General features: G+C 43.8%; 1 protein-coding gene and 1 long non-coding RNA gene across 2 annotated transcripts; one reads left to right on the forward strand and one right to left on the reverse strand.

Moving 5' to 3' along the window:
• Positions 1-23,140: 23,140 nt before the first annotated feature.
• PDPN (podoplanin) lies at positions 23,141-56,452 on the reverse strand. Its single transcript, XM_077151240.1, has 5 exons — positions 56,121-56,452; positions 36,711-36,859; positions 34,802-34,919; positions 28,874-28,985; positions 23,141-27,350 (listed from the first exon to the last, which is right to left on the reverse strand). The coding sequence occupies exons 1-5, from the start codon at positions 56,185-56,187 to the stop codon at positions 27,344-27,346; spliced, it is 453 nt and encodes a 150-aa protein (XP_077007355.1). The 5' UTR covers positions 56,188-56,452; the 3' UTR covers positions 23,141-27,343.
• A 56-nt stretch (positions 56,453-56,508) lies between these two features.
• LOC143674900 (uncharacterized) lies at positions 56,509-59,522 on the forward strand. Its single transcript, XR_013171271.1, has 3 exons — positions 56,509-56,665; positions 57,193-57,258; positions 59,401-59,522. It is a non-coding gene; the product is annotated as an uncharacterized LOC143674900 (long non-coding RNA).
• Positions 59,523-72,089: the final 12,567 nt, after the last annotated feature.

Consider the following 72,089-nt stretch of genomic DNA (forward strand, 5'->3'; position numbering starts at 1 on the left):
TCCACCACTGAACTTCCCTTGCACCCCCACTATTGCAGTTTGAATATGTGAGAACACACCTAAGGCTGTAACCCATCCCAGCTTAACTTGTGGTTATGACTGCAATCCCCGCTTGTCCTTCATATACCAAATTGGTTTTACTGATTCACTATCATTTAAGTCATTTCCTAAAGCAGCTAAGAATTTGCATGAGGTGTCATTTATGATGTCTTCAATTGCAACTGCAACAACAAATTCTCCAGCTGGAGAATTACTCATCATACACAACTATAAGTCCAGAGGTAACGCAGGCCCCAGGCTCAGTATATTTTGGCAGTGGTCTTGTTTCTCTTTCTCTGCCTCCTTCTGTTGTTGGCTGACCCTCAATCCTAAGGATAGAGGCAAGATGGCAGCAATAGTTCCAGGTGGCACAACCAGAAATGGCCACTTCCATAGGAAGAGACCTATCTCTTTTGGGGGCTCTTTTTAGGAGTGAGAAGACCTTTCCTGAGGTTCTTCCAGCCCGGTAGACTTACCTTCCTGTCACATGCCTGTTCTAAACCAACCACTGGCAAGAAGAATGAGATGCGTGTTTGATTTAAATTGTTTGGGTACAATGGATACTAGAGGATCAACCACAGATAGTTCACTCTCTTTATAACTGATAAATCCATGGAATGACAATGGCCAGAGACAGGTGCAGTATCTCACTGTGGATCAGACGATAGAAACGTTCCTCCATATTGTCAGCAATTAGTGCTTGGAGATTGTCACCAAATAAGCTATGGAACAAGACACAGCTGCCTCAGTGCCCTGTGATGCAGCCTCAGTGTCCCTCTGCCCTGTTCCACAGCCAGGGTTTGGTACTTGAATAATTGTTGATGATGCTGACATCCTTTTAATAGCACTCTTTTCCTAAGGTCATGGTCTTGGCATATAAATCTTTGTCCCCACCACAGCATAAAATATTGTAATTTTCCAGAGCAACAGTCCTGTTGACAAAATTACCCATTTTGTGAAAATTATTTCATTTCCTGATGGACCATTTGGAGGTAAGAAAACTGTGTTTTCTTTGAAGAGAAATTCGCATCAATTACAGGTTGTGTTAAAAAGAGAAATTTAGGAAGGTCGATACATGTAAATATTTGTTTGGATTCTCAGAGCTCATTGCCAAGCTGGGGACACTCAGGCTTTATTCCAAGGGAGTTTCTTTGCAGCAGGGTGTGATGGACTGAATTCCAGCCAAAGCTGAAATCCAGAGCCATGCTGCCACACCACAAATTGCTTCCCTCGAACTCCTCGCAGTGTTATTTCTGGCTGAGCTGTGATGTCGCTAGCCGAGCTCATGCTGATCTGTAATCAAAGGCAACTGGGTGTCCTCTGAGCACCAGCTTCTACCACTATCCCCTCAAAATCCCTCTCATGTTAGGACTGGGCTGTTGTGCCTTGTGGCTGTGTTATTTTGTCAAGAAAGAGGACAAATCGCTATTAGCAGAGTATAAAGGCAGCACCCGGACCCTCAAGCTTCCCACTGGTCCCAGAACAATGACCCAGATCCTGACTTTGCCCCTGGGGCTGAACCTTGCCCACCCTCCTTTCCTGTTCTCCGCTTGCCCCCTGGACCCAGCTACACTGGCCTTGTTAAGTTCCTCAAACCCATTCTACTCCCTCCTGCCTCAGGGGCTTCTTCCTTGCTTATCTCTTATTCTCTGCTGAGAATGCCCCTCTCTCCTGCCTTTGTCTGACTAACTTCTACTAATACTTCCGACCCAATTAGACATTGGTTCCTCAGGAGGCCTCCCTGATCCCCAAACTAATTTGTATGACATTGCACGATTTAATCTCATCCAGTCCTTCTCTTCAAAGTCCTCACCCAATTGCACTGCATACTTGTTTGGATGATTATTTGATCACTGTCTTCCTGTGCCGTAAAGACAGAAGCCAAATCTATGTTGTTTCCTGCTGGACATCCAAGTATTGCAGTGCTTGGCATTTAGCTGGCTCCCAATAAGTACTTTTTGAATGAACAAATGAATTATTTCTGTCATTTTGAATGGATGAATGAGGTCTGCTTCACAGTTTTCCTGCCTTACCTCTGAAAGAGTTGGTTATTCTCTTTGCAGAGATTGCTTACAGTGGAAAATGAATCCTCATGGAACTGTCTCAAGGATCTCATTTCACAACCAAAGTATGCATTCTCCTCCACCTTTCATCCTGCTTTCTAGAACTCTCCCTGACAAGGTTTGGCCTTGGCACCCTTTTCAAAACACTTACGACTCACCTTTGCATACTGAAAATTTCCCTTTCAGGATCCCACTGTCCTCCAAGCACCATCAATAAACTAGTCTCCAAAACTAGATTCCAAAAATGTCCCCCGTATTAGTTCTCTGTTGCTACATAATGAACTACTTCAAAATTTAGCATCTTACAGGAACAATAAACAGTTATTACCTTACAGTTTCTGTGGATTGGGAATTTGGGAGCAGCTCAAGTGGGAAGTTCTGGCTCAGGGTCTCTTGTGACTTTGTCATCAAGATGATAGCCTGGACTGTGGTCACCTTAAGCCCCAACTGGGACCGGAGGATCCACTACCAAGATAGCACACTCACATGACTGGCCAGCCAGTGTTGGCTGTTGTTAGGAGGCTTTGATTCTTCATCACCTGGATTTTTCCACAGGGCTGATTCCTATCCTGAGAATATGGCGGCTTATGTCCCCCAAGGCATGTGATCTAAGAGTGAGAGCAAAGGAAGCCATGATGCCTTTTATGAACTAGCCTCACAAGCCATAGTCCCTCATTTCCACAATACTCTATTGGTTACACAGGTCAGACCTATTTAATGTGAGCACAAGCATATGAATATGCAGAGGTGAAGATTGTTGGAACCATCTTCATAGACTTACTCAAACTTTCACTCTGTAGCTCAAAACCCTCAATACCATAACACATAGACTAAAACCTAAAACCTTACCAAGCTTCCTACCTCAAGGCATTTGTGATCTAGCCCTGCTCCACCTCTCCATCCTCTTCTCCTAACTTCTCTCTACCGTACTCACTCCACTCCAGCCAAATTGGCTGCCTTCTCTTTCTTGAATGCAGCAAGTTTTTTTCATCCCGAGATCTTTGTATTTTCTGTTTCCTCAACCTGGAAGCCTCTTGCTCTAGTTTGCAAGCTGCCAGAATGCGATAAACCAGAAACAGAATGATGGCTTTCATAAGGGGGAATTTATTAAGTTGCAAGTTTACAATTCTAAAGCTGTGAAAATCTCCAAATTGAAGCAAGTCTATAAAAATGTCCAAATTAAAGCACCAAGAAGAGGTTACCTTCACTCAAGAAAGGCCTACGAAGTTCAGGGTTTCTCTCCCAACTGGAAAGGCACATGGCGAACATGGCGATGTCTGCTAGCTTTCTCTCCAGGCTTCTTGTTTCATGAAGCTCCCCTGGGGACGTTTTCCTTCTTCATCTCCAAAGGTCTCTGGCTGCGTGGGCTCTCATGGCTTTCATGGCTCTGAAGCTTTGTCCAAAACATTTCCTCTTTTAAAGGATTCCAGTAACTAATCAAGACCCACCTGGAATGGGTGGAGTCACATCTCCCTCTAATCAATGGTTAATACCCACAGTTGGGCGTGTCACATCTCTGTGGAGATAAGTTGATCAAGTTTCCAACCTACAGTACTGAATAGGGATTAAAAGAAACAGCTGCCTCCACAAGATGGACCAAGAGTAAAACATGGCTTTTCTAGGGTACATAATCCTTTAAAACCGGCACATCTGTTCTTCTGAACCCTCACATGACTCCCTCCCATGTTCCATTCATGTCTCAGCTCAGAAACTAATTTCTTCCACCTCCTCCAAGAGACCTTCCAAGTCTACTGTGTTTCAGATCGGCACCTCTTCCCTTTGTAGCACTCTCTATCCCTTTCCTCGGCTTGGTATTTCTGAATAGCAACTGTCACAACTTAAAGTTAAATGGCATATATAAAAAAAAAATTTCTCCTCCACAATAACATAAGCTCCACAAGAGCAGGGAGTGTCTCAGAAGTATTTACTACTCTAACCTTGTCCTGAGAATAGTACCTGTCACGTGTTAGGTGTCAACGTCTATGTGTTGAATGAATGAATGATTGAATGGAATAAATCTATAGAAAGAGAGGTTTGAATTAGGTGAATTTGTGGACTGGTGCTAGTCTGAGAACTGATAGTTACGGGTTCATAGCCAGAAAAGCGCAGAAATTGAGAGTAAGCATTTAGAAACTTTCATAGCAATTTGACATTGCTATGACATCCAAGCACATGAGCAGTGACTCATTTTGTTGAACAAGGTAGAAAGTCTCTACTGGAGACCAGTTTGGGTATTGTTGCACTTATATGTAGACTAGTCACCCACAGTTGTACCACTTTAAAATGGTGATATTTTAAAGTTAGTCAACTATAAACCTAAAGAATATAAAAGTGCAGCTTCCATTTCTTTCATTGAAACACTTTTTAAATGTACTGATGAATTTCCAGGGTAAATGGCAACTGACAAAGGGTTAACTAAAGATAAATTCTGAAAATGTAGCAACTCCGGCTTTTGCTTTTCTTCTCAGATAATGTGATATCACATTGGGGTAAAAGTATTAGTTGGCGAGCCCAGAATACAAAGTTTCAATGTTGTTCCAGAATATTCTATGGGTCACCAAGAGAGATTTTGAGATGCCTTGCCTGGGAGCACCACATGATAAATTGAAAATTTCAGCAAGATTTAGATTAAGCAAAGGCATTCTAGTTTGCTAGCTGCTGGAATGCAACACACCAGAGACAGACTGGCTTTTAATAAAAGGGGATTTATTTTGTTACTTCTTCAGAAGAAAGGCAGCTAACTTTCCACTGAGATTCTTTCTTACGTGGGAAGGCACAGGATGGTCTCTGCTGGCCTTCTCTCCAGGCCTCTGGGTTCCAACAACTTTCCCCAGCGTGATTCCTTTCTGTATCTCCAAAGGCCTCGGTTGAGCTGTGAGTGCTGAGATGAGGTATGCTGAGCTGCTTCGGCTGTGCTATGTTGCACTCTCTCATTTAAGCACCAGCCAGTTAAGTCAAACATCATTCATTGCAGCAGGCATGCCTCCTAGCCGACTGCAGATGTAATTAGCAACAGATGAGGTTCACGTACCATTGGCTCATGTCCACAGCAACAGAGCTAGGTGCCTTCACCTGGTCAAGTTGACAACTGAATCTAACTACCACACAAGGTTTGGGCTCAAAGCTGGGAAGTCTCCAAGGATTGGCCTGAGGGATAGGAAATAGCTTTCCAAACTTACAGAGTGGTGATCATGAAAACTAGCTTTAGTCCACTTGCAGTTTTCCAGGCTCTTTCATTGTATGCCGTCTCATTAGATTCTCATAACAACCTCATGAAGTAGGGCATTACTATCCCCACACTACGGATGAGAAACTGCGGCCCAGAGAGACACTTACAGGGGAAATACACCTGATAAAGAGCAGTACCTGAGCTCTATCCACTGTACCACACACATGATCAATGGCAATCAAAGTATCCTGTATCCCGGCCACTATAAGAAAGGACCTTAATTGTTATGATGATCATAATGGCGATACTTGAAATGTGTTGTGTGCTATTAGGAGTCAGGCCCTAAGATGATCCCTGAACATAAATTACATGATTTAAGCCTTACAACAACCCGAGGATGCAAAATTTTTTTTTTTTACATGGGCAGGCACCGGGAATCGAACCCGGGTCCTCAGGCATGGCAGGCAAGCACTCTTACCTGCTGAGCCACCGTGGCCCGATGCAAATTCTTTTATTATGCCTGGCTTGCAGATGAGCAAACTGAAGGTACGAGGGAAATGCTTGTACAGTGTCATAAAGCTGCTGCGTGGAGAAACAGGGGCAGGGCTGGCCTATTGGACTGCAGTCCGATCCCAGACCCAACCTCTTGACACTGGTATCATGTCTAATGAGAAGCTGCACTAATCCCTTGATCTCTAGGGACTGAAAGCAACCATTGCAGTGGTTTTAGGAATTGGTCTAGCAGCCATAAGCTAATCTTGACAGCGCCAGAATCATTTTAAGATCTGATGCAATTTTATTAAGTTTTCTCTTGTAAGTCTAAGACTCATGCTCTACCACGGCCCATGGTCTTGGGGTGATATACTATTTAGATTTCTCTGATCACCTGAAGATAGAACATCACTGTCTTCAAGGCAATGCTTTGCTCCTTGACTAAGGCTACATGGGTGTAAGAAAGTATTTCTAGTTGAGTCAGTAACACATCTCGCATGATTTTCAATGTCCTCTTTAAAGACTTTTCAGTGTCACTTGGGGGAGCCCCAGTGTCCATACAATGCACGTAAAATGAGACCACTGCTGGCTTGTTTCCCTCGTTTTCGGCTCACAGTATAGGATGCAAAATCATATTTGCTTAAGTTGCTATTTAAAAGGAGGTTTCATTGTATGTATATAATACTTTAAACATAATTTGAAGTCATCAAGGAGTCCACTTTATAACTGATTGAATTTCTTCCATACATATGTTGAAACTGGGTGCAACATTAGTGCTAAATGAGCTACTTGTGTGAGATGTCTTATGTGATGTTCACAAAGCAGTGAACAGATTCTTCCTTCCTTCATTCATGGCTCTGCTACCTTTCCTTGTGGATGCTGAAGGCTCTGCTTCTTGCATCTCTATTCCTAAGCATTCAGAGCCTTAAAGACCCCGAGCAACATCTCCCATTGGATGGTAGTCCAGCTCATGCCCTTGGATGTTAGTTTCCATAAAAAGCCTTCACAGTGAAGTTCCTCAGCAAACAAGACTCATTCGAACTTTAAAGAAAGCCATTCATTGGGCTAGAGGGTTCTATGGAAGGACGTTGGGATTGAGGAAGAGATGAGAGTTCCCCTATTCTTTAGGAAAGTGAGAGTTATTGGTGTGGGAATGGAGACAAACCCGTGTCTCTGGAGGAATTCTGTATACCCAATCATGCCCAGGGAGCAAATCATTCCAACTGCACATCAAGTCTGGGAGCCGGCAGCTCAGCATCCTGGTACATCCCAGCTCTGAGAGCCGGCAGCTCAGCATCCTGGTACATCCCAGCTCTGAGAGCCGGCAGCTCAGCATCCTGGTACATCCCAGCTCTGGGAGCCGGCAGCTCAGCATCCTGGTACATCCCAGCTCTGGGAGCCGGCAGCTCAGCATCCTGGTACATCCCAGCTCTGGGAGCCGGCAGCTCAGCATCCTGGTACATCCCAGCTCTGGGAGCCGGCAGCTCAGCATCCTGGTACATCCCAGCTCTGGGAGCCGGCAGCTCAGCATCCTGGTACATCCCAGCTCTGGGAGCCGGCAGCTCAGCATCCTGGTACATCCCAGCTCTGGGAGCCGGCAGCTCAGCATCCTGGTACATCCCAGCTCTGGGAGCCGGCAGCTCAGCATCCTGGTACATCCCAACTCTGAACAGCTTTCTGGACAGGGGCTGTGCAGAAGACGCTAAGCTCACTGGCTATGATGTTGGCCAGTGCACCTGGATATCAGTAGCTCTGAGTCAGACGCTGCCCACAGGGATCTGTGATCTTCACAAGCACACGTGACTGATGAAGCTCAGTAAGGAGTGAGTCCTGGAGCAGAGGGATTTCCCCCAGCTCACTTCCCTGTGGAAATAACCATTGGCAAGTTAGCCCACTGGAGCCATACAATAACACCAGTGAGGCAGATGAGAATTTCATGCACATTTTCAGTGAGAATTGAGGCTTAGCCAGGTTCACAGAAATGCACCATGGGGATCCGGTGTCCTGAGGGAGCCCCATTCCCACAATGACACAACTAGGAATGAGACCCACAGTTCTGCCCCTTAAGGAAAGTAGTGGGTCAAATGTTGCTTCCCCAAGATGTACGTCCACATCCTAATTCCTGGAACCTGTGATTACCTTCTATGGCAAAACTGTGATGAAGTTAAGGATTCTGGAGAGAAGGACTTATCCTGGATTATCTAGGACCTAAATACAATCAATCGCATGTGTTTTTATAAAAGAGAGGCAGGGGGACAGACACACAGAGGAGAGACACACAGGAGAAGACCATGTAGAGAGGGAGGCAGAGATTAGAGTGACGTAGCCATAAGTGAAGGTATTCTAGTTTGCTAGCTGCCGGAATGCAATATACCAGAAACAGAATGGCTTTTAAAAAGGGAAATTTAATAAGTTACTAGTTTACAGTTCTAAGGCCAAGAAAATGTCCCAATTAAAACAAGTCTATAGAAATGTCCAATCTAAGGCATCCAGGGAAAGAGACCTTGGTTCAAGAAGGCCAATGAAGTTCAGGGTTTTTCTCTCAAGTGGAAGGGCACATGGTGAACACAGTCAGAATTTCTCATCTGGAAGGTCACATGATGAACACAGCATCATCTGCTAGCTTCCTCTCCTGGCTTCCTTTTCCATGAAGCTCCCCGGGAGGCATTTTCCTTCTTCATCTCCAAAGGTTGCTGGCTGGTGGACTCTGCTTCTCATGGCTATGTCGTTCTGCTCTGCTCTCTCTGAATCTTTCATTCTCTAAAATGTTTCCACTTTTTTTTAAAACTTTTTTTTGTTAATTAAAAAAATTAACAAGCAAAACATTAAGATATCATTCCATTCTACATATACAATCAGTAATTCTTAATATCATCACACAGTTGCATATTCATCATTTCTCAGAACATTTGCATCAATTTAGAAAAAAGAAATAAAAAGACAACAGAAAAAGAAATAAAACAATAACAGAGAAAAAAAGTATATACATACCATACCCCTTACCCCTCGCTTTCATTTACCACTAGCATTTCAAACTAAATTTATTTTAACATTTGTTTCCCCGACTATTTATTTTTATTCCATATGTTCTACTCTTCTGTTGATATAGTAGCTAAAAGGAGCATCAGACACAAGGTTTTCACATTCACAGAGTCTCATTGTGAAAGCTATATCATTGTTCAATCATCATCAAGAAACATGGCTACTGGAACACAGCTCTACATTTTCAGGCAGTTCCCTCCAGCCTCTCCACTTCATCTTGAACAACAAGGTGATATCTACTTAATGCATAAGAATAACCTCCAGGATAACCTCTTGACTCTGTTTGGAATCTCTCAGCCATTGACACTTAGTCTCATTTCACTCTTCCCCCTTTGGTCGAGAAGGTTCTCTCAATTCCTTGATGTTAATTCTCAGCTCATTCTAGGGTTTTTCTCAGTCCTTTGATCCTGAGTCTCAGCTCATTCCAGGATTTCTGTCCCACGTTGCCAGGAAGGTCCACACCCCTGGGAATCATGTCCCACGCAGAGAGGGGGAGGGTGGTGAGACTGCTCGTCATGTTGGCTGGAGAGAGAGGCCACATCTAAGCAACAAAAGAGGCTCTCTTGGGGGGTGACTCTTAGGCCTAAATTTTAAGTAGACTTGACCTATCCTTTGTGGGGTTAAGTTTCATATGAACAAACCCCAAGACTGGGGGCTCAGCCTATAGCTTTGGTTGTCCACACTGCTTGTGAGAATATCAAGAATTCAACTTGGGGAAGTTGAATTTCTCCCCACTCTCACCATTCCCCGAAGGGGGCTTGCAAATACTTTTCCAGTCACTGATCAAATCACTCTGGGATTCATCAGGGGATCACTCTGGACAAACCAACAAAATCTCATGTCCTACCTGAGATTCCAAGTACTTATGACATGCAATCAAACTATCTACATGAGTTATATTAGGAAATGCTCTAGTCAAAATCTAAATTTTGTATCAAATAAACATTTTTTGCTTTAGTCTCACACATAAGGTGACATTTTAAAGTATTAATTATCATCTATTTTCAGCACCCCGCAATAATGACATTCCTTTGTTCTTTCTCATGCAAAAACATTTTTAAAATTGTATCTTGTACATTTCACTACTATTATACACTCTAGGCATTCCTAGATTATACCATCTCGATCTTTAACATCTTTCTTTCTGATTTCACTTATGTCCCCAGCCCTCCTCCCTCTATCATTCTTACATGCAGCTTCATTCAATGTTTTAACATAATTGGATAACAGTTAGGTAGTATTGTGCTGTCCATTTCTGAGTTTTTGTATCCAGTCCTGTTGCACAGTCTGTATTCCTTCAGCTCCAATTACCCACTATCTTACCCTATTTCTATCTCCTGATGGTCTCTGTTACCAATGACATATTCCAAGTTTATTCACTAATGTCAGTTCATATCAGTGAGACCATACAGTATTTGTCCTTTAGTTTTGGGCTAGTCTCACTCAGCATAATGTTCTCAAGTTCCATCCATGTTGTTACATACTTCATAAATTTATTCTGTTTTAAAGCTGCATAATATTCCATCGTATGTATATAACACAGTTTGTTTTGCCACTCGTCTGTTGATGGACATTTTGGCTGTTTCCATCTCTTTGCAACTGTAAATAATGCTGCTATAAATATTGGTGTGCAAGTGTCCGTTTGTGTCTTTGCCCTTAAGTCCTCCGAGTAGATACCTAGCAATGGTATTGCTGGGTCATATGGCAATTCTATATTCAGCTTTTTGAGGAACTGCCAAACTGCCTTCCACAGTGGTTGCGCCATTTGACATTCCCACCAACAGTGAATAAGTGTGCCTCTTTCTCCACATCCTCTCCAGCACTTGTCATTTTCTGTTTTGTTGATAATGGCCATTCTGGTGGGTATGAGATGATATCTCATTGTGGTTTTGATTTGCATTTCTCTAATGGCCAGGGAAGTTGAGCATCTCTTCATGTGCCTTTTGGCCATTTGTATTTCCTCTTCTGATAGGTGTCTGTTCAAGTCTTTTTCCCATTTTGTAATTGGATTGGCTGTCTTTTTGTTGTTGAGTTGAACAATCTCTTTATAAATTCTGGATACTAGACCTTTATCTGATATGTCATTTCCAAATATTGTCTCCCATTGTGTAGGCTGTCTTTTTACTTTCTTGATGAAGTTCTTTGATGCAGAAAAGTGTTTAATTTTGAGGAGCTCCCATTTATTTATTTATTTCTTCAGTGCTCTTGCTTTAGGTGTAAGGTTCATAAGCCCGCCTCCAATTATAAGATTTATAAGATATCTCCCTACATTTTCCTCTAACTGTTTTATGGTCTTAGACCTAATGTTTAGATCTTTGATCCATTTTGAGTTAACTTTTGTATAAGGTGTGAGATACGGGTCCTCTTTCATTCGTTTGCATATGGATATCCAGTTCTCTAGGCACCATTTATTGAAGAGACTGTTCTGTCCCAAATGAGCTGGCTTGACTGCCTTATCAAAGATCAAATGTCCATAGATGAAAGGGTCTATATCTGAGCACTCTATTCAATTCCATTGGTCAGTATATCTATCTTTATGCCAGTACCATGCTGTTTTGACCACTGTGGCTTCATAATATGCCTTAAAGTCAGGCAGCATGAGACCTCCAGCTTCGTTTTTTTTCCTCAAGATACTTTTAGCAATTCGGGGCACCCTGCCCTTCCAGATAAATTCGCTTATTGGTTTTTCTATTTCTGAAAAGTAAGTTGTTGGGAAAATGTTTCCACTTTTATAGGACTCCAGTAAACCAATCAAGACCCATCCAAATGGGTGGAGACATGTCACCTAATCCAGTTTAACAACCACTCTTGACTAAATCACATCATCCAGGGAGATGATCTGATTACAGTTTCAAACATTCAGCATTGAATAGAGATTATTCTGCCTTTACAAAATAGGATTTGGATTAAAATATGGCTTTTCTAGGGGGCATACATCCTTTCAAATCAGCACAGAAGGGAATTTCGACAGTCACCAAAAGCTGGAAAAGGCCAGGAATGGAATCTCCTCTAGGTCCTGCAGGCATTGATCTTGGTTAGCTAGCTTCCAGAACTGTAAGAGAACAAAATTTTGTTGTTTTAAGCCATCAGTTTGTGGTAATTTTGTTATGGCAGCTCCAGAAAACTGATATAGGAATTTATAGACCAGCAGGAGAAGCAGACATTAAATGAATAATCATCATGATAATGACCCGTGCACAAGACTGATGATTGCTGTGAAGAAGCAGAGCATGTAGATGGCCTATGGAAGGGGAGCTGACCCAGTCTGGAGCTGTAGTCAGGCTTCCCTGGGAAAGTGACATCGAGTGGCAGTGGAGCCGGAGGTCAAGAGCTACAGTATTTGGGCTCAAATCCCAGCTCTGCCATTCAGTCCTGGGTGATCTTAGTCAAGCTGCTTCATCTCTCTAGGTCTCAGCTTCCCTTCTACAAAATGGGGATGATACTAACATTGACCTGTGAGGCTGTAGTGGGGTTCAGATGAGTTCAGTTATGTGAAGCACATATAACAATGCCTGACACATGACAAAAGCCGTGTAAGTGTTTGCTACTATCGTGTGAGTATTTGCTATTATTATTTTCCATTTAGATTGAGACCTGCAGGGTAGATAGGAAGAGTTGGCTGGACAAAGTGGGTGGGTTGAAGAGGTATGAGATGAGTCAGGCACAGGAAAAGCATCTATAAAGGAGTTTGAAGATAGGGAGAGTAAAAAAGTGCTTGGGGACAAAGTCTTTGCTTGCTCATCTCTGCTTGCCCAGGGCCTGGGAGTGTGCCTGAGATATTCATAGGTGTGAATATGTGTTTGTGGAATGTGTGAGTAACTGAAAAGAGAAATCTAAATTTCCTGTGTCCTTCTAAATACTTCAGAAAACTTGTCACATCGGTGGCTTTCCCAGCACAGATGGTTTAGGGTAGAGAGTGAGTTGTCACGCCCAAGGAAACCTATCCTGTGATGATTAGAATCATTTATTTCCATCTACTTCTACTGCTTTATAGTACAAGGCCAGTCAATTAGAATTTGTAATACAAGAAAGGACATTAGAGTTCATTGAGTCCAATCCCCAACCTTTACCTTGCTTTCTTGCCTGAAATCATGGTGCCTAGGAGCAGCTGGTGGGGTTTCCCCTTCAGTTCCTACGAAGTGAGCCTTGATGGCTTAAAGGTCATGGGGACTTTATCTCTAGAAGATCTTTGGTTTCCCATAGCCTCTATCAAGGTGTCTGAAGGACACATTCAATGTGATAAGACTCATCAATTAAGAGAACCACAGGGAATTGGGGTTCTAAACATATCTCTTTCCTAAATACAGAGGACTGATTAAATAAAAAGTACCAGCTCTTCATACCCCAAAGCTTATTTACTCCAAGCCCAGGACACACACTTCTCAGGTTGAGATTCTACTGCTCAGACGTTTGGAGAATGAATCCCCCATGGACTCAGGATACTTATGCCAGAAAATGCATGAAACAGAAAGAGCCCTACCTATGGAAATACCCTCAAATTTGATTTGCACCAGCTTAACTGTGGCTCTCCTCAGCACGGAGAACTTAACAAGCAACGGGGTTAAATGGAGACCTTTGTAGTGTCATTCAACTGTTCGTTAGTGAGCGGAGTCTGTGGGTTTGGGCTGATGCCTAAATCCACAGACCCAGACAAAGAGATCCATAGCTGGGGGAATGAGGGGTTGATTTACAGAGTGGGCTTGGACCATAGCTGGAGAGCTGCACAGGGCTGTGATTCAGATACTTGCGTGGCCAGCACCCCCTCTAGGGCAGCCCCCCAGGCTCCCTGTCTTGATGCTCAGGTGGCAGTCCTTCATGCCCCACGGATGGATTGATCATGGCGAGCTGGGAGTCACGAGGAGCAGGTTTCAGGGCTCCGTCATGGAAGACGACCTGACTTGAGTCAGCTGCCTGGTGAGCAAAGCGTTTCCCTCATAAATACTCACGGTCAGCTTATGTGACACTGCAGAGAGGGACAGCAGGCCAGTTAGAAGCTTGCATGTTGTGATATGAAGGGTCCACTGTGGGGTGTCTTTGGGGGACTTTTGAGAGAAAGGATCTTTTCTCCCATCAGTTATACGTGAATGCAGTAAAGACAGATGACCCCAGCATAGGGTGGTTGAAATGCATTTGCCTACACAGAGCTTCCCTTCATCAGGTCTCCTCTAACAGCCCCTTACAGAATGCTGGACGACATGCGACGCGGAAAGGAAACACAGTTTTGCAGGACAGGGTTAAATATCTCACTGACCTGAACGAGGAGGCCCAGCCCTGACCGTGCTTCTGTTGGGAGCTGGCTGGCGGGCCCTGGGAGTTGACAGGCCATTCCCACCATCCTCAGCCCACAGGCCTTTCCCACCTCTGCGATTTGGTTCCACTGTTCTCCTCTACTGGACCCTCTGCAGAGTCAATTCCACCCATCCTTCCAGCTCAGCTCAAATATCCCTTCTTTCATGTCAGAACATCTGCATGACTCCATCATCTGTAATGATGGTCTCCAGAGTAGGAGACAGGGGATCCGTGGGAAATGATCTATTCAGATACAAGGAGATGATTTTAGAACTTCTCTTTATATTTAATTTGTATCTTCAGCAGCAATGAGAGTTAAGCCTTTCTGATATTCAATATGTTAAATGGGCAGAGGTCCTTGCAACTACAATGTGCATACATATATTGAGTTGTACGGTGTGAAATTGTCACCATTTGACCATTTTTTGACTCACAAAGTGGCAATTTCATATGGTTCATATGAAATGCTACACAGGGGGTGAGTGCTTACAGGGTTTTTATTGCTAGGGATTCATGATTAGAGTTTTTTGATCGGTATGACAAAATTTAGCACTGTCTCTCATTATTGTTTCCCCAAAGTGGATCATAAGCCCTGAAGTCAGGGATCAAGGCTTTTACGTCTTGTCTCCCTCACACACCTAATCTCGACCTGGGCCAGTGCAGCCCAGAACACACGTGGAGGCCTGGCATGTTTGTGTTTAGCTCCTTCCACACTTCTCAGGGCCTTGGGAGCTATGGATTCTGATGATTTGGGTCACTGCGCTGGTGACAGACCAACATCCAAATATGGGAAACAGGGCTCTCCTCCCTGAAATACCCTCCCAACCTCCCCGAGGAGCCAGTCCATGCCTGTCAAATAAGGAAAACGGGCGCATTCAAAGACATCCAAACCTCCCCACTCGATAAGAGGCCGGGTGTGTGCCACTCTTCTCGTGGGCCCTGGGCGGCCCCGTGGGCTCAGGAGGGAGTGACCTGCAGGAACATTGGTCTGTGCAGCGGGGCCGCCTTAAACCGTGTCCCAGTTGACCTCACACGCCGTGTGGCCGGGGAGCAGGTGGCCGCCTGGGCACGGCACTGGAGCGCGCCCAACCACGCACCCCACAAAAGCCTCCTTCAAGTCTTAATCGGCGTTCCTGCAGGTGTGAAGCCATTTGAAAGAAGGGGCTTCTGAAGATGTTATATGAGTTAAGGGGCAACCACACTGAATCAAGGTGAGCTAACTCCGCCTGGCTGGAGGCCTTCTAAAGAGAGGAAATGTGGATGCAGCGGGTCAGAAGTCAGTGGAAGCTGGAGCTGAGGAACCCCGGAGAGGAGAGAGACGGCCGCGCGGCGAGGCCCGCCCGGGCTTGGTGTCCTTACAGTCTCAGCGTGATTGCAGAGCCCACGGCGGAGCCTATTTCAAAATGCCTTTTACGGCCCGTCCCAGTGCCTGACACCCACCATCCGCCCCAATCCTGGATTTGGAGCAAACTACGGAGACATGTCTGGCTCCCGGCAAGGTGGCGGGGCGGGAGAGGCCGAGGTCGCCGGCCGCCCGCAGCCTGGAGACCCGCGCGAGGAGACGGGCAGGAGGCGGCTCCCGGGTGCGGGTGGTCCCGGAGGGTCTGCTGCCTGCAGGTGGGGGGGGGGGGGGGGGCGCCCGGGCGAAAACCCGGAGAATCTGGGCGGGAGGGGACGACGCCCCCGCCCCCGCGGCGGGCTCGGGAAGATCTTCGCTTGGCCGGGGCGGCTGCGCGCGGCCGCGGGGAGGGCGGAGGGTAGGGGGCGAGCTTTTCCCCCGCACCCGCGGCGCTCCCCGCCCCCTGGGGCGCCCCGCCGTCGGCGCCTGGGCGCGCTTTCTGCCGAGGACCGGGGGGACCCTTCCCGGGGAGCGGGGCGGGGCGCGCGGATGCCGGGCCGACTCGGGGTCCCCGTGCCGCCGCCCGCCCCCGCGGAGCCCTGAAGACGCCGGTGCGAATCCCGAGGCGAGGCGGCCGCCGAGCTCAGCCCCGACCGGCCTCGGGACGCTTCTGGGCCGGCTGTGTGCCGGTGAAGCCGAAGTGCCCGGCCCGGCTGCCAGCGTCGTCCCGGGGCGGAGTCCGGGGGCCACTGGGGCCACCGCCGCACAGGAGACGCCTCGGTGGGGGCGGTGCTGCTCGTTCCCCTCTCCCGGCTGCAGGCCCGTCGGGGTTTCACTTGAGGCTCCGGCGGGCTGGGTTTGGGGGGGGGGGGGGGGGGGGGGGGGGGGGGCGCAGCTGAGGGGACAGAGGGCTCGGCAGCGCCATCCGCCGGGGAGAAGAAGAAACTCCGGTCCGACAAACTGCCCGTCTGCTTGGCTCTCCAATAAAGCCCCAGCTAGAATTGCAACCCCACCTGGAGATTAGGGTCTTGGTCTCAAGGGAAAGCCTGACAACCCAAATCCAAAAGGAGACCTTCAAAGCTAATACAAGTAGATACCAAAGTCTTAGATGAGGGAAGGAAATCAATCTGCAAAATAACCTTATTAAAACATTAAAATGCCCTGTGTACAACAGATCATAAAGCACGTGAAGGACCAGGCAGAGATGGCTTAGCCAAATGACCAAATTAAAACATTCAAGGGAACTCAGAATTTGGAACTAATTGAGTTTGTTTGTAACAATATAAGGATATCAAGAAGACAGAGGAGCATAAAGAAGAATTTGAAAGAATAAACAGAAAAATATCAGACATCACAGAGATGAAAGATACTTAGACCAAATTAAAAATATGTTAGAGACTCACAACAGTAGATTTCAGGAGACAGAAGAAAGAATAAGTAAATTAGAAGAGCACAACAAGGGAACTTGTATGTTCAAAAGGACAGATTGCTAGAAAGAAGGGGAAAAAAGGCAACTTGATCTCAAGGAAATGATGGACAGCATGAAGCATACAAATACAAGAATTATTGGTGTCCCAGAGGGAGAAGAGAAGAGTAGGGGGATAGGAAGGCTAGTTAAATATGTGAGCCTTTTCCCAACCCTTATAAAAGACAAATATCCAAACCAAACAAGCCCAGTGAATCTCAGATAGAATAAATCCAAATAGGCTTACTTCAAGGCATATTCTTAACAGAATATCAAATCTTGAAAAGAAGCAAAAATGTCATGAAAGCAGCAAGAGAAAATAAATTTATTACATATAAGGGAAAACATAAGACTGAGCTCAGACTACTCAACAGCCACCATGGAGATATGATATTTAGGCAGTGGTATGACATATTTAAGATTCTGAACGAGAAGGACTTTCAGCCAAGAATTCTTCATTCTGCCAAGTTGTCCTGCAAAATTGAGGGCAAGATTAAAATCTTCAAAGATAAACAATGGCTGCAAGACTTTGCCAACAAGAGACCTGCCCTACAAGAAACAATGAAGGGAGTGCTTTCAACTGAAAAAAAGACTGAAGAGGTAGGTCTGGGAGAGAGTACAGAATTGAAGAGTATTAGCAAGGGTAACTTAAAGGATAAAAAGTGAGAAAGGGAAAAGAATATATAGATCCGACAAAAATACAGGATACTTAAAGGATAAAAAGTGAGAGAGGGAAAAGAATATATAGATCTGACAAAAATGTAGGATAAGATGCTAGACCCAAGAACTGCTTTTACAGTAATAATTCTGAATGTTAATGGACTAAATTCACTAATTAAAGGACACAGATTGACAGAATGGATTAAATAATATGATCTATCTATATACTGCTCATAAGAGACTTATCTTAGACCCACGGATACAAACAGATTGAAAGTGAAAGGATGGAAATAGATGTTCTATGCAAGCTATAACCAAAAGAAAGCACAAGTAGCTATAGTAATATTAGTTAAAATAAATTTTATATGTTACATTATCATAAAAGATAAGATTTTCATGTTAATCTTAACAACATTTGTGTCTTTATGTTTTCCTGGAGTCAAAAACTTGAAAATGTTTAGTAACATGGGTCATTACTTTAGCAAAGTTTGTTTCTAGTAACTTTCTGCTGATATTTTGAGAATGTTCAGTTTTGAAAGCTTATCAAATAGTATTCAAGTTAATGTTTAATGTTTAGAATTTAAGAAACTCTGATATCTGTATTTGTAGATTTTTTCCTTATTTGCCTGAGTTTTAAATTGGTTAAAGGAACTTACTGTACAAACACAGGCTTTATTTGGATACTTTAGTTAAATGTGCTTATGGATAAGCTAACTAGGATATCCATTTTTGGGTGGTTCTAAGTGTGCATTGCTTGTTTCTTTAAATAAAATATTTAAATCTAAAAAAAGATAAAGAGAATGCACGGAAAGTTTTAATGTGTGGTTGAATGATAAAAATGTAATGAAGTTTAGAATAATAAAATATAGAATATTCTTATTCTTACTGTACATTCCATAGTAGTTCATCTGAAAGGTGAGCTCTAATAGATCTAAGACCTTGTCTTTGGGGTGCTGCAGCATAACGAAAGAGCTGTAGACATTGGGATTGCAGCTCTTTCACCTCCAATTGGGCAGCCTTGGATAATTTAACCACTGCGACTTTTGGCTTCACCTGTAAAGAGCAGCGATAACACCTGTATTTCAGAGTTGTTTTAGGGTTAGGTATGATGCCTGTAGAGAACCAAGCACAGTGTCTGGACATGACTGTTGCTGAATAAACAGTAACTCCTATTTTCTACTGTGGATTGCTTTATCATTTCCAAGATACTTTCCCAAGTACTTATTTGTTCCAGATACAGCCTCGGGAATTGGGCTGGACTGTATTATTATTAATCCCATTTTACCGATGAAGAATAGGCAGGTTATGTGCTGTAGCTGGGCTGCAAGCCAGGTCTTCCTGCACTGAACCCCACAATCTTTTCTACTCCATCATTCTCTCCTTTTAGGGAGACCAGCTGACAGTCTGCTGAGGGCAGTCCTACCCTCCCCCCACTCCCACCCCCACCAGGGCACAGTCCAGGAGCCTGGGGGAAAGGAACAAACAAAGGGTGGATACCAAAGACATTCCTAGTTTTGCCACAACAATCTCTGAAACGGAGTTACTGTGTGTTCTGCTGTCTGATTGCAATCACCATTGTAAGTTAGTTCCTCTGGAGAGCTATGAATGAAAAATTCTCCCCAGAATCCACACAGTTTCTCCTTTAATCACAGGAAATTTTTATTGGCATGCTTTTTTTATGTTATTAGAATAATGTCATCTTATCCTTAACATTTATGGACTGGTGTCTAACTCACAGAAGGAGCTCACAGAGTATTTGTTGAACGTCACTGAGCAGACGTTGGGATTTTACTCTCACGGAAGTGTTTCTGACCGCTCCGGTGGGTGTTGGGTCCGGGAAGGCACTGCAGGATTCGTCACCATGAAGGGTGGTGACATTACTGAGCTGGGTCTGCCTTTGTCTTCCACTCCTCATTCAAAGGGTTGGCTTTGCCTATTGTTTCAGGCTACATTTCTTTCACCATGGATCCCTCCAATGCGAGTGAAAAGTTGGAATGACGGTATAGGAAGGTCTGGGAACATCTGCTGTCACAAAGGAAGCGCTGTAGCTGCCAACCCATTGTTGGGAAGAATGTAGGGAATGGCTCAAGGTCAGAGTTGAAGGGGTCAGTGCTGTTTTCCATCTGGCACCGGCTGATGGGCCTTTGGGGAGGTGTCCTCACAGATGGGATACTCGGGGCGGGGGCGCGGGGAGTGTATCAGGTTGTTGGGGCTGCTGTAAGGACTTACTCAAATGTGATGGCTTAAAACAATAGAAATGTATTCTCTCACAGTTCTGGAGGCCAGAATCTGAAATCGAGGGGTTGGCAGGGTCTAGCTTCCTCCAAAGGCTTTAGGGAAGAATTCATCCTGGCCTCTTCCAGCTTCCATGACTGCAGGTTTGCCTGGGCTTGGGGCTGCGTCCCTCCATTCCGAGTCTCTCTTGTCACATGGCCTTCTCCCTTGTGTTTCTCTTCTTCTGTCTACATCTTCTCTTCCTGTGATTATTAGGGACACTTGACACTGGATTTAGGGCCTACTACGTTACTTCAGGATGATTTCATCTCAAGATCCTTAACTTGATTACATCTGCAAAGACTCCCCCACCTACCAAAATGTCATATTCATAGTTCCAAGGGTTTGGACTTGAACATGTTTTTTTGGAGAGCCACAATTCAACCCCCTACATGTGGAGATGTTGGCTAAAGTTGCTTTTGAAAGTGATGCTGGTAAAATGATTTATGGAGAAATCCCCAATCAACATCAATCATATTCCTTGTTTCTTATTTAAAAGAGGAAAGCTGTTGTATTTAATTTTGTGTGCCTAGCAATATTTTTTCACGTGGGAGAAGGTGCCATTTATGAAATATTTCCGTTTTTGCCATCTTGTCTCTTAATCTTTTGGACTGTGGTCACACAAGGAATTCTCTCAGGAGCTAATTTCACATCTTTAAATTCTTTTTCTTCTGCATATTAAAGAAATCTCTCCCAGCTTCTGATCAGTCATATTGAAATTTAAAAAAAAAAAAAAGTGCTTACTATGAAATTCACTGTTGTATTTTAGAAATGATGAACCAGATCCAGAATGTTTTCATGGACTGTAGAGGATCTATTTCAATCATTTAAAAAAATTGATGACCAAGATATTTTATTCAAATGTTTTTATATAGAAAAAAAGTCAAATCAGGTTGGCCACATGAAAGAAAATAGACGGTTATGGTAAAAGTATCGTTGTGAAGTTATTGTGAAGCCATTTAAATCCAGTTAATCTAGATCGTCTTTGTATGACTGTCATGCCAAGTCTATGTATAAAAACTGAACTTACTTTAGCTTCTATTTTTCCCCAAAAGACAAAATTCTGCTCTCTGGAAAAATGGAAGCTCTTTATTATGAGCTTATTTGTCACACCATTGTTTGGAATTCAAAAGTTTATAAACATCCTAAATATCCATCAACAGGAAGAAGGTGGTAGAGTATGATCTGAGGCTAGGCAGTGGCAGCATTCGAGCTGTGTGTGCATCAGTGCCTCGTAGGGAGGAGAGCTGGATGCCCGATATAGCAGTGGTAACTTGAGGTGGGCCTGATTCTCTAAAGATCTGGTCCTCAGATCTAGAGTTCTAAGAATTTAATTGTACAAGAGTATCCAGAGTTGAACAGGTTCTAGGGTCTAACTCATGCCAATCAAACTCATAAGAAACTGATTTATAACCCCAAATACTCCACTTTAGTAATTTTCAACAAGTGATCATTCTTTTCCAGTGATAGGAATATTTGTTTTCATTATCTAGGGCACCCCCTCCCAGTATTAAGCTACTTGGGGAACTGAATTGAGAAGATTGTAAGATGGCATAAAATAGTTGTGCTGGTTTGAAATGATGTATGTACCCTAGAAAAGCCATGTTTTAATCTTAATCCCATTTTGTAAAGCCAGCCGTTTCTTCTAATCCCTATTCAATACTGTACGTTTGAAACTAATCAGATATCTCCCTGGAGATGTGATTTAATCAAGAATGGTTGTTAAACTGGGTTAGGTGACAACATGTCTCCACCCATTTGGGTGGGTCTTGATTAGTTTCTGAAGTCCTATAAAAGAGGAAACATTTTAGAGAATGAGAGAGATTCAAAGAGAGAGAGCAGAATGACATAGCCACGAGAAGCAGAGTCCACCAGCCTTTGGAGATGAAGAAGGAAAATGCCTCCCAGGGAGCTTCATGAAACAGGAAGCCAGGAGAGGAAGCTAACAGATGACGCCGTGTTTACTGTGTGCCCTTCCAGATGAGAGAGGAACCCTGACCGTGTTCACCATGTGCCTTTCCAGATGAGAGAGGAGCTCTACCTGTGTTTACATGTGCCCTTCCACCTGAGAGAGAAACCCTGAACTTCATCGGCCTTTTTGAACCAAGGTATCTCTCCCTGGATGCCTTTGGACATTTCTATAGACTTGTTTTAATTGGGACATTTTCTCAGCCTTAGAACTGTAAACTAGCAACTTATTAAATTCCCCTTTTTAAAAGCCATTTCATTTCTGGTATATTGCATTCTGGTAGCTAGCAAACTGGAACAACAGTCAAAGGGAAATGGTGAATCCTGAGATGTATTTCATCGCGGTCATGGTGGACGTCTCCTTTGCTGGCTCCTCTGCATACCTCTGACCTCATAACCAGGTACACTGGTGCTCAGATCTTGAACTTATCTTTTTCTATACTCATGCCTATGGTGATCTCAACAGTCTTATAGTTTTTTTTTTTTAGTCTTATAGTTTTAAGTACTGAAAACTCCCAGGTTTATATCTCCAGCCTGATCTCTTACTTAAGCTCATAAGCCCTGCCTCCTGCTTGTTACCTCTATCTTATATCGAATAGGCATCTCAGCGTCTACATATTCAACACAGAACTGCTTCTTCCCCCCCAAAATCTACAACATCCACAGGCTTCCCTTTGCCGATTAATGGCAACTCCATTTGCCCAGTTGCTCCAGTCAGAATTATTGGGGGTCACCCTTGACTCCTGTTTGTCTCATGCCCCATATCCAGTCCTTCAGATAATTCTGTTGGCTTTATTCAAAACATAACCAAGGCCAGACCCCTTCACACCACCTCCACCGCTTTCCCCCTGGCCTGAACCACCACCATCATCTCTTGCTTGGATTAGCACACTGGACTTTTAACCACTTGGTTCTCAACCAGAAGGGAGTGATTGTTGTGAAATGTAAGCAAATTCCATCACTCCTTTGCTCAGAACTTTCCACTAGCTTCCCATCTGTCCCCTGCCTCTTTGACTTCATCTCAGTGCATTCTCCCCCTCCCTCTTCTCTAGCCATTCAAGCTTCCCTGCATCTCTAACATGCCAGACATGCTCCTGCCCAGGCCTCTGGCATTCCTTCTGCCCAGATGTGTTTCTCCAGATAACCATTTGCTCACGCCCTTGCCTCTTTAAGTCCTTGCCCAAATCCCTTCTCAGTTAGGTCTTCCCTGACTGCCACATTCAGCACGGTACTCCCTCCTCCCTGCTTCTCCTCTTTCCTTCCCCAGATCTGTTTTTCTCCTTTACCACCCTCTAACTTTCCACATTCTCTAGGATTTACTTATTTATTTTGGGTATGGTCTGTCTGCCATGCTAACAAAATCCCATGGGCATGGATTTTTGTCTATTTATTTCATTATATATCCCCGCATTTTAAAACAGGGTCTGACAATACATGTTCGTTGAATGAAAGAAAGAAAGAAAGAATGAATGAACAAACTAACAGATTATTCCTATCCCACAACAGAGTGTATCTCTTGAGCATCTAAAATACTTTGTTCACCAAAGTCAGTGTCTTTTATCCTTGGATTTTGCTGGACAAACATCTGTGTCATACAACCCCTTTCCAGCTAGCCCTGTGCCTGTCACAGCTCCAGCTTCAGCTATAAGAGCTCCAGGAGGGTGATACTTTCTTTTTAACATATTTTTTTATTTAAGGAAACAAACAGTACACTTAGAACCACCAACAATGGATATCTTAGTTAGCTTAACCATAGGCATATTTAAACAAAGGGGTGATACTTTCTTATACCTTTGTGAGGTTACACCTGGGCACTGTAAGTGCTTTTGGTTATTTAAGCATGTATTTCCGACGACCTCATTTGTTATTTCTGTAACATCCAGTGGGTAACCACCACTCCAGAAACATTTGGTAATCTCGCTGTGCAACAGGCATGTGATATTTTCTCAAAGATCTTCATTAGTGGCAAGTGAAGCTGATAGGAGAGAAGGGGGCAGGAAAGAGAAAAATGGGAGTTGGTCTCAGGAAAACCAGGTCTCAGGATCACATACTATTGTAGTACAACCTGGAGCCCTTTGATACAGAAATAGAGCGCATGATGCTTTGTATATGTCTGATAAAAGGACCCCAGAGAGAGCAGAAGTGTCAAGGAACAATGTTCAGTGAATTCAATCTGGCATTTTGTCCATACCCAGGTGTTTACATGTAAGCTGAGCCCACGGACTAAAAATGCATATCCTTCACACTACCCGTCCAGCCTTCACCCTTCTATGCCAAGACTTTAAATTTATTATGCATTGTTGACCCAGAACTTATACTTCTTGAACTTGAAAACCTAGGACCTACTTTCCATTCTGACCTGATTTGAAGCTTCAGGAAAAGCAAAGAAAAATGCAGTCCTTCAAGAAAAGCAAGCCCTCTGATGTTCACCACAAGTGGATGGCCATTACAGGTGCATGTGTAAATATTTGGCTTTATTTCAAGGACATTCTTCTCCCACTTCATTGGACTTTTAATTATCAAAAGTTCAGATCTTAGAGCAGGCATTGTTCCTCCATTAAAGCATTTATCACAAGTGGCCCCTGCCATGAACACTAAATACACAGCAATTAAAATAAAGCAAGGTGTCTGCAGTTACTTGTGCTTTCCCTGCTCATTAAGGCAGATCCTTGAAGGTGACACATGAAACAGAATGAAATCCTGGTTTTCAACTGGTTCTTCCAGATTGAAATAAAAAAATGTTAACAAGGATTAAAACGAGGCTTTAACACAGCACAAACAGTTAACTTCGGCATGGCCTGTTCCCCTGATGTCTCTGCTGGAAGAGCCATTTCCTTAAGCTTCCAGTTCCCTTGGCAGATCCATCAGTTTTAAGTCATCTCCTGGGGATGGTGTGTAACAGGATATAAATTTACACTTGACTTGCCAAGAGGCTTTGGTCTTTTTCAGTCTGTGGATCTATAGTGGTTCATTTCCTGCTAGAAAAGGGACGTTTTCTGAAAGATCTCATGGAAGCTCTTATGAAGAAACTGCGGTCCAAAGGGTTAGAGCAGAACCGAACTTTAACCCTGGTCTTCTCTACTATGGAGCACCACATGGAAACTGCACACCTAGAATTCCTAAACTCTGCCAAATTCAACAGTCCCGACTTAACAAAAATCGAGTATTTTTTTGAGGAAGGCATGATGCTGACGACTCACCTGCTTCTAGGATCCAGGCTTTATGTGGGTAGTAGGGTTGGCGGATCAGGGCAGATAAGGGCAGATCAGGGCATGGCCCTGGTTCCACCTCCAGGAGTGGAGATGGTGTGGGGAGCAGCAGATCCCGATGACCTCAGGGGCTGAGGCACCTGGATCTGGCAGTGGCCAAGGGCCAAGGAGCAGTGGGATTCCTAGCAACAGAGATTCCAGAGTGGGGGATGTTACCCAGGCCCCTAGGGAGTTGGAGTTCCCCTCCTAGAGATCACCTCCACTGAAGTCTGTTCTTGGGTAGCCATGCCCTAGACACTCAAGACCAGACCACCTGTCCCAGGGAGGAGTAGGTGAAGCTGCTGCCTCTCATGACAACTCTCCCCAGTGGGGAGAAACTAGGAACCAGGCAAAAGATCATACACCTTTCAGGACAAACAGGGCAAAAGTACTCCCAAGGTATGCTTTGTCTTCTTACCCCATTCCTCAGCTTGACTTTTAACCTCTCTGCTATGGCTGAAACCTGATGAAAGGGACAGCTTGATTCCACTCCCCACCCCACCCCATGGGTTTACTTCCTATGACCACTTGTAATTCACTCCCAATCAAGTCAAGAGGCAGATGGTCCATAATTTATAATCTTGTCTGGAGATGTCCTCAAGTGTGAGCAGAGGCAGGAGATTCCCAATCAAAGTTCTGACGCATTGTCGTACGCAATCATCTGTTTTATTTGAAAACATGTCTACACTGCACTGAACACCAACGCAGTCATGACCAAGAAACCCATAGTCCTGTCCCAGCAGGTATTGGGTCCAGTGTATGACTTGGGATGGATTATTATTTTTCCTAGTGTGGGGAAATAAGGAAAGGAAAGGAGATGAAAAAGAAGAAATGGGTATTATTTCTAATTCCTGTTAAGGGATTTGAGTGATGAAACTGAAGAAGATTTAAGCTCTTTTCTCAATTGAATATGGAACCCGGGCTGGTGGACCAGCAGGATTTGGGTAACACAAGGGCAGACTGTTTAAAATAACATCCACACATGATTGAAAAAAAATAATTGGGAGGAACAGACTGTGCTTCCACCTGATAGTTTGCTTTTCCTGTTTTATGAACTCTTACAGGTTTTGAGGACATCAGAATCATACAACCACAATCATGAAAGTGCATCTGCTCAGCATGAAAACTTTTTGTTTAGAAAAAAACATTCAATTGATTTTTATGAAGAGATGGGCTGAGGCGAATGGTGCCAAATTGGGGCTGTGGGCTCCATTATTTAGAACTCTTCAGCGTAACTCCACAGAAATAGGTGGGATGACATAAAGACTAGGCATATCCTTTTAAAAATTGAGTCTTAAATCTAGCTGCTTTCTTAAAATCAATATTGTACAAACTTATTTTTCCCTTCCCCTATCTCTCCTCTGAGACAGAAAATACATGTTGGGAAATGAGCACGTTCTACTAACACTTGAACCGCTGGCACAACTGGGCATGCAACAGCCTTCTCAGTATCAAGAGCCAAGGTCTCCACATTCCAGAACAACGCAAGAATCTGAAGGGTTCAGGGAAGAGAAGTCGATACCTTAGCTCTGGCCCCAATCAGCTGAGGCAAGCAAAGGAGGCAGCTGGGAACAAATCTTTGAGTCATCGAGCTGTTGCTGAAGAAGATGGTAAAGCACGTCTAGAGGCTGTGTGGTGGCCTTGTTTGTGAGGAACAAAATCCTTTCCCCAAAGTATAGATGCTTCCTGTTTATGAGTTAAAATAGATGCCTTAGAAATGATTTATCTGGACCAGCTAAAGGCAGCTGCTCATGACATATCACCCAAGTTTAGCTTTTCTACTTGATTATTCATAGGACTTCCAAAAAAGACACAAACTAGACAGGAATGTGTACATTTCAACAGATCAGAAATTGCAAAATGCTTGTGCCGTTTACTGACACAGCACTAGACCCAAGTACTCCATTGGTATAAATATTTCCAGATTCCTTTTCATTTTATAATAACAAGGAATGTTCAGAATGAAGATGCAATAACAGTGTCTAACATGGATAGAATTACATCGTCTATCTTAGTTACAAATCCCTTTACATAATTTTGCTCCATTTTCTAGGCATTTTAAAATCCTCTCTACAAAATTTGTATTCAAAGAGTTTCCAAAGGCAAATGCTTAGAGAAGCAAGTTTTGTGACTTCTTTCCTTTGGTTACTTTGGCAAGTGGAGGGATCACCATGGATTTACAGCAGGGTGGGCAGCCTGTCCACGGGTCATAATCTCCCAGTCTCCAGGACAGGTTGAAATAAGGAACTCTCTTTTTTAAAACATGTTGGCAGAAGGGCACAACTCTTTAGCTCTTTAGATCCTGTGAAAACAAAGAGAGACTGTTACTTCTTTTACCGGCACTGTGAAGTGTAATGCCTACTGTCCTATCCTAATGAGTCGTTGTTCCTACTGTCCTTTCCTTTAAGCTTCCCGATTCTGGAACCTGGTACTCTTCTGCCTCTCTGCCCCCTCATTCCTCCACCCTGATCCTCACCCAGCCAGATGCAGATTCCCAGGCATCTCCCACCATGACGAACCTACAGCCACATCATCACTAGTGTCCGCCAACCCCCAGTGTATATCATTAGTTCTCTCTCCATCTCCCCAACAGAAGTAAGGAAAAGCTTTCTTCTATGACGTTGAGTGTTCTGAATTACTAAGGACATTTAACAAAGCAAAAAGTTCCTTCTCATCAAAAATCAATGAATGAGCACAGGTAGTTCAGTCGTAGAATTCTTGCCTGCCATGCGGGAGACCTGGGTTCGATGCCACATATCTGCCTCTGTGTGTGTACGTATAGATATAGAAATACACATATGTAGGGAGACACATCATAAAACTGAATGCAAGAATTAAAAAAAAAACAATGAATGCTAGAAGTACACATACCCGGGGTAGAGGGACCTAAGGAAAAGACCCCATCATCAGTAGAATTCCTAACTAGGATGGGTCCTGGCTCTGTGGCAGGTGATTCTTCCGGAATCCACCCACCTCTACTGGTTGGGAGCAGGGTGACGAGACTGAAAGGTGAAACTTGGTTTGGGTTTCCTTTCAAGTTCACTTAGGTGGAGAATTAAGAAAGAGATCAAATTTGGTTTTGCTCAACAGAAGTCAACCAAATAGCCAGCTCCAGCTCTGAGTCTCTTTGTTTAGAAACTGATAAGACCCAAGTAGATATGTATTCTATAATGGGGAAACTTCAGATGTGGTCCCTGTGGAGGTAAGGGACTTTTCAAAAATTTTTTTTTACTTAATCACAATCAACTTAAAAAAATTTTTTTGTGTGTGAAAAATAACATTTACAGAGAAGCAATAAATTTCAAAGCACATTGCAACAATTAGTTGTAGAACAGATTTCAGAGTTTGGTATGGGTTACAATTCCACATTTTTAGGTTTTTACTACTAGCTGCTTCCAGACACTGGGGATTAAAAGAAATATCAATGCAATGATTCAGTAATCATATTCGTTTGTTAAACCTTATCTTCTCTGTATAACTCCACCATCACCATCTTTCTCCCACTCTTTAGGGGTATTTGGGCTTTGGCCATTCTAACTTTTTCATGTTGGAAGGGGCTGTTGATAACATGGGATGGGGGAGGGACTAATTAATGTTCTGCAAAAGCTGGCCCCTCTGCATTTCAGGACTTATTTGGTCCAGGGACCCACCTAGATGTTGTAGGTTTCTGAGAAGTTACCCTAGTGCATGGAACCTTTGTAGACTCTTACATAATGTGGTAGGGGACTTTTAATATGACCTTAATATGAAGGTTTCTATTGGTCAAAAGCTTTTTGTCTAGCAATGCCCGCCTTCTTCTGCCAATCACACTGGTTGTTCACTCACGAGTATCTTCCTGACATTTTTCGCACAACCACGAAGACGATCCCACCGGTGAAGTCAGTGGCTAGTAAGGCCCCTACTATGATTCCAACCAGGGTTACTGTTGTCAAACCATCTGAATGGGAGGGAAAAAAGAACATGAGCCCCAGATAAACAGCTCACCTGTGATAAAACGTGTATATATAAGCCAAGCTACGGTCCCATAGTAGATAGCAAATAATGTTCTACGCTGTTTCTTCTGCCTCCAGTAGAAGGGGAGAAACTCTGGGCTATTCTACTCCAACTTATACATGCATAGATATCTGGGCCTCAGGATCTATCACGCATAACATTCACACTGGCTTCATTGTTAATTTTGGGTAGCATTTAAGTAAAGCTATTAAATTTAGCCTTGTTTCAATTCTTACTAATAATAAATTATGATATGCAACCATTCTCCATAGCTGTCATTAAGTGAACACTCATTTGTGGTTTGCTTATTTTCAAATACAGAGAATTCCCTTTTCTCTCTTAAAAAAAAAATGGTTTGTAATCTCTTCTCTGTAGGTCCTCTATTCTGCTCCTGCTGTTATGGTCCAGAAATGAATAATTCATCTCAAAGATTAGTTTCAGATATATATATATTTTTACTCCCATAGGAATATTTCATACCAAAATCTAACCTAGGGCAGGCCACGGTGGCTCAGTGGTAGAGAGCTCGCCTGCCATAATGGAGACCCGGGTTCATCTCCCAGTGGCTGCCCATGTAATAAAAAAAAATCTAACCTACCAAGCTCAACTACTGATGGTGCCTCTCCACCCACTTTCTTTGTAAAGACTAAGAGAGAGATGTAATGATATAGAATTATTAGGATTTAATAACTATAATTTAACAATTGGCAAAAGAGAAATTTTCCTTAAGTGGAAAGTAGTAAAACAGAAGCAAGAGGATAATTTCTTAAATAAATTCAATTAGGGGGAATTTTAAGCAAGCTCTGACTTGATACTGGTCTTCATCATAATTATGATTATTGAATTTATGAATACTTCTTCACAATCGGGTTCATAGCACTTTTGTCTACACTAAAACATCTAAATAGATGTTTTCTCATCTATTTAGAAGGCAGTCAGGAAACTGAGCTACAGAGATTGAGATCTTAAATAAATGGTTGAAACATTTCAGAGGTTAAGGTAAAAAGACAAACCAGGACTGTTGACTCTTAGTCCCATGTCAAGACCAGAGAAAATTTACCCTCTATGGCGAGGTTTAGCTTGTATGTCCCTGCATGAAAGATGTTTATTTTGAGAGTAATATTCTAGTTTTGGAAGATATGGCCAAGACTGTGATTTGTCTACTTAATAGTCATTCCCCGCTTCTTATTTAGTAAGAAAATCCAGATTTTTCAGGGCAGCAATGTGCCCAGTTAAGTTCAACTAGAGAATATATCTTTCCGTTCATAGTCCTGTTACTTCAGGATTTCTGTTATTTGCAGCCAAACCTAGTCCAGTAGTTAAAATGTGAATATTCTCCATTGTGAGTTTCTTTCAGGTAATTTTACACAATTCCTATTTTTAAAATAAAGGTTTTGTTTTTGTTTTGTTTCTCCCATAATCATACCACATTCTTTTATTTAATTAATTTTATTTTTTTTAAATACCAAAAAACACCAAACACAAACATTCTTAACTTTTGATCATTCCATTCTATATATATAATCAGTAATTCACAATATCATCACATAGTTGCATATTCATCATCATGATCATTTCTTGGAACATTTGCATCTATTCAGAAAAAGAAATAAAAAGAAAACAGAAAAAAATTCATACATACCATACCCCTTACCCCTCCCTTTCACTGATCAATAACATTTTAATCTACAGATTTTAACATTTGTTTCCTGTATTATTTATTTTTATTCCATATGTTTTACTCATCTGTTGATAAGGTAGATAAAAGGAGCATCAGACACACACAAAGTTTTCACAATCACACAGTCACGTTGTGAAAGCTATATCATTATACAATCATCTTCAAGAAACATGGTTACTAGAACACAGCTCCACATTTTCAGGCAGTTCCCTCCAGCCTCTCCACCACATCTTGACTAACATGGTGATATCTATATAATGTGTAAGAATAACCTCCATGATAACCTCTTGACTCTGTTTGGAATCTCTCAGCCATTGACACTTTGTCTCATCTAACTCTTCCCCCTTTTAGTCAAGAAGGTTTTCTCAATCCCTTGATGCTGAGTCTCAGCTCATTCTAGGATTTCTGTCCCATGTTGCCAGGAAGGTCCACACCCCTGGGAGTCATGTCCCATGTAGACAGGGGGAGGGTGGTGAGTTTGCTTGTTGTGTTGGCTGGAGAGAGAGGCCACTTCTGAGCAACAAAAGAGGCTCTCTTGGGGGTGACTCTGAGGCCTAATTTTAAGTAGGCTTGACCTATCCTTTGTGGGGTTAAGTTTCATATGAACAAACCCCAAGATTGGGGAGTCAGCCTGTTGCTTTGGTTGTGCACACTACTTGTGAGAATATCAAGAATTCTCCATTTGGGTAATTGGAGCTGATGGGATACAGACTGTGCAACAGGACTAGATACAAAAACTCAAAAATGGACAGCACAATAATACCTAATTGTAAAGTAATCATGTTAAAACACTGAATGAAGCTGCATCTGAGCTATAGGTTTTTGTTTTGTTTTGTTTTGTTTTGTTCTTACTATTATTACTTTTATTTTTTTCCTCTATATTAACATTCTATATCTTTAAAAAAAAAAAAAAAAGAATTCTCCATTTGGGGAGGTTGAATTTTCCCCCTTTCTCACCATTCCCCAAAGGGGACTTTGCAAATACTTTTTTATTCACTGTTCAAATCACTCTGTTGTACCACATTCTTAACTCCTGTAGATGGTGGTTATTTACATACTTTGCAGATGGTAGAAAAAGTCAAGATGCCTTGATTTAATGAGATGATGGAAAGAAATTAATCAATCAAGCCCTACCCTAGGACACAGTTCACAACTTGCAAAATACCACAGATAGCCAATAGCTTTCTCATTCAAAGTTGATACTAGCCAATCATCAACTAAAAGATACTCACTTTTTCAGATGGTTGGGTTGAAATAACTGATCCCTGTCTCCTTGTCACAGCCCCAGGGGAAGGGTCATGAACCCAACTCTCCCTGTATGAGCTGAACCTGGGCTTTTGAGATCTAGCTGACAATGCTGTCCCACCACAGAAAAGTGGCTGGGAGAATGCTGGGTTCAAGGCCTGCCCAGAGCAAAGATGCTTGAATCAATCCCCAGATGTCATCCCTGTCTGCCAAGACCCAGCAGAGATAGGCCAGTCACTTGCTTACATGCCCTCACATATAAACTGGGGCCATAACACATCAGTATCAGCCATCAATGTCACCAAGGGCTAGAAAAATAGATTTATTATTGAATTACAGTTTATAAGTCCTAGACTGCCTAACACCCTCCCAATTCCACCACGGGGGAAAATGTGCCTTATATCCAAATATCCTAGTCCTTGAGTGTTTCAAGGAAAATCTTAACATCCGCTGCCCTAATAAAATTACTTCTTGAAAGTCTGCTTATAATTACACTGTAACTCACATGTGAAAACTTCTTGGGATAGAAATATGTGAGGGGGGGAAATGTGCCATAAATCACACTTTTGGGGCTAGTGGTGTAGGGCAGAGGACAGGAAGAGACCCTGTGTATCTTCCAGACAAATGAGAATTTTTAAAAGAATTTTTTTAAGATTACTTTTATTTATATACACTCCATATCCATCAATACACCCTTTTTTTTAAAATAGAAAGAGAGGCTAATTAGCTGTTAGCCCTCATTACAAATGAGTAATTCTTCTCCAAAAGTTTGAAGTGTTTTCCAGTGACAACTTATATTGATTATTCTTTTCTTGTTCAGCCCTATTTAGTTCTTTCTGGGGTTTACTTGGTAATCTTTCTTTCGTATCTTGGGAATGACCTTCAGGCTTTATTTTCAAAGCACTTCATAAAGCACTTTTTAAATGCTCAGGAGTGCTATGGAGTTTTTTTAAAAAGCTTTGAGATTGGGTCTAGAAAGGCACATAGAACAATAAAGAATAACTTTCTAGGTAGGGCAGATGCACAACCAGTATTAAGGGTACCACTGCTTCAGTCAAGGTGTGATGGTCAGTTTGCGGACAGGACAGAATAGGGCCTCTGGGCTACAGGCACTAGTCCTCCACCTGGTCATGAAAGGGTAAAAAGTTTCACTGCCAGGACCTGAGGATGAGACAGGATCTCACTACTAGGTCCAACTGAGAAGGTTGCAGACTAGTTTCCTATTGGGCCAACAGAAAGAACTTTTTGAAAGATGTGATAAGCACATAATAAGAAAGCCACAAGTGCATGTGGTAATCAACTTGACAAGCACGGATCAGGGGGCAAAAAAAAAAAAAAGATTACTGTGGGCTAAATCTCCTATAAAACTGACTGACCTTATCCACCCCAGTGTACTGTCTTGCTCTTGAGCACTTACACACTAGTTTTGTTAGCATCTACTTTTGCTTCAATAAACCTTGCTGTTTGCTACTTGCTTTTCGCGTCCTTGAATTCTTTCTCACGGCAAGACCCCAAACTTGGAGCAGAGCTTGGCTCTGCTATCAGCAGAATTCTGGTTACAAATTTCATGCATCAAGTTAGCTAAGTTATGGTGTGAAGCCCATTGATCAAGCAAGCAGTGGCCAGATTTTACCCAATAAATTCCTTGATGAATCTGCACCTATAATCACTTGGCTGCATCTATGACTATTGGCATGTATAATTAAAGGAGATGGCTCCCAGCAATATGGAGAATTTCTTCGTTCAAACAGTTAGAGGTCTTAAAAGCCAGAACTCAGGGTTTCAGAATCAGAAAGAATTTCTGTCTCTACTTCAGCCAGTCAGCCACCTTCCCCTCTGATAATATCACCTTCATCGAAGTTTCCAGCTCATAGCTAGTTCTAAGGAATTCAGATTTGCCAGCCTGCATGGTTGTGTGAACCAATTCCTATAATAAATCCCTCCCTCACTTCTTCCCTCCTCCTCCTCCTCTCCCTCTCCCTCCCCACTTCTATATATACCCTGTCAGTTCTGTGTCTTTGGAGAACCATGATTAATACACAAGGTCTAGATGTTTACTTCCATTTTAGAGATGGAAACATGAGATCTAGACAAAACGATTTATGTGAAATTGTCCAAGTTAGCAGGCACTCATAGTAGTTATTCAAAGATTAGTTCCTTTTCTCTCCCATCCCCAACTAGTACAAAATAAGGCATAAATATTTTTTGATCCCAAACAACTGGATTTCTCTTAGGAAAGCTCTGAAAATAGAAAGTTATCTCTTCCATTGATCAGTGGTTTAATGACAAAGATCTTTCCTTATTCTCATCAGCAGTGGTCTATAGCTTATAATTTATGATCTTCCTCCATGATTTCTCTTCAAAGTGTTCTAGTCCTACTGCTCTCGGCCCTGACTATGAATCAAGAGTATGGTCCAAAATCCTGGTAAGACTGGTTTAGAATAGATTCTTGCTCCATGCATATAGACACGAATGCAGTGTAAGATGGTGAACACTGGTCGAGTATCAACTAAAGCCTAAACAGGTCGGCTGAGTTTTAGGCTCTTGGATGTCAACACAAAGTTCTTTGTGTAGCATTAGGTCAACTTTAGGTCAGAACATCAACATCCATAGCTAGTTAACTTGCCAGTGTTGGTGTACTATCCCCAGGTAGAGAGAGACACTCAGCTTTTAGCAACCCAATAAATAAAATTCTGAATCTACCAAGTAAAACTTGCTTCAGAATTCACTCTGGCATTCCAGTATGTCCCCTATTGCTTATATCTGTTGATTTTTTGAATGCACAGATTATACAAAAGAAGAACAGCCCCTATTGGGGCACCTTGTTTACTTACCAGAGCGTCCAGTCGCTGCATTTGAGGCTGTGGTTTTCTGATTTTCTTCTTGGCTATGGACTGTGCTTTTTAGAGTTGACCGATCTGTGGCTGTCACACTCTCTGTCCTTGGTGATCTCTATTGGAGAGGCACATGAGGCCAGCAGGAAATAAAACCCAATACTTTCAAATGTATACTCTGTCTTGTTGTAACAGAAGAGGTTTTGAGATGGCATAAATATTTAAACTATATGATGGCATAAATTTAAAGTGGGAATGAGAAAAACAAAAGAAGAAACAAGGGTAGGGATAGGAATACAAGCACCTCTACTCTAGGAATGAATACCAAATGTTTAGTCTGCTGACTTCCTGGGGTCTTAATTCTTCTGAAAACACTCGATCACTAGGCTTTAATGCTTTCTCTCCCTTGAACTTGAATGGCACTTTTCCCCTGTAACATTTATTTGGCGCCCACCATGTTGTATCTTCCTATAATGGCCTTCATCTCCCAGTGAGAGTAATAGCTAACCTTAATTATGAACTTACATGTGTCAGGCTCTTGAAATACATTATTATTTACTCCACACACCACCTTAAGAAGTAGCTCCTATTTTATGAGCAAGGCTGAGAGGGATTGGATAATATGCTCCAAATCAGCCAAAAAGTGACTAGAAAAAGGTTTGTCGACTCCCCAGCTCATGTCAAGCCAGCAACCAATATTGCTTGCAGATGATGATAAACTATGTGCCCAGCAGTGCCAGGCCCTGGGGATTCAAAGCCATGTAAGACAAATCCCATGCTCTCTAGCAGCTTGCATTCTGGAGTGGAGTAGCGGTGGGAACATTTAACATGTAAATAAACAAGAAAGGTAATTTTAGAGATTTTACATGCTTTGAAGAACATAAAAGCTAGGGTAACAGACTAGAACAGAGGCCAGCAAACTTTCTGTAATGGGTCAAGTGGTAAATATTTACAACTTTTCGTCCTCTTGCATACTGAACTTTGTTGTCATAGCGTGAGAGTAAGCCCTGGGACAATTCTTAACCAAATAGGCATGATTGTGTTCCAATGATGCTCTATCTAGAAAAACAGGTTGTGGGCCAAATCTGGTAGGTAGTTTGCTGATCCCTGGCCTAGAGAGCAACTATCAAGGGGTAGTCAGGGGATCACATTAGGCCTCTTTGCCATAGTATTTGAAACTTGAGAATCATGAGCAAACTTTTGGCATGGAAAAGATCTGAGGAAGGGTCTAGGCAGAGCAAACAAAGATCCTAAGTAGGAAGACGCTTTGGTGCATTCAGAAAGAAGGTCAACATGGCTGCAATAAGGTAGGGGAGAAGGGTGTGGCAATGAGGTCAGATTGGTGGACAGGAGCCACTGTTCTATGCTACCAACTAGATGACAAGCTTCTCAGAAGGTCCAGAGCGTGACTATATGTGTCCTCACATCCCTTCAGGTGCCTGGGATGTTGTAGCAGCAGGTGTGTATGACACACATGAGTTGATTTGGATAATGTGCTAGTTGAGATGCCACCTAGCTTATGCTAGTGTGGTTTGTGCACCGGTCCTGATCCATGGTCATGTGCAGTCCACAATCAGACAAGAAATTGAGAATACACCTTTAGAAACTTTTCTAGCATTGACACTGCTACAATATCCAAGATTTTTAATGTATTGAGAATTGGGTTGCAACAGGTTGGAAATTGTAAAAACCTAGTCCTTAAACAATTTAAGTAGCCCTGGTCTACACTTTCAAATCACCTGGGATCAGCACAGGTGCTAGCTGGATCACGGTGGGAAGCGGCTTTTGTTGGGAGCCATATATCCATCCCTTTGAACATGGTAGCTCACATTGATTATCGATAGAAATAATATCCCTGCATGTGATTGCATGTCTAGGAGGCAAATTCCTCTCTTCCCAGAACACTCACCAGAGTTGTCAAGTCAGACTTATGGGGCTTTTCACTAGAACCTGGAGTCACTATGACATCTTCCAAGCCGGGGTTCACCACCCCTGGGGTCACCGTGCCATCTTCCACACCGGGGGTCACCAAGCCATCTTCAGGTCCAACCTGGCTGGCTGAATGAGAAAGACCAAGTCAGGGCCTAAGGCAGAAGTCCTGCAGGCAGACCTAACTGGCCAGCTGCAATCAGATTACTCTCCCGTTTCTCTTGTCTTTGTGTGTGTATGTGTGTGTAGCTTTTTTGTCTTATCACAGTGCCAGGAAACAAACCATTCTCCTTGCAAGACCCCTGGCACATTCAATGGCCTGACAGCCGTAGAAGGAATGACAGAAAGGTAAAGCAGCTGGCCTCTCCCCAGCAGCCCACTGAGACAGGCTGGACATGAGAACACAGGCCATTCCTTTCTATTATGAATCAGTTTCTTCCTGGTGCCATTTTATATGATGACTAGAATTAATACAGTCAGTTTAACAGAACTCATTCAGACCTGAAAAAACTCCCAAATCAGAGTCATTTGGAAAGATTTCTAAAAATACTGATCTTCAGGCTCCATCTCAAATCCACTGAATCTGAGTGTCCAAAGGTGGAATTCCCATCTTTTTACAATTGAACTCATGCTCTATTTAGTTTTTTTTTAAATAGAAAAATCTTCACACACATACAGTCCATATACGGTGTATAATCAGTGGCTCATAATTTTATTACATAGTTGTGTATTCATCACCATGATCATTTTTAGAACATTTGCATCACTTCAGAAAAAGAAAAAAAGGGAAAACTCATGCATCCCATACCCCTTACCCCTCCCTCTCATTGACCACTAATATTTCAATCTACCCAATTTAATTTACCCCTTTTCTCCCCTATTATTTATTTATTTTTATCCATATTTCTTTACTCATTTGTCCATACGCTGGATAAAAGGAGCATCAGACACAAGGTTTTCACAATCACACAGTCACATTGTAAAAGCTATATCATTATATAATTTGCTTCAAGAATCAAAGGTATTGGAACACCACTCAACAGTTTCAGGTACTTCCCTTCAGCCACTCTAATACATCATAAACTAAAAAGGGACATCTATATAATGTATAAGAATAGCCTCTAGGATAACCTCTCGACTATGTTTGAAATCTCTCAGCCACTGAAACTTCATTTCGCCTCATTTCTCACTTCACCTTTTGGTCAAGAAATCTTTTTCAATCTCATGATGTTGGGTCCTGGTTCATCCTGGGAGTTCTGTCCCACATTGTCAGGGAGATTTACACCCCTGGGAGTCATGTCCCACGTAGGGGAAGAGGGCAGTGAGTTCACCTGCCAAGTTGGCTTAGAGAGAGAGGCCACATCTAATCAACAAAAGGGGTTTTCTAGGGGTGACTCAGGCATAATTATAAGTAGGCTTAGTCTATCTTTGGCAGGAATAAGTTGCATAGGGGTGAACCCCAAGATTGAGGGCTCAGCCTATTGATCTGGTTGTCCCCAGTGCTTGCAAGAGTATCTCCAGTCCTCCAAGGGAACTTTGCAAACAGTTCTTTATTCACTGCCCAAATTACTCTGTAACATATCGGGGCATTACAGAAACCTGGACAAATGAACAAGATCTCATGCCCTATTCAGATTTCATGTACTTATGGTATTCAACTAAACTGACCATACAAGTTAAATTAGGTAATGTGCTACCCATAATATAAATTTTGCATCAATTAAACATATCTCACTTTGGCCTCATACAGAAGTTGATGATTTAAAATATGGACCATATCATCCTTTACCCTGTATTCTGATCTACTTTAGTCCTATCCAAATCAGCTTCATTCATAGCTCTAGTTGAAGGCTGATCCCTTTTTCAACTTTTTAAACAGTTCCTGTATGGGGTAATGCTGACTTTCACAGCTTCAGAACTCTAACTCTGAGTCGCAGGTATCACATAAATACCAAAGTTTCTAGGAACGACCAGGTTATATACAAACAGCTCAGTATCTGAGAATTTAGAATTAACAATTACACCTCCTGGATATATGTGACTGCTGTTTAAGAGCTTACAATCTAGGACTTTTAAAATAGTACCCAACCTGATAACCTACGCTCTCGGAGTTTTTATATTATAGTTAGTCGAGATGAGTGAGGTATGGTAATATTTGTCTTTTTGATTCTGACACTTCATTCAACATGCAGTCCCTAAGGTTCATTCACCTAGTTGTATGCTTCATAATCCACTTAGTTTTTTAATTTTTTTTTTAAAGTTTAGTTTTTTAAATACCAAAAAACACGTAACAAATGCAAACATTCCTATTTTGATCATTCTGTTCTACATATATAATCAGTAATTCACAATATCATCACATAGTTGCATGTTTATCATCATGATCATTTCTTGGAACATTTGCATCTATTCAGAAAAAGAAATAAAACGAAAACAGAAAAAAAAAATTTATACCATACCCCTTCCCCTCCCTTTCATTGATCACTAGCATTTCAAACTAAATTTATTTTAACATTTGTTCCTCCTATTATTTATTTTTATTACACATGTTCTACTCGTCTGTTGACAAGGTAGATAAAAGGAGCATCAGACACAAAGTTTTCACAAGGTTTTCACAATCACACAGTCACATTGTGAAAGCTATATCATTATTCAATCACTTGTCAAGAAACTGGAACACAGCTCTACACTTTCAGGCAGTTCCCTCCAGCCTCTCCATTACATCTTGAATAACAGGGTGATATCTATTTGATGTGCAAGAATAACCTCCAGGATAACCTCTTGACTCTGTTTGGAATCTCTCAGCCATTGACGCTTTGTCTCATTTCACTCTTCCCCCTTTTGGTTGAGAAGGTTTTCTCAATCCCTTGATGCTGGGTCTCAGCTCATTCTAGAGTTTTTCTCAATCCCTTGATGCTGAATCTCAGCTCATTCTGGGATTTCTATCCCATGCTGCCAGGAAGATCCACACCCCTGGGAGTCATGCCCCACGTAGACAGGGGGAGGGTGCTGAGTCTGCTTGCTGTGTTGGCTGGAGAGAGAGGCCACATCTGAGCAATAAAATAGGTTCTGTTGGGGGTGACTTTTAGGCCTAATTTTAAGTAGGCTTGACCTATTCTTTGTGGGGTTAAGTTTCATATAAACAAACCCCAAGACTGGGGGTTCAGTCTATAGTTTTACAATCCATTTAGTTTTGAGGGAGCTGTCCACTTGGATGATTAGAATTAGTACTGACCATAGATCATAGAGTTCAACCTCTTGTTATCTGGTTAGGATTACTGACTATGGAGGAGTGTTAGTAACAGATTTACAAGTACAGAGATAGCCAATAGAACTCTTAGTGCACCAAAGGCTATGCTAATGAGACTTCCCTAACAAACATTTAGATGAATGACCAAGCAGTGCCATCAAGAAATATTTTTGGTGGAGCAGTGAAGCTGTAGGGTGGGACGGCAGGTTGACCCCCATGGTGGGGAAAGAGAGTAAATAACAGTGGCCTCTTTTTCAAGCTCTGTCAGCAAATGATCTGAACTCAACATGACTGTCCAGGCATCGTTTCTTAACTCATCAAATAACCCTTTTCACGAGTTTAAAAACTGACTCATTAGCCATGGGTTCCCTACCCAGTCACAGAGTAACTGGAAATTCCATGACTAAATACAGTTGCAAAATAAGCTAGCATATGCATGCTATGAGCAGGAGAGAGAATGTGTTTGGAGATTTCTTTGTGTAATTAAGGAGCAAACATTTATAACTTGGCAATGTTCAAGTTAACAACACAGCCCTTGCCTTAAGACACCTTTTTTTCTCCTATGCTTAGACAGCCCAGCTAAAGACACAGCTGATCAAATTAACTATATCTTTTTCACTGATATATAGAGGGAGAAGCCTCTAGAATAACACACTTTCTTTGTGCTTTCCCTTTACTCCAATGCCACCAATTGATGACTTTGGAAGAGCTCCCTAAGAATATGCATTTTTTTTTTTTTATCTGGGGGAAGAAGGCTCTCACCAGTTAGCATAACTGAATACCTTTTGTACATGCAAATGGTTGTGGTCTCCCCTCAGAGCCATTTGCCGGAGTGGAAGTGATGGGTAGAGACTGGTTTCCACAAAGATTTATTATTCCATGGTCTAGACAAATGTTTAATGTATTTATAGAGCTCAAGGGGGAAATATCCCTTTGCCAGGCAAACAATCCTTATTTAAAAAGCTAAACTTCTCGTTTTCTTTTTTAGCTCCCTTAGCTTGAACTTGATTAGCAAATCATCAATTAAAAAAATGTGTTCTGGAGCTGTTCAGCAAAACACATTTTCTATACGGCCTCCTCTAACTTGAAAAGAAAAAGTTGCTTAAAAAAATCAAGCACTGAAGTTGGTTAGAATTCTTTCATAGAAAGTTCAGTTCATTGAAAGTGTAAGTTGATAAAAATTCCTTCTTGTCCTTTTCCACCCTTGGCCCACAAAGCCAAGTACTAGAATCGCTCTGAATAGACAAAGGGGGTTTTATGAATGACAGCCAGGATTAAGATGCACGTCTTTTGTCTCACTGCCTGGCATTCTTTTTGCTCCATGGGAAAGTTGATCTTTAACAAGAGATCCGTAATTGTCCCTCTTACTATTTTGGCTTCCCAGGCTGAACAGTTCCTACCATGGCAGCTGCTGAGTTATCAGCCAGCATATGACAGCCTTTTCCCTTTAATTGTGAAATCCAAATCATGTATTGATGACCTTACTCTCCAATTCTTATTTTTCCTTCTAAGACGTGTGTGCACAGGTGCACACAAGCACACACAGACACCCGAAAGGATACATGTACGTGAGCACGCAGACGCAACTGTTTGCAAGGGCAATGGTTCTACAAGAGTAAACCTATATTCACAGCCTGGCACTTAGGGTCAGTTCGGGAATGCTGTGGCATCGCGCTTACCTGAACACCTTTTCCTGCCACGCCCAGCCTCTCTCAGCAAGTGGGTCAGAATCAATGGAAGTTCCCAAATACAGCACTTTCCATCCACTGGCTTTAGAATTTTTAAAATTATTTTAGAAAATCTGGGCCAAAGTTTATAATAACTATGAAAAGACACTTGATAAGTTATATCTTAAGGTTTTTTTTTTTAAGTTTGAGAACAAATAAGAACTTAATGCAATGCCTATTTATATGAACGTGCTAATTATGAATAATTCTTATCTTTGTATTAAAATCTAAACTCACTAAAGAAAAATTATTCTAGTTTACACATATTTATGGGATGGTGCTTCTCTGAAAAGTTTTAGGATTTAGTTGTAACGTTTAATCAGACTGTTATCATATTCTCTTTGAATACAATTATTGTTATAGAATACCTGTTGTCAGGTAAAGATTTTTTTTTCAGAGTTGCTTTATGTATTTTTACAAACATACAACGAAAAGAAATATAACCATTACAGTCCTTTTTTTTCCTGTTACTGGTCATGTGGTCATAGCTCGTATTTATAAACTACCTTCATTTCCTGCCCATTCCATGTTCCCTTTGCCCTCAGCAAGCACCTCAGCTGGTTTAAAGATTTTTTAAATAAGTGTTAGCAGTCTTATAGTTTTATTTGTATTTCTTTGATTTGCAGTGGTGGATTGCTCCATCTGTTTATTAGCTATTAGGAATGTCTTCTTTTGTGAATTTAAGTTCTTTGTCTACTTTTCCCTTGCCCTTGATACATTAAGAATACATTCTTTGGAATAGCTGCTGCAAACATTTTTTTTTTTAACCAGATGGCATTTGCCTTGCTCTTTTACAAATAGCAAGCTTTGCCAGTAAATCAAATTTATTAGAGGCTTGTTTTCTCCGTTGATGCCATGCTATAAATCCTTCCCTACCTCAAGATTACAGAAGTACTCATCTGTATTTTCCTCATGATCTGGCTTTTTAAGTTTAAGAGAAATATTACATGAAATAGGAATATAATTTGATTTTCCTCCAAAATGATTAGCCAGTTGTCCCCAAAACCCTCTTTCCCCCACTGTTTTGAAACTAGTTCTCATGGAGAAAAATTTATCCTTTTAAATCCTGTATCATGGTCACAGGAGAAAACTTATAACACAAGGACCAGCTTAAGTGACTTAGACACGGCTGCTACCTCTTCTTCCGTGCAGTCCTTCGCTTGTGGACTCTGCAGAACCTACAGCTGTGGTCTCCCGACCAGAAGCCCCTTCTTCCTTCTGCCAAGTTAATTCAGCGCCAGGGATGGAGCTAGAATTCAACAAGGTGTAGAGGGCACCGAGGAAAAGTGGGCTACTCCAACAGAAATGCTGGTGGTCTTACTCTGAGGCTTGTATGGTGGTTCCCTTAGCAATGAAGGCACAACACCATAATACCGCTCACATTTGTTCAGCGATGCAAGATTTTACGGTGTTTTCCAGCTCACTATATTTCCCAGTGGCCCCGTGGGTGGGTCTTGTGCAGGCAAGACTGGTTTCCCATTGACCAGATGAGGAAACTGAGACTCAGAAGTTAAATGCCTTTCCAGGTCCACCTGGTTCATGAGTGGACACAAAGCCAAGTGTGCTGACAGCACATCCGTGAACTTATCAACACAGGATCAGAAAGCCTCTTCGCTCCCCCATGGCGTACTCTTCTGGAGAATTTGGGCTGGGAAAGCCTGCTGCCTCCCTCCCTGGGTTCTGGCATCCTTCCTTCCTAGATTCCTCCACCCTTTTCCCCAAACTCATCGCCCCTCATTTACATTCCTAGTTGGCAGAAACAACTACTTCCTCCAGTATCTCACCTCTTCTTACAAAATTCCATCTTGTAAGAATTTTTCGGTCTTCCTATTTCATGACCAGAGTCTCAGTTTCCTCAAATGTGTCCCCTTCTAAGAAAAATTTGTAGGAACCTAAGCTCTTGGGTGTGGCAGTTTGGAAGGAAGGCATGACTTGTTTTACAGAAGATGTTATGCCACTTTGAGCAGTAGTTCTCTGTTGACTCTAAAAGTCAAGGCTGCAGCATCCACCAAAGCTGAAACCTCCTCAATCCCCAGCTCCTGGGCCTTAAAGTCACTTGACCAATATTTACTGAGTACCTACTATGTGCTGAGCAGTGTTCTGGGCATCAGAGATAGAGTAGTGGACGAGGCAAGGTCTCTAGTCCCACAAACTTGGGTTCTGTTGTGGTGGGCAAGACAGAGGGAACTCATAGTAAGCAAACAAGGAAAATATCAAGATAGGGAGAACTGCCATTGAGAAAATTTTGAAAGTATGATGTGCTTGTGTGGCAGTTAGATTCAGTTGTCAACTTGGCCAGGTGAAGGCACCTAGTTCTGTTGCTATGGACTTGAGCCAATGGTACATGAAGCTCATCTGTTGCTAATTACATCTGCAGTTGGCTAGGAGGCGTGCCTGCTGCAATGAATGACGTTTGACTTAATTGGCTGGTGCTTAAATGAGAGAGCTCAACATAGCACAGCCCAAGCAGCTCAGCATACCTCATCTCAGCATTCGCAGCTCAGCCCAGGCCTTTGGAGATGCAGAAAGGAATCACCCCGGGGAAAGTTGTCAGAACCCAGAGGCCTGGAGAGAAGGCCAGAAGAGACCATCCTGTGCCTTCCCACGTAAGAAAGAACCTCAGTGGAAAGTTAGCTGCCTTTCCTCTGAAGAACTAACAAAATAAATCCCCTTTTATTAAAAGCCAATCCATCTCTGGTGTGTTGCATTCCGGCAGCTAGCAAACTAGAACAGCTTGAAAGACAGGAAGGCCTCCTGGAGGAGGTGGCACTTTGAGCAGAGGCCTGAATGATGAGAAGGGGCCAACACTTACCATTTTACTGTTCCCTCTGCCTGGATTATCCTTCCTCCACGCGTCACCAAGGGGCATTCTCCTCCTTTAGATGTCTACTCAGAGGGCACTTTCTTGGGGAACCTTCCATGATCACCCCATTAAAAATAGCACCTGGTGCCCACAGCACTCACACACCTGATACTTCAAGAGTACTGATGACTATCTACCATGCCATCTCTTCATTATCTGTCTTCTACCTTATCCCCACTAGAACACGCTCAATAAAAGCTGTCTTATCTCGGTGTCCCCCTTGCCCAGAATACCTAGCACATCATAGACACTCAGTATTTGCTGAGTGAATGGACCCACTCCAGGCAGAGCAGGAACTGCTGCTAGCTACCCCTGAAGCACGGAACGAGCTTGATGTACCAACATGTACCAGAAAGGGACGTGGTGAGTATGGGTGGAGTGGAGTGGGTGAGGGAGTTGGGGAGGTATGGAAGTCAATTTGTTGGAACTTTTTAAGAGATGGGCTTAGATTTCATTTGGAGGGTGAAACAAAGCCCGTTTGCTCCAAGCAGATGGTGAGCTGGGAAGAAGAAAACACTCTGCCTGCTGTGTGTGTGGGGTTGTGGACGTTGAGGATGGGTGCTGGGATCAGACTGAAGCGGGAAGACAAGTTAAACTTTTGTCCAAGTGAGAGATGTCCTGCTGCACCAGGACCACGGCTGCGGGAGGAAAAGGAACTGACCAGGTAATGGGCTGGAAATGCTGGGAGTCAGTAACTCCCTGACAAGTGGAAATAGCCAAGCAGCCTGTGAGATGTGGCTCTCTGTCATAGCCCCATGGATAGACAACATTTAGGGTAGGAATAGATCTTCTGAGTAAGGTAGGCTGTCCCATTGACGAGTCCTTTTACTGATGAGTGTATCTTGTTTTATTAGGATACCCATAAAAGCCTTTTACCTAAAGTTTAGGTCAAGGGCCTTTGCCCTGTTTCCATCTCATGTGAGGGAGAAATTTCTTTCAGTTCTGCAGCTTCATAATCTTACAGCTGGAGAAGGGGCTTCGACCGCAGTTTATCTTGAACTGGCTAAATTGATTTTAAAAATAAAGAAATTACAAGCTGAAACCCTCAGGGTTTTTCACAGAACACCTATGCTGTTAGTGAACAGATTAAGACAGTCTTTTAAGTTCCCTGAGGTCGCTAATGTCTTGGGCTGCTCCGCTGTCTAAGTGCACAAATATGCCTTTGAAGGCGGATGACAAAACAGCCTTGGAATGATTTTTGTGACCACTGAAAAGCAGAAAGCTCTTTTTTCGTCAAGACATCCTAGGAAGCTTTCTGGTTTTTCCCTGTAGGAGAAACTGTAGAATAATCGATAAACAGTTATGCAATGCCCCTCCCTCCCACTTATATTTGAGATGAGTAATGCTTCATTTGAAAGGATGTTAAAATGTGTATTTAGAAAACAAAAACGCCCATGCCCCACTTCTGTTCCTTTGCTCAGACCCAGGCCTTTGCATATTATTTTCCTATCAAGTCTCAATACTGTACCCAGAAACCTGAAAATAAACATACCCTAAACTGCTGATAGATGCCAACCCCATGCTTTCTTGCACCCTGCAACCCACCCACTGTGGCAATCAAAGCACTCCAATCTTGCTACAGTCCTTTATCCCCATCCAAAAACATTCAGTCCAAATGTAGCTGTTTGATAGTGCCCCCTCAGTTACCACGAAGTGGGTTCCTGCAGCCAGGGGTAGGTGGTAGGACTTAGCTTCTTTTTACCACCTCTTCTGAGTTACCCATCACATCCCATAGACTGGCCCATCTAGGGCACTTGTGTAGAAGCTTTTCCTTGGAACACTGATGCAGCCACTAACCTCTGAAGTGCCCAAGCTCCTTCCTTTGCATAAAGAAAGCCATTTCCTGACCCAGAGCTCTGTGCTGGACCCTCAACTCCTGGCAACTGCTGGGATGTGGTCAGCATCATTACTGATGTGGCTAATGGGTTTTTCTTTTCCATCCCCTTCCAAGGGCCGCTAGTAAATAGCTTACCAGATCAAAAGTTTGGCCATGGAAAATCTAGGCAATGCTTGACTAACCTAGGCAACTCCTTCCTAAAAGACTTTACCCTGCCACCCTGCAACCCACAGAAAGGTCAACTCACTTAACTTCCTTCCAATTATTGCTACCTAGAGCCCACCTTATCCTATATCCCCCTGCTGCCTGGTGCCAAGATGGGTATTTAGTAAATGTTTGTTGAGTGACTTACTGAGTACACTCACAGTCAATAGGACATTTCTTTTGAATTATCTTTTGTATTATTACATTCCTGCCCCTGTTCTCTGTGCTTAACCTAGGACTTCTTGCGTACTTTCCACTATGTTGAATGAAATAGTGATGGTTAATTTTAGATGTCAATTTGGCTAGGCTATGGTGTTCAGTTGCTTGATGGAGCACTGGCCTGGATGGTGCTGGGAAGGGTTTGTGTACAGATGATTACACCTCCAGTCAATTGATCTGAAATAAAGGAGATGACTCTCGGTTGCATGGGTCCAACCTACATTGTTATGCAGGTGGTTATGTAAGAGGCCCCAGGGTGGACCCTCATCCAACCAGCCGAAGGCTTTCGAAGAAAAATTAAGGTGTCCCAGAGAAGAAGAAATTCCGTCCTAAGAAATTCCACCTAACTATTCATCTATTCTTGTCTTATTTTCCAGCCTGCCCGAATCCACTGTGGATTTCAGACTTGCCAGCCCCCACAGCCGTGTAAGTCAATTCCTTAAATAAATCTCTTTATATGTACAACTATATATATAATATGTATTATATGATTATAAAGATGTACTATGCCCAACTTTCCATTCTCCCTCCCCTTTGGAAGGAAGAGAGACGCACTACGTCCCCTTCACAGACATCCTACCTAATCTCTGTAACTCCCAGGTGGTCTGTATTGTAACAATAGCTACCATTTCTAAATGTACAGGAGCCTGGAGAGCGATTATCCTCCCTTTGTAGATGATGATGCTGGCCAGCTGCCCACTGGAGTCCAGGGCCTATCAGGCTCCAAGACCCACTGGGCCAAGCAGGCCTCACACTGGCAGGTCAGTCTTTCCTCGGAGTTGGGGTGGAGCTGCTGTGACCGTGGGCTCCTGCAGAAGGTTAAGGCTGGGATGTCGTCAGCATCACAGTAATCTTTCAACTCAGTCACCACCTGTTCCACCCCACCTGCTCTTCCCAGTCCAGGGTAAATGCCCTTCCTTTGAGAAGGGCCCCCCAGCCCCACCCCCCGCCGAGTGCCCAGGAGGAGGCAATCTCCCTCCTCTCAACGACTGCTGGATGCACTAACACACTGGCATTTACTACTCTTCTACCTACAGCGACCGTTTGTTGAGGACACCTGGCCACTAGCATAGTCTCTGCAGGCTGCAGGGGTGAACGAATAAATGGGTGATACTTTTCAGATTTCAAGGGAGTGAATGCAGCTTCCCACTCACCTCCAACAACAAACCGGCTTCACAGTTCCCCAAATGTTCAAACTAGAGGCTCCTGGATATAACTCAATCGAAATGACTCAAGCTCAGGAAAGGTTTCTCTCTTGACCAAGAGCCGAATGTTCTCAGTGAAAGAGGAAATGACTTACAGTTTTAGGGACTGGAATTGAACCTCTAATGACTTCCCGGAACCTAGGAAGTGCTGGAGCCCTACAAAAAAGGCCACCTCAGAGAGAGGACCGCTTAGTACTAGAGTAGCAGAGTGGTTTTTTTGAGACATTTCTGCTTTTAGATGTGTGCCTGATAGCAGAGCATCTCTGCGGGGTGGGAATATTTGGGAAATAGTTACCATTTATTGGGAAACTAAATGGAAACCCGAGTCTCTGATTCATTTGGGGTCAGCAGCTGAGCAGGCCTTGATACTGCAGGAATGAAAAGAGGAGCCCTTTAAGATCTGATCTCACTGCCCACCCATGCAGCTCAGCCAGCCCAGCTGTGAGCCCAGGAGGAGGCGACCCTGTAGGAATGTGCTGAATGGGGCTGTATCTGCTGACTGCCCTTGACCTTGATCCTCAGCTTGGTTTCAGAGCTTGAAGTGTGCTCAGACAAAAGGTTTCTTTTTCAATCCTTCTAGTTCTTAGATCCCTTGCTATCTTCTCCCCTTTGCTTGGATGTATATGGAATGCAGGCAGCAAACTTCATCCCCAGGACTCGCCTGTGAGATCATTTTGGTTGAGTATCTCTGCAGGTACTTAATGGAGACATCAGTTTGGACATCCTGCCATTACCTCAAACTCACCTGCTCTAAAATGAAGCACATTTCACTCCTGGTTTTCATCCAATTGGTTCCTAACCTCTCATCCTTCCTACCTGGTTTTTGTATTTCTGTCACCTGCCTTCCCATTATTCCTACCAAAAGCCTTAGATCACTGTTTTTCTTTCCTTTTCTTCCTGCCAAATGTTTGTTATGCATCTACCATGTGCTAAAAAAGACATGCATCTTGGTCTCTTCTCTAAGGGACAAGAGATGTACACAAATAATTAAGATACAGCCATGGGATAGCCAAAACTAATTACAATGCTGCAGTAACCTGAACAGTGTGGTACTGGCATAAGGACAGACATATAGATCAATGGAATAGAACAGAGAGCCCAGAAAGAAACCCATATATTTATGGGCAATTGATTATTGACAACCTAAACACAAGACTATCTCCAAGACAATTCACTGGGGGAAAAATAGCCTGTTCAAGAAATGGTGCTGAGACAACTGGATATCTACATGTAAAAGAATGAAGTTGGACCCCTATTTCATGCCACATACAAAAGCTAACTCAAAATGAATCAAGACCTAAATGTAAAAGCTGAAACTATATAATTCTTGGAAAAAAACACAGGTATGACTTTATGTGAACTTGGATTAGGCAGTGATTTCCTAGGGCAACAAAAGCAAAAGCAAGAAAGAAGTAGATAAACTGGACTTTATCACCCTTCAAAACTTTTGCACTTTAAAAGATACTGTCAAGAGGGCAGGCCACGGTGGCTCAGCAGGTAAGAGTGCTTGCCTGCTATGCCCGAGGACCCGGGTTCGATTCACGGTGCATGCCCATGTAAAATAAAATAAAAACAAACAAACAAAAAAAAAACACTCCTTTAAAAAAAAAAAGATACTGTCAAGAAAGTGAAAGATGACCTACAGAATGGAGAGAATATTTGAAAGTCCTATCTGATAAGGGACTGGTACCCAGAATACATAAAGAACTTTTTCAATTCAACAATAAAAAGACAACCCAATTTAAAAATGGACCAAAGGATTTAGATATTTCTCTAAAGAAGATACACAAATGGCCAAAAGTACAGGAAAAGATGTTCTACATTATTAGCCATCAGGGAAATGGAGATCAAAACCATAACAAGATATTACTTCAAATCCACCAAGATGGCTGTGATCAAAAAGAAAGACAACAACAAGCGTTTGTGAGGACATGGAGAAATCGGACTCTCCTACTTTGCTGATGGCACAGCCACTTTAGAAACAGTTTGGCAGTAAATAGGGTTACCATATGACCCAGCAATCCCACCGCTAGGTCTATACCAAAGAGAACTGAAAAATACATCCGCACAGAAGCTTGTACACAAACATTCACAGCAGCAGTGTTCATAAAGAGCCCAAAGATGGAAACGAACCAAATGTCCAACAACTGATGAATGGATAAACTATGGGATTTCCATATAATGGAATGTTACTCAGATATAAAAAGGAATGAAGTTCTGACGCATGGTACAAAAAGAATGAGAGTTGGAAACATTAAGTAAAAGAAGCCAGACACACAAGGTCACACATTGTATGATTCCATTTATATGAGACGTTCAGAACAGGGAAACCCAGAGATGGAGAGTAGCATTAGAGGGAAGTGGGGAAGAGGTAGTAACTGCTAGATGGTTCAGGGTTTCCTTTTGGAGTGATGAAAATGTTCTCAAAATCAATGTGGTGATAGCTCTACAACTGTGAATATCCTAAAAGCCACTGAATTGTTTACTGTTCCCAAGGTTGGTTCTGTAGTATATATGTATATGAATCACATCTCAAAAGTGAAGTAAAAGTATGCTACATGCTTTTAAAAAGATTGATTCTATAGTATACAGAGTATACGAATTTCATCTCAATTTAAAAATTCTAAATACAGTGTGGAGTTATAAGAGGTGAATAAGAAACCAGGAAATACTGATGCCTAATGAGCTGGAAGTCTTGCAAGTTCTTCCAAGAATTCGATATCTACCCCCCACCCCACCCCAGTTGCTGTCTCTTCTCTAAGTCTCTTTCGCTCCCGACTCTCCCATCCCCCCCGCCCCAGACCCGTCTCAGGTCCTATACAGCCTCCTCATTATTAATTTTCTCCTGACGTAGTCATGCTCACCTGACTGACATTCTCCACCCTCCACTGCTGCCTACAGGAAAAGGCTCAGCTGTCCCACTCAACATAGACTCATCCTTCCCCCGGACTTCCTGACACTAACTCATCCCGTGATTCCAGCCTTCATGGCTCTCACCAGCCCTGGATGCCCCCCACCTGTTCCCACACAGATCCCAGATTGCTCTAGTCTCCATGCATTTGTTCAAGCAGCTTCTCCTGCCTGGCTCACGCTTCCTCGTCTGGTCTCGGCAGCCCCACCCACTGCTCACAGCCAAAATGAACTCCGGCCTTCCCCCAGGCTGCCCCTGGCTACCAAAGGCCACAACAATCTCCCACGTCTCTGAAGGCCGCAGATAACGGTGTGCCCTTCTTCCTTAAGACACCACACATATCTGTCTTGCCTCTATTTGAGAGCTGTGAGCACTCTTTATACTTCCTCTCTTATTCTCAAAGCTCTTAATAGCATGAGTGCCCTGTAAATGCTTAAACGGCAACTCAGGCGGTGACCATTTGGTGGGGGGGGGGGCATAGATCTTGCCATTTAGTTCTGCGCCCCCAGCTCTAGTCAAGTTCATCAATTAGAATGATCTAGCTGTCAAATAACAAGTGGCGTCGCTGCTGTAAGGGGCATTTGAAGAAACAAAACTGGCTGGCTTTCCTGGGTGTCGTCTGCGGCCCTGACTCGAGCATGGCCAGCCGCACTGCCGAGCGGAAATGGGCGTGTGCTGTAACCCTGGGCTGCCTGCGTGCAGGTCTCACGACTGCCATGCATGCCCCAGCAATGTGTCTGGGTGTGTGCCACTAAGCCTGTCTGAGCCTCTTTGCTCATCTATTAAATAGGAATTAAAAAGGAGAGATTTCCACTCCTACACTTGTTGTGAGGCTTAAATGCACGGGGCTTGTAACATACTTGACACCTGCTAAGTGCTCCTTAACGCCAGCTGTGGTTGTACAGATATCAGCACCACCCACTATTAGCACCATTCAGAATCCAGTTCCCTTCGCTTTACAGACTCAGAAAGTTCCTCCTCTTAGAAGGTGATCCCGCCCAGGTGAAACTGTTAGCCCACAAGTGGCCAGAGTGCCAATTAGTTTATTTAAAATGGGAAAGATGGTTTCCAATAGTCAATTCTGCCCTTCTCTGGAGAGAAATGCCTGATTCTCAGTATAGAGAATTCTGTTCGGTGTCCGAGAACAAAAGCGAAGGGTGGGGCCGCTCAGACCGAGATCCCCGATTCTGGGTAAAGCACCACGACTGGAATCAGAACCCCCACGGCCACCAGACCGAAGGTTGTCGTGCTAGCTGTAAGCAGTGGTATGTGCCTGTCCGTGCTGCACGCCACTGGTTGACTCACAGCAGTTACTCAATAAATATTTGTTTAATAAACGAATTCCTTGGTCAGGGCAGGTTTAATGATAATCAATCCTTGTTACTTTCTTCTTCCTTTCAAGATTCTAGGCAGGATGGGAATCCTGTTCTCCAAATCACTGCTTTTCTTACGTGATGGTTCCTGCTCCCGAATGGAGACACTTGGTGAGTTTGCGGGAAGCTCCTGTTCCCATCGGTATGTTTACAAGTTGTCCAGTGTGTCCCCTCAGTGGCCTAGGTAGTCGGTGCTACAAACTCAAGTGTAGCCATTGTGGCCCGAGAGTGCTGCAGCCACGTCCTCACCCCACTGCCCCGTGACGTGACGCTCCGCTGCCCTGCTCCTCTGGAGCTCAAGAGCGTGTCACCCTGCCGGGAAGTGGTGCCCTGACAATTCCAGCTTTCAGTTCCCCAGTGACGTGGGTGAGGTGGTCAAGTTTGCTGGATTCCCCCAAACTCAGTCTGATTCACTTCAAAGGCCTGAATCCAGCTTCTCTGAGCAGTTAGGCAAAGGCACTCAGTGGGACAAGAGGGCGAGCCCTCGACCCCTCCCCGCTGAAGCTCACGGGAATCCATGCCGGGTGGGCCACCTGTCTGCAGGCTGGCTGCTGGCCCTGGGACTGAACACGGAGAGAGAAGCAGTCACCTCACACCCTCGGGGACCCTCGGATAAAACAGCCAACCACTTGCCTTTCCCAGAAATTGTTAAGAAATCAGTTGGGGAAGGAATCAGAATGCCCATTAACAGAGGCTTTATCTCTCACCCCCTCCTACGGGACTCCTAAGAGGAATCTCAGCAACAGTTTCCTGGACTTTAGAAGTGCTCGGCCCCCTCCCCCATCCCACCGCTCATCCTTGGAGTGTCTTCACACAAAACTCTCCCACGGGTGCTTCCTCCGAGAGGTGTGGATGGTGGCAGGAGGGCAAGGCTCCCAGGAGAGCCAGGCTCCCAGGAGAGCCTTGCAGGCGCCTATGCAGATGTAATGAGCGGATGCTGATGGGTGAGTGCTGAATCTGAGTCCTCTCTCCCTCCTCCTGCCTCCCCCTCCACAAGCTGGAACCTGACATGGCTGGTCTGAGAAGCCAGAAATATGATGACTATTTAGCTCAGCCAGTGGAATTTAAAGGCCGGGCTCACTGCTCTGCCGGTGGAGCGTGGGAGGACACTCCCTGATGCTAGGTCCTGTGCACCCAGCACCCAGGGGAGGCTGCCTAATTGTCTGCGGGCTGAATTAATGAATCCTATTTTAACGTCATTTTCATTCTTGGAGGAATATCATGGTGAGCGGTGAAAAGGAATTTTTATACCTTTTAAAACCGTGTGTACCTTTTTAAAAGTTTGCTTTCACGTTTAAGGAGATTAAAATGAGGTGAACCTTTAAATTTCAAGTTTAACCTTCATGTTTTTTTTGAGGCAAAACAATGGAGTGAAAAGAGCTTGGGGTTGGGAGTTAGACTTATTCTTGAATCCCAGCTCTGGGATATTCTGAAGATAATTATGTATAATTTAGCAGAGTTAGGAGGCTTGAATGAGGTAACCTATGACATGCCTAGCGAGTGGTGGGGGCTGGGTATGGGAGAGAGGTGGTCTCTTCCTGCTTGGCTGGACCATCCACTGAAATACCAACATTTGGGGCCTTCCTAACTCTCAGGTATATAAAATCACTCATTTGCACTTATTTCTCAGGGGCCAGGGAAGGGCAGAAGGGGCCACGTCCCTCTGCTCAGCAGGGCTCAGTCTTGCTGGCCATGTCTCGACTTAGCCTGCTCATGCATGGGCAATTTTTTTAAACGTGCTTTTCGGCATTAAATGACATTTGGGATCTCATTTCCCAGCATGACGGATGGGCAGATGTCACAAAGCCTCTCACAAACCTGATCTTTATTAAATGCTTGATCGGTGCCCTCAGTGCAACAAGGACTCTCACCGCCCCACGAAAATTTCAGGACCTCCCAAACTGGCAGGAGTTTCGGGGAAATCACAGGGAAATTTGTTGGCAACATGATTAATCCTGGGTGGATTCGTCCCGGAAAAGCAGTAACTTGCAGAACGTCACAAAATAAACTGTGTAGCGGAGAGGCCTTGCTGTGCGTGGTTTGGACTGAGTGTGGGGCCTGGCCATTGAGGCTTCCTGATTCCCCCTTGAATCCGCTGTGTGGCTACTGATCCCCTTTGAATCCACCCACATTCAGAGGGGCAGACATATGGGACCAGATCATAAAAGGGAAACAGATCAGAACACTGGATGAGGGAAGCCCAGCCTTGTGGTGGTTCTAGGAGAAGGTTAAATAAAATCCACCACCATAATTACCCCTAGCCCAGCTCCCCAACAGCAGCCAACAACAGCTCAGCTCAATGAAGTTATTCATCCGTATTCAAGTTGCCTCACTCATTATCCGCAGACAAAACCCCTGCAGGGCCTCTGCTTTTTGCCCGCAGCCCAGCCTCAGCGCCGCCCGAGTGGAGCTTCTTTCTAAAGCAGTGGAGAGTTCCTAGCACCAGACTTGGTTGTCTGGTCAGACAAAGGTTCATCACCAAATCTGAGGAGGACAGTTGGCCTCCGGAAGATAATTACTGCTCACCCTTCCCTCGGAGAGGACAGAGGACATTGCCCAGCTGCTCTTTCCTTAGTAGAGCTGGGATCGGGCTCCGTCTGGGGACCTCCCACACCTTCCACTGGTGAGCACAAAATGGTGTCATTTGCACACTGTCTCGCCAAAAGGGAAATGTAATTGAAATGCAGAAGTGTATATATTCCACTGGAAACAGAAGTTCCAAAGTTAGGCCTGCCACGAATAGCGCCGCTGGCCTCTCTGAAGCTAATTGTCTGGCATAGAGTAGCGCAGGCTGCATCATTTCCCTAAGGCGGGGTATTTTTATCTTTGTATAGAATTCTGGAAATCTAGCTTAGGCTCATCCCTCCCTCAGACCCCTCCCCATTCCGGAAGGGCTCCTCAAGACCAGGCCTACCTCACTCCTTACCGGAGCTGACCAGTTCAGACAACCTCCAACCCCAAGGATCAATACCCGGTTAACGATTCCTTCTTGGGGACTTAATGAGCATCTACTACGTGCCACTATTTTAGCCCTAAGCATCAAGGCTACGCCTAGCCGTGTCCTCAAGAGCTTTTAGTCTACTGGGGGAAACAGATGAAAATAAAAACCCAAGGTGGGGAAATATGAAATAATGACATGTGCCTGCATGTCACTAGGATACTGGCAGAAAGAGAAAAGGAATGAGAAGAGGATGTAAGAGTAGGAGGAAAAAGTAAGGGAGACCATGCAGTGCCACCTCTGCCCCGCTTCTTTAGATCAAATGCTTTTAAAGTCCAGGAGTCACTAATGCGTGGCCCCAAGCCAACGCAAACCTCAATTTCCACAGCAAGACTTTGGATCTTTCCCTATCCACACCATCCTCTGTAGCAGAGGCTGCTTCCAGCACCTCCCCAGTGGTGGGGTCCTGAGTGGGTTCTCCATGTGTGCAGCCCCCAGGGAGTCAAACGCCCCCGCCGGGCCCCCCAGCCCTTCCCACGTTCCCACCCGGCTCCACTGGGCCCACCTCTTCTGAAGCGGTGGGCATTCCCCACAACACACAGCCGCCCCTGCAGGGAAGACCCTTGGCTCCCCACCCTTCGCTGCCTGTGGATTCGGGGGCTCCTCCTCGGCTGTCTCTTGGGGACTTGGCACCGGCTGAGCCGCTGCCTCTCCTCCCCGCGGGGGCCGAGCCCGGCATGCACCAGCAGTCCCCGCGCCCGGGCGCTCTCCTGGGCAACCTCGAATACCAGGCCGAGCATTCCAGCAAGTCTGCGCTCGTCTCCCGAGCCGCCGAAGCCCGGCCCCTGCCGCTGGGCGCTTACCTCCTTGTGCCAGGACCCAGAGCGGGGCGCTGCCCAAAACGAAGAGCAACGCTAGCACCTTCAACATCTTTCCGGTTGGGTCTTTCTCTTTGGGGCCGAGCAGCTAGCTTGAAAGCGGAGGGGCGCGGGGGAGAGAGAGCAAAAGCTCGGCAGCCCCTGGGCTGGAGGGGCCGGGGAGTGGCGCCTGGAAAGCGGGGAGCAACAGCCCCAGCGCGGGCGGCGTCCCCCGTCTTCCTTCGCTGGCGGCCGCGGCGCGGGCTAACTTTGCAATTGAGAACTTCGGGAGCGGAGTCAGCATTTATCTCTCCCAGCGAGGGCGGGGAGCGGGGTCCGCCGTAAGGTGGTCCCAGGCCCGGGCGCGCAGGGCCCGCCCTCCCGCTCTGTTTGGCCAGCGCGAAAACCAGGATCTCGGGCCAGGTTTAAAGTTACAGGGCGGCGCTGCGGGGGCCGCCGGGACTTGGGTTGGGGGGCCTGAGCCCTCGCCAAACTGGCTTTAACTGCGTCCAACCACCGGAGGAAAGAGGAGTGCCTACTTTCGTGACCGGGTAGGGGGGTTCGCGCACGCCATAAGCCTTTTTGTCCTTGACATTTTTATTTTTTAGGAATAAAGCCCACGCTTAGGTTTTCCATCATTAGGTTTCTGAAGCCAGAAACAAATTATTCCTTGTGTGGCCATTGATTGTAGCACCAAGCAGGGAATTGGTCTTGTGAAATTCGAATTGAATGGCTTTTTCTTTTTTAAGCGACTCATCGCATCGGGGTGGGCTCCAGCTGGTGGTAAATCGCGCCCTTGGTCACGGGACCCCGAGCGGGCCGCGGCGGGGCTGCCCGGGAGCGAGTGCAGGGAGCTGTGCAGAATCGTGGGCGAACACCTGTGCCCACTTCGCTCCGTGGCGCGTCCCTTTTAGTGCTGGAGTTTGGCCGCTCCTTCCCCACTTGGCCGGTTTGAGCGAGCTTGGCCCCCACCTCAGGTGCAGGATGTCAGGAACAGGAAGAGAATTTACCGGTTTTTTCTTTGTTTTAACTTTATTTCCTTCTGAACCGCTTGGATTTTTAAATTTTTACTTTTAAGAAGAGGCAGTGAAGAGTCCTCCACTCCCAGATGCCACGAATTCCGTTCAACAAAAAGAACCCAAAGGTCCGTGCTCCAAAGCTCTGTTCTAGGGTGAAAATGGTTGTTTTCAGATACTTTCACTAGATCCTGTTGCCAGAGGTACTTTATGATAAGACTTTCCTGGGATGGTTCTTTAAAAAGCTCAGAGTTCTGGGCTCCCCCCTTCAAGCTCTTTAAATAAGACTCTGGGAAGTTTGGACAGGTGCCCCAGGAGAAGTTAACAGGCATAGCAGTAAATCTTGCCCTCCAACAGTGCTTCTCAAACTTTAGCTTGCAGGTAAATCACCTGGGGGGCTTGTGAAAATGCAGGCACAGCTTTGTGGGGCTGGATTGGGGGGGTGGTGTTCTGCATTTTTAAAATCTCTGGGGTGAAGTCTGGGCTCCCGCTAGGGCTACAAGGTAAAAGCTGAGAGCCAGAAGGAAGAAGTAGAAGAGGCGCTGGAGAGCTGAGTTGGAAAACTAGGGACAGAGAAGAGAGCCTTTTCTGAACTGACTTCCCCATTTTGCTAATACATTTTAATATTCCAACATGAATAACGTTTGAGGAACTGTGTAGTAAATGTGCTATCCTTAGAGCTTGTTAGGTAGAAAATAGCTGCCCAGCCCACCTCACCTACGGCAAATTTCGTGGGCATGCAAGGGTAAAACACCTTTAATTGGAAACTTGAGACTGAATGGAGCCTAAGGGAGGGGTTAAATGGAGTTAATTTAGAGGGATGCTTGGGGCTAGTTATTCAAGAAGACTGCCCCCCTCCCCAGAGGGAAGTGTCCAGAATCTAGAAGGTCAGTTACGGGCCTGCTGGTGGGGGGAGGGGTGGTGTAATAGGGCGTTGGACCATGCCGGAGCCTTGGAGAACCAAGAAGGGCCAGAACAGGGCAAGTCTGTGAGCAGCTTCTCGGGGTTTAAATAGATGGGAACAGTGCCTGGACCTGTGATGAGGGGAACCTGGAGACCAGACAGAAAGGCTGTCTTTCCTCAACAAAGAAAGCAGCAGGAGAGAGAGGGAATGCTCTGAGCCAGGGTCAGGCTAAAGAAACTGCAGGAATGCACCTGAGATTTGGAAGCCTGAGCTCCGCTGGAGGGAATTACGAAACAAAGCAGCATGTGCTCCTAAAGGGATGACTTTGAATGGTGACGAGGATGCTACTGGTGCGAGGCCATTTACTGACCTTTACTATGCAAGCCAGGAAAGGGAACTCTCATTAAGTCCTCAAAATGACCTTGAGTCAGAAACATTGATAAGATCCATTCTGCTTAAGAGGAAATAGGCTTAGAGCACTGGCTTTCAAAAGTGGGCGACAGCCTGCATACACACAGTTGCAGGGTGGCAGGTTCAGATACAGCTGGCTGGAGCTCCTTCCAGACTTTCTGGGTCTTTAGGTCCGGGGTGTAGTCTGACAATTTGCCTTTCTAGCAAGTAGCCAGGTGATGCTGCTATGCTCAGAAACGTTGGTTTAGAGCCCATGCAAATGGTCTGGGCTCACACAGCTAATGGTTGGTGGAGCTAGCGTCCCTCTAGTCTATTGCTGAGCAGGACCTGAACCTGTTGCCAGTCTGTGCCTTAAGGATTAGCAAGGAGATGTCTATCAGCTGTTTTTAGGAAGCAAAAGGCCCCAAAAGGGAGGGAGACCAGGGTGTGAAATGAGAAGGAGCCAGGAAAGGTCAGGAGAGTGCGGAGTATGCAGGCAGGACCCTCCATCCCAAGGGATGCTAGAGATGGAAAGTTAGGGATACCTTGGTGTGCTGGTTTGAATCTGTTATGTACCCTGGAAAGCCATGTTTTAATCCTGATCTTATCTTGTGGGAGCAGCCTTTTCTTTTAATCCTGATTCAATATTATAGGTGGAGAATTTTGATTAGATTATCACCGAGGCGATCTGGCCGGCCCAATTGTGGATGTGACCTTTTGACTAGATGAAAATGTGACCCCATCTATTCCAGGTGGGTCTTGATTGGCTTACTGGAGTCCTTTAAAAGGGGAAACATTTTGGAGAGAGCGCAGAGCTGATAGGCAGAGCAGATGCAGACACCTGGAGGGCAGTTGCTTCAGAGCTCATAGAGCTGTCGGGAGACCTGAACGTTTGGAGATGCAGAGCCCGGCGGATGTCGCTGTGTGCTTTCCCATGAGATGCTGAGCGGGCAAGAACCCAGAGTTGTGTCTGCAGGAGGGAAGTGGAGGCCCACAGATGCCAAGTGAGGAAACTGCACAGGAAACAGAGGCTGAAAGCCACGGAGTCCAGGAGCAAGGGACGAGCAGATGCCAGCCATGTGCTTTCCCAGCTGACCGAGGAGTTCCAGCCCCATTGGCCTTCCTGAATTAAGGTATTGTTCCCTGGATGCCTTAATTTGGACATTTTTTATGGGCTTAGAACTGTAAACTTGCAACTTAGTAAATTCCCTTTATAAAAATACCATTCCACTTCTGGTATATTGCATTCCAGCAGCTCAACAAACTAATACACTTGGGTTCCCCACTTTCTTTGAGGACTCTGTGTATTCTGGAGAACTGTGAGCTGAGCTTTTCTAGACTGCCTGGGAAGACTTCTCAGTATCTTCTCTTCCTTCTAAATACACACTGTTCTTGAATTGAGCTGCCACCTGAGCAAATCTCTGCTTTCAAGTGGGGCTCCATGTCCCAGGAATGACTCATACATTTTGAGACATGAGCTGAGTTCCAAATGTACATAGCAGGAATGAGTTGGGGGTAGGGGTGAGGGTGGCCCTGGACCTGAAGGAACCCACAGCCAGCTTGATTTGCTGGAAAGGGCCTCAGTATTTGGAATAAAAATCCAGCTCCACAGATGACATGGGGCAACATCTGGAAGTTTCAATTTCTGCTTCTTTAAAATGGGGGTCTAATTCCTATTTTGGAAGGCTCTGTGCACAGCAAGGAGCACTGCTACTGTAAGTGCTGTGATGGTTGTTTCCACCAGGCCCCTCCTGTTTCTCGGCTCCTTTAGTCCCCCTGTGCCCACCTATGCCCACCTGAATACTCACCAAGCCCCAGGCCCTAGGTCAGAGGCTCTTGACATGGTACCAATAGAACTGGTTTCTTTTGACCTTCAGCAACCCAGCTGGACCAACAAGCAGAGACTCAGCATCTAGTCATCCTTCTGCTAGTCCAATCCTTACCTTGAGCTTATCCCTGAGAGCCCACCCTGGAACCCTGGGCCCAAGGCTCCCTCTGGGAAGTCAGAACAGCAACACCCAGAGCTAGTATTCTGCACAGGAGCTCCAGCTCAGAAACTAATTCTTGCCACCTGCCAAGGATTGCATGAATAGAGAGCTGGCTTGTGTTTCTGACAACGACCCACTCTTGGGTAGAGGTGGCCACTGGGGGCCTCTATCTCCAGAGCCCCCATTGCTCTCCCAGGGCCCCCCACCATGCTGGCTGCTTCAGTGAGCAGCCTGCCCATACCAGTGGTCTGAGTTAAAGGGTGTCATGTTCTATTCCAGCAGCTGCACACAGTTTTACTCATGTACCCCCTAAATATTTTTTGAAAAGCTAGGTACCAATTATTTTTTATCATATAGTTACATAGTTCTTTATAGGTAGAATATGTTATTCTTTATGATATATTAAACTTTATAAGGAATAAGGTGAAGATGAACTATACCTGGAAAAATAGTACATGATCTGATTTGATGAAGCTTGCTGGATAAGTGCACTGACTATGAAAAAATTATAAAAAATGTTTATCTGTGAATGTGAATCACACATTTGACATTTTTTGATAGAAGACCTGGAAAACTTTCCAAGTTATGTTTAAAAGAATCAGCATCACTAACGGACACTCTTTTTTTTAAAGCTGAGGCACTTTTATTAATTTTTTCATTATAAAAATACACATTCATTAAAGATAATGTGGAAAACAGGGGAGTAGAAATGCCATATGCCCAGATTTCTTTGTGTAAGTTTGTCTTTTGATATAATTTCAAATATATGGAAAAGTTGCCTAGATCTATCCATTCATTTACATTTTACCCCTTTGCCTCATTCTTATTTCTATATTTACATCTACATGCACATTGCATTTGTTCTGAATAATTTGAGAGTTAATGGCAATCGTAGGTCCTTCAGCCCTAAGGAGTTCAGCCTAGTGGTTTGGGGTGTGTCTGATGTTTCCTCCTGATTAGATTCAGCTGTGAGTTTATGGCTGGATGGTGGAACGAGGGTTGGCCTGAAGAGCCACCTGACGTCAGTTTTGAATATTGAAGATTGCTAACTTTAATCCCTGGATTAAAGGGTTCTGATTCAAAATTGGGAACTCTCCAACATGGAGCAAACACCTCCCTTAACAGAAGACGGGGGAGGACCAAAAGCTGCTTCCCAGACACCAACCTTTCACATTGGAACCTGGGGCTGAAAAAAAATTTTTTTTTTCACCCCAGAACATGCACCAAAATAAGATTTGGGATGGATAAGGATCTGCCTTTATTTTGTGCATGGGAGAAAGGCTATTGCGAAGGTGTTGTGTTCATCCCCAGTTTTAGGAGAAACATGAGGATTTTGACATTGATTCTCTTGAACCCTTCCATGACCCTCAGAAAGTCTGTGTACCCCCAGTTTGAAGATCACTACCCTGTTCCCCTGTGGGGCTGGATCTCCTCCTAGCATTAGGTCCACCTCACCCCAACCCACCCCACTGTAATTAGAGGATTGAACCCAGTGTGTTCCAAGCTCTCATCTCTCTGCCCACTTTGAGGGATCATGAGCTCTCCAAAGCCAAGGGCTTATTGGTAGATTTAGATATATTCCCCTTTGTAGCACCAGCCAATGGCATATGCTCCATAAATATGTGTGAAAGGAAAGCTTGTGATTTTGTCCAAGAAAGGTCCTTGTCATAGAAGACTGACTCCCAGCCCACCCTGAGACACAGTGATTGAGCAAATGGCAGATGATATAAAGCCAGCTAGCTTGGCCATATGCAAAGACAAAAAGGGTGATTTCTGAAATGCTGGAAAAGCCCTGCTGTAATCTCTCCAAATCTCCGTATACTTCCCCCTCTTCCTTGTAAACGTGCTGATAGCTAAAATTCTATAGAGATTCATTCCTTAGCATGAAAACCTGATCCCTTTTAGAATGCAAGTAAACCTGGGAAGAATTGTACATTTATCATAATTGGTATTTCAGAAGTCAATGTGGATGGATTTCTCTCCCTATGCCAAGAGCAGGATTTGATAAGGTGATGAGGATGAAAGTTTCCTGGATGCCGTCAAGGAGCAGAAAACACACAAAATAGAAAGCCCTGTGTTGTTGGAGATTCATTTTACCCATTTCATAATTTGGTTTGGATTCATGCTGTTTTCCAGTTGCTATTGTAATGCATTGATTCACTCACTGAATCACTTCCTTATTGAAGCCTATTACATTTCCAAGCAGTGCTCTCAGCCCAAGAAATGCAGCTGATTGTCCTTTCTCCATCCTCTACTCGACAGATGTGATGTGGACCTACAGCTCCACTTTCACACACTTGGGTAAAGGAAGGTCAATTCATCCTGGGCCATATCTCCGGTGGTCAAGGCATGGCCCCTGTGACTATCTCAGGACAAGGACCAAGGTGTAATGTTCAGTTTTTCACTAGTTTATTAAAAGCATCTGTCTTTTGCTTGGAGCAATAAGGAAAACGTTCAGTGGTGTGGATTAACAAACTTCTGTACTCTGTTTTCCTGGGAAGTCATTGGGGCTCTCACCTAGACATGAAGCTGTGTGAAGGGTGAAATCCACGGGCTCTAGAACTGAGAACTCTGCCCTGGAGAGGGCATGACTGCTACCCTTAGAGGAAGCTGAAATAGCCCATCTTATATATTTCAGTTCTGACATTGGCTCCACACTACATGAAATAAACAAAAGAAGAACTCAGGCCAATGGGAATTTTTATCACAACAAATTGATTTTTAAATGCTACCCTACTCCCTCCAAAAATTCAATAAGTTTGCTGAATATACCAGTTGATTTGAATTTAGATATCACTGGGGGTTGGGGGGAAAAAAAAAGGAGCACCGATTACTTTAATGGGTTGGGGGCATAGAGCCAGTTTAAATTTTTTTAATCCTCACTGAATTTATAATGGACAGACAAGCATTGGGAGACATTGACTTTTTTTTTTTTCTTAACCATTCACACCAATACACACAGAAAGCTCCTTTCACTGTTGTGTTCAGAGAGCCTTTCATTATAAAGACTCAGCACTCTGCTTGGAAAACAATCTGAATGAATGCATCTCAGTGTGGGAGGCTTGGAAAGTCAAGTAGGGACAGGGCTGGGAGAGGAGGGAGGCGGGTGTTTACTTACTGCTGTCTTGAAGGTTGATTGCCTAGAAAACATTGACACCAACCTCTCTTACCTTAGTTTCCCTGGGTGTAAACCCGTGGAGATGATGGTGATAAGGTCTCTGTGTGTCTGGGTGCTGGAAAATTGACCACAGTGACTTGATCCTTCAATCTGCAGGCTTCTGCCCGCGTGCAGAGAGTAATGACAACAAACCTAGTGTGATGCCAGCCTGGAATTCCCTCCCCAGAGCGGGTCATGCCCTCCCCAGAGATTAGGCCACACGGCCGGCCGCAGTACAAGCTCCCACCCCTCCTGCCTCCACTGCCTCAATCCTTTTGGAAAACTCTGGATTTTAATAGTATTTTGAAAACCCTTTTGTTGAGGTCCCAAATCTGTCTTCATCACCGTTCAGGAATCTCATTGAAATATTCAGACGTTAGTATCTGCCAAGAGGTGGGTTTGGGCATGACAGCAAAACAGGAAAAGGCTGAAAAGTTAATAAAGCTGGAAAAAACCCCACAACTTTTATGTCCGCAGTCCCCCCTGCCCAGCTCGCCCCAGCTGGCTTTCAACAGGGGAAATTTGGCCACAGAGCGGGTAAGTCCTCCCCTTTGTTTTGAAACAGCATGTTTAAGGTTTCCACAGGGCCAGTTTCTCGTAGATATTAGAGGAACTCAGCTGTTCACTTCAGCAGAGCCAGGGAGCCTGATCATATTTTTATTACCAGCACTAGCAGCAGGGAGCTACAATACAGAATATCTATTCTTTCATTAAACACTATCTATTAAACATCAGCTGTGTGCTTGGAAGTGTCTTTGTCTCTTTGGACAGGGAACAAGACATATAGGTCCCTATTTCTGAGTTTCTTACGTTCTGATGGGGAGGCAGGTGATAGGTTCAGAAATTAATCAAGTAAGTAGAGGTTGTACAAAGTGTTCTAAAAAAAAAAGTCGATGGAGTAGAGCAGAAGTTGCCTACTGCATACCAAAGACAGCATCAACTTTCTAAGGAGATGCATGTGGACATAAAAGTTTAAAGGCAATCGATTTTCAGAATGTCAGCTGACGTGTTCTTTTTGCTAAAATGGATCTACACTCCCCTTTCACAATGGTTCTTCTTTCATTCTGCTGTAGAAAGACAAATGTTTCGGATTCATCCTAAATCCTACAATGGGACATGCCCAAGGAATATAAAGCCCTCTGAGGGCCGATAAGGGACAATTCACAATATTGGCATGTGTGATGCCGCATTTAGCAAGCACCGTGCACCCACAGGAGAGCTTTATGTCTTTTCTTGGAGCGTGGATATTTCTGTCAAGTGTGAAGTCGAGCTCTAGAATTGGGCATTTTGACCCACGTGGAGTTATTCTAAGTTCAGATATGGTAACTGAGACAGAGGGAGTGGAGATCATTTTAAGTTTGTGATCTGGTCTCCTTCATACCCTGAGTCTTGACCCGGAATGCATTGCTCCTAAGAAAGACTCCGAGGAGAACAAAGCAAAGAGAGGTCGAAAAGACACATTGAAGGCAGCAGTGCCTCGTTTCAACAGGAGGAGCTCGTGGCCAGGTCTCTCTGCCTTATCTATCCATCCACATTAGAATCAGAATTCTGAAGCAGGGTGCTTTTCAAGGAGGTGTATATTAACATGTTATTTTAAATTTAAGATAAAGTTACATTCTTGCCAGAAGTAAAATCTGATTTGGTTGATTGGTTTGAGAAAGAAGAGGCTTTGACAATTAGTTTTCATGGTGGAGATTTCCCGTTAATTCAGTGAGCAAACCCTGTAGCTCTACGGGTTGCTGTGAAATTAAATTTAAAGCATGTGATAAGAGGAAATCAATTTATTCAAAACTGCCTTGGCCAAGGTGTATTGAAATGAGCGATGTCTTTTTCTACCATTTTTGAGTGAGTATATTCAATTAAATTAAGTGCCCCTAAGTGAAACGCTACCAGATAAATTCATAGTCATTTCATAAGCCTTGGTAATGCCTTTTTGGTGTACTTTCCAGAAACTGATAATGGCTAAAATGATTCAGTAACATGTATTTTTGCAAATCAAAGTGGTTTCCAATTCTTTTCCTTCCAACAAAATGGAAGGAAGACTTAATTGAATTGTCAGCTTGCTAATGATCTATCACCATGTAATCGTTGATAGATAATTCAGGAGTTCAGAGAAGTGAGATAACAACAGTCCTTCCATTCCAATATTCTCATTATGTGAACATGGTTCCTCATAACCCCATCTTATTCTAGCAACGAGAAATAGTCATTCATGGATATATGAACAAATTGGGGGAATAGTCATCTCATTATGTGCTATAGTTCCAATAAAATTTTGCATTTATGTTTAATAATTACTTATTAAAATTGGTGGTATTTGTACTAACATTTCAATTTTGCAATAATTGCTATTGCTCTTTAATAATCTGGAAAATTTAACTTAGATAATTGAAAACTGTTCATTTCAATTTTTGTAGAGACTTTTGTTGCAGAGAAGTATGATACTGCAATCAGTGTAAGATTTTTAATCTTAAATATATTATATTTTTTAAATGGATGAGGGAGAGTATCAGAGGGCTGGGATTCTCAGATTCTAATGGAAACATTTAAAAGGGTCATGCAATCATTTATTTTAAAATGTCAACTTTTACAATATACTGGGAAAAATCTTTTACAAATATTTAAACTTGTGTGATAATTTTAATAAAATTTTTTAAAAGTGCAAAGAAGGTTATAATTAAAAAAAATGTATATAAGCAAAGGAAAGGTTTGAAAACACCTATGGAGAGGGACTGGGAGGTTGTCTTTGAAATAGGATGGCTTTTGTGAGGATGCAAAAGGGTACATTTCAGCAGGTGTCTCAACAAGGGAAAAGCAAAGATAAGGCAGAGGGAACAGGACATGCAAAGAGCTGAGGTGGGAAAGATGGTTGGAGAAATAGATGGTGCCCCAGAGGGAGGTGAGGGACCCTGGGACAAGAGGTGCAAACCAGTGTGTTAGGGTTTTCTGGGGATCAGAACTGACAGGAGAGAGATATTTTTCATATATTTACGTATTATGCATGTATAATTATGTGTAAATGTTACAGGAATTGGATCATGCGATTGTGGGGGTAAGCAAGTCCAAATTCCATAGGACAGGCTGCAAGCTGGGAACTCCAGGGGAGGTCTTGGATGAATTCCCCAGGAGAAGCTGGCTGGTGGAAGGAGAGAAGGAAATTCTCCTTTCTGGCTACTGAAATCATTACTTCTCCTATCAAGGCCTTCAACTGATTGGATGAGATTCTCTCATTGTTGAAGGCAGTCTCCTCAGTTGGTTGTAGATACAGTCAGCCATAGATGCAAAATCAACTTGCTGATGATTTAAATCCATGAAATATCCTCACAGTATCCATCAGGCCAATGTTTGCCTGACCAGACAACTGGACCCCATGACCTGGCCAAGCTGACATGTGAATTTAACCATCACAACCAGGGCAGTCTCAAAGAAACTGGACTAAGTTCACCCTGATTAAGTGTGACCTTTCCCCCATCAGCCAGAGAAGGGTCCCCACCTCGGCCCTGCTGGCACTGGAGGCATTTGATGGTCCTTTGTTGGAGAGACAGTGCAGTGTGCTGTAGGGTGTTGAGCAGCATCCCTGGCCTCCACCCACTAGAAGCCAGTAGCACCCCCTTTTCTGAGTTGTGACATCCAAGAGTATCTCTGAAATTTGCCAAATGTCTCCTGGGAGGCAAAGTCCTCCCCCAGCCCCACCTTGGGAACCACTGAGCCAGAGGCTTCCATTTGCTTTGTGGGTGGGTTGGGTTGGATGCTGCAGGATAGCAAAGAGGAAGGAGTTGGTATCCAGCTTTCATCTTCCAAAACAGGCTCCTGCAGGCTTTAGCAAATACCTTGTAAATCAGACTTTATTGCAAATTTCTAAGTCCTCTAAGTAGCCCCTTCAAAATAACAAACAGCTGTGCCTGGGTGACTTGGCTCAAAGTTTTACTCTCAGTTCTGGGTAGAAAGAATTCAGACTGTGACATGAGGGACACGCCTCTCTCCGAGGGTTGAAGTGAGGAATGTGTCTGAAGTGAGAGGGAAGAGTAAAGAAGATATTCAGAAGGAAGGAGAAGGGGAGAACAGATGCTGCCTGAGCAACTTGGGGCACTGCCCAAGGTGGAGGGTAGAGGGGTGAAAGAAGGCAGAGAGCCCAGGTAGGTTGAAGGCACATCCCAAGAACACATTGTGTGTCATGGTTCCAGAAACATCCATTATGGTGAGAAAGAAGTAGTGAGGCATGGTGCCAAGAGATGTTGAGAGAAGTGATCCTGAAATGGCACAGCTGGTTCCCCCCACGGCCTGCACATGGTGACCTTGAGGTCTAGGAATTCCTCATGGAGAAACAGAGATGATAAGAGGACCAGCAATCTGGACAGAAGCCTAATTCAGGCTGGGATGACCTCAGAGAAGCAGAGGAAATGGCAGTGCTGAGAGAAGGCAGCACTGGCGGACGCCAGCATGTGGCTTCTGAGTAGGCAGGACCAATGGACATCACCGGTCAATGCAGCTAGGACAGATGACAATGCCCAGGGACAAGCAGGATGTCCAGTGATAAAGGCAGACTAGCCACATCAGATTTAAGAACCAAGGTCTCTCGCCACTGTCCCCGGGAGACATGCAATCCTCCCCTGATCCCAGATATCATTTGGGGAGAGAGATCCTGGAAGTCTGAGGATTTCCCAAAAACAGACTGGGTAGAGGTTAGGGGGCTGTTTTAAAGCAGAAGAGACCCAGTTAGCCCTCTAATGTCCACAATATTTGGACCAAAGTTAGGATGTCTATAAAAAAATGAAGAAAGCTTTATTCCCTCCATTCCCTTCCTCCCTGCAGCATAGGTGTTGAGTTTTTGACTCCTGCTAAAATCTTTCCAAGGTGGTATGTAAACTTTTAATTAAATAATGAGTCACATGATGAGGAAATTATTCTCTTTTCAATTCTTTTTTATAAAAAATAGTATTTAATAATTAATGTATACAAAATATATAACATAGGCAGCCATTATAAAGCACTATAATAAAAGGAACACCTGTAAGTTCAACCAATAACTTTAGAATGAAAATATCAGCCATGCCATAGAATCTTCCCCCAAACCTATCTCTGCCCAACCCTCCAGAAGTAACATTATCACAACTTTTGTATTTGTCCTTTCCTTGATTTTCTAAAAATAGCTGTTGTGGGTTAAATTGTGTTTCCCAAAAGACATGTCAAAGTCCTACCCACTGGTACCTCAGAATGTGACCTTATTTAGAAATAAGATCATTGCACCTCTAACTAGTTAATTGAGATGAGGTTATACTGGAGTAGGGTGGGACTCTAACTCAGTACGATGGGTATCAGAGGAGAATGGACACGGGGAGATGGCCATATAAGGTTGGAAACAGAGGTGGGGTGATGTGGCTACAATCTGGAAATGCCAAGGACTGTTGGGCACCACCAGAAGCTGGAAGAGGAGAGGAAGGAATCTTCCCTAGAGCCATCAGAGAGAGCACGGCTCCACACTGCTTTGTTGATTTGGGACTTGTGGCCTGGGCTTTCTCTTTGTAACAGAAAAAGTCTCTATTGTTTTAAGCCACCGAGTTTGTGGTGCTTTGCTATAGCAGCCACAGGAAACTAACACAAGCACCGTCCTACAGCACTAAGTGCCAAGCATCCTGGGCCGTGTACCACTTCCTTTACACGAATGATCTCCTCTGATCACCTTTACCCTGGGATTTGCCCCAGTCAGTCTGATTCCACAGCCTTGACCTTAAACACCAAGCCAGAGGTATTGACCAGTAAATATTGGTTAAAAATAGATCAATTGAAAGCTAACTATTGACTTAAAAATAAAAAAGGACCCCTATTTAAGTAAAGTTGTAGGACTGTAGCAAGTTCTAGAGAAAACCCAATTGCCCCAGGTCTTAAGCACAAACTTAAGGTTGCAAAAAGGAACAGCATCTTGCAAAATAGTTTCCCAAAGGCAGAAACATGGGCCAGGTAGCCGCTTCCTTTCTGTCTGAGAAGTGCTGCTTCTCCCTCCCTCCAGTCCACTTTGGTAAATGTTGCTTCCAGGATTAAATGGACGGCTGCTCGTGAGGTCTTCCTGCTAGGAGAGAGCCCTGCTTCCCCCGAATTCCTACCAGCAGGTCTGCACAGTGGTCGGTGCCGAGAGCAAGGCTTCGAGCACTAGGAAAGGGGGACGAGATGGGGCTCACACTCTATTCCCCAAGAAACAGAATCCCGGAGTTTGTTTCTTGTGAGGCAAACAAGATGCTTAGGATCTAAATGCTTCCACTGCACTTGTTGGCCCACCTGGGCAACAGCCCGTTTGCTGTTACCTTCTGGTACCTTGCCTGCTCTTCTCCCTCTTCCAGCTGTGATCCTCTGGTTGGGCCAACTCTTTGCAATGTCCAAACCCAACCAGGTAGAGCAACTGCCATGTGAGCACCAATTATGTGTAAGGCCAGGTCAAGGCTGGTGGGGAGATGTGGGGAGACATGGAGAGACATGGAGAGGCAAGTTCTATGGGGAGACAAATGGGTGGAAGGGAGCACTTACTCTCTGGGAGACTGGGTCTGAGTTTTGGTCCAACCATTCTCAGGAGATTCCTTTAGTCTTGGGGTGCACTGGAGGGCCCAGCATAAAAGGAAGATCAGCAGGAGAGAGGCTGAGAGGCATGGGCCATCATGCTTTAGTTGCTCAGAGGAGGAGAAATCACTTGGAGCTGGACTGGGCAGTTTTATGGAGAATGAGGATTGTTTTACTTTTCCAAAGCTACAGGAATGCAATATACCATAAACAGAACAGCTTTTAAAAAGGGAATTTATTAAGTTTCAAGTTCACGTTCTAGGGCTATAAAAATGTCCAAACTAAGGCATCCAGGAAAAGATACTTTAACTCCAAAGGAAGGGCCGATGACTTTCAGGATTTCTCTCTCAGCTGGAAGGCACATCTGGTAGTGTTCTCTACTGGATTCTTCCAATGGCTTCCTGGGGACGTTTTATTTCTTCATCTCCAAAGGTCTCTGGCTGTCTGGGCTCTAAAGATTTCTCCAAAATAATTCCCTTTTAAAGAACTCTAATAAGTGACCCACCTTGAATGGGTGGAGACACATCTCCATGGAAACCATCTAATCAAGAAGTCCCACCCACAATTCAGTGGGTCACATCTCCATGGAAGCAACTTCATTGAAAAAAGATCCCACCCAGCAATATTGAAAGAGGATTAAGAACATGGTTTTTCTGGGGTACACAACAGTTTCAAACCATCACAAGGATCATATGAGGAACTGGGAAGGTATAGATCAGTTTTTCTTAACCTCATTCTCATATGATTTTTGCCATATTTGAGGGCAGCCTGCATTAGTGTTTAACATTTTCTTTAAATCAAATCATTTTCATATTTAAATTAATTTCTACTTAAAGTCAGCTTCATATCATGACTATAAGTGGAAAACCAACATCATGTCCCATCATAGAATTTATCTATACAATAAAGGTAATGAAAATGAAACATTGGTATTCAGTTCTAGCTAGGAGCTGGGACTAGCAAAGTCCCTGACTCTTAATAAGCATTAACGAGGTGTTAAAGAAACAATTTGATTCAGACTTTCTCCTTAATATAATTGAAAGCTTAAAAATGAACAGAATTCTTCTTCCAGGAGAATGGCAAGTTAGTTCCTCTGAAGGCTCCTCCCTCTAATAATATAAGCAGATTCCAGGGAAATTATAATAAACATACTTATATGTAATGCTAGGCTTATATGAAAATAAGGACAGTCCCCAAGGTTAGGGTCCAGTGGAAAGAGGATACTAAATTGAGAGTAGAATGGGAACAGCCAGCAAATGTGAAAGCAGAGATTCTGTGAGTACCAGCCTTGGCATCACATCACTAAGCCTTGAGCTCTTTGCAAGACAGGAGAACTAAATCTGAAACTTCTGCCGTAAGCTCTGATTCTTTGAAGGGAGCTCAAGTGTGCCTGCTGTGGTAACAGCCTCTGGTTCACAAGAAAAACAAATGTAAATCATCCCCAGAGAAAAGCATCACCAGTTTATATTCTCAAGATCCCTACAGATTATGTTCAACCAAATATATCCTCACAATAAAAATTATCAAATACTCAAGGAAACAAGCTTCACTGAATGAGATCTGCAGATCAAAATACAGATTTAAAATCATGGGAATGTCCAACATTGGAATCTTAAGATAAATATAATTTTTTAAAAGTTTGAAATGTTTACAGAAAAAAATAGATATTTACAAAATGAACGAAGAGCAGGAGACTATAAAAAAATGGCCAGACAGACCATAATAGGGACAAAAGATAACTTTTGGAAAATGAAAAATATAATCATTGAAACTCAATAGATATGTTAAATAACAGAAAATGAGTAAACACTGAGAAATATTTGAATTGTGATAGATTTGAAAAATGATCCAGAATGCAAAACAGAGACAAGGAGATGGAAAAGATGAAAGATAAGGAAGTTATAATGAGAAAGTGTTGTATATATTTAATTCTATTAATTAATACATGTAAAACACTTAAAATAGTGCCCA

The sequence above is a fragment of the Tamandua tetradactyla genome, chromosome 2 (assembly GCF_023851605.1).
Source record: "Tamandua tetradactyla isolate mTamTet1 chromosome 2, mTamTet1.pri, whole genome shotgun sequence".
Lineage (NCBI taxonomy): Eukaryota > Metazoa > Chordata > Mammalia > Pilosa > Myrmecophagidae > Tamandua > Tamandua tetradactyla.

Coding starts and splice junctions, on each gene's coding strand:
- PDPN (XM_077151240.1), bottom strand. CDS start 56,187: ATGTTGAAGGTGCTAGCGTTGCTCTTCGTTTTGGGCAGCGCCCCGCTC. Junction 36,860..56,120: donor CTGGGTCCTGGCACAAGGAG/GTAAGCGCCCAG, acceptor TTTCTCATTCAG/CCAGCCAGGTTGGACCTGAA. Junction 34,920..36,710: donor AGTCTGACTTGACAACTCTG/GTGAGTGTTCTG, acceptor CCTCTCCAATAG/AGATCACCAAGGACAGAGAG.